The sequence below is a fragment of the Haemaphysalis longicornis genome, unplaced genomic scaffold (assembly GCF_048455015.1).
Source record: "Haemaphysalis longicornis isolate Haplotype H1 unplaced genomic scaffold, Haemaphysalis longicornis Haplotype H1 scaffold_1, whole genome shotgun sequence".
Taxonomy (NCBI): Eukaryota; Metazoa; Arthropoda; class Arachnida; order Ixodida; family Ixodidae; genus Haemaphysalis; species Haemaphysalis longicornis.
In genome coordinates this window covers 52569495-52641583 of record NW_027526203.1, presented here as the reverse complement: position 1 = coordinate 52641583, position 72089 = coordinate 52569495, and the positions used below count along the sequence as shown (strand labels likewise).

The following is a 72089-nucleotide window of genomic DNA, read 5'->3' as shown; positions in this document are numbered from 1 at the left end:
TGGAGCAGCGGGAGCATTATAAACTATGGCTGACCAGCTTACCTTCTGCGCTGTTGTTTCTTGTGTAGCGGTGTGACGGGCCGTCGAAGCTTTTGGGATCGTTGGGATTAACCTCTTAGGGCAGTCCTCCCCAGCGGTGGATGGGGCAGATTACACAGTTTGCATGTTGGTGCACACTGATGGTTACTGGCTGGGTTGTTTAGTCCACAGTCGATGCACTTTGGTCGGACCGGGTTCGGGCACACATCTTGTCGGTGGCCGAGTTCTCCGCACAAGCGACACACTTGCACAGAACGTCGGAATGGGCGGCATCGGTACAGAAGGCTTTCCACTTTAACGTAAAATGGGATGTGTGGACCTTGAAAAGTCAGTAGGGCCGAGGTGGTTCGACCCATCAGGCGTGCGTGCAGGAGCAGAGGCTCACCTTCACACCGAAGCTGACTAACTCGTGACAACAGGGGGGTGGAGTGGGGGCCCCTCACGTTATGGTTGAGAACCTTCGAGTCCATGCCGATTCAATGTAGTTATTCCTACTCCTCTTCCTTGTTTTCCCGAGGTTTATGAGAAGACATCTTGGACCAAAAGTCATGGGCACACAGCTTGAGAGCCTCAAAAGCCACATAAAAAAGGCTTCGAGCTCGGCTTCGGTCTATTTCGGCACACGTCGTTTCGGTATTCTTTTGGGTACACGGACATCTAAGTACGCGGACGTTTCGGCGTGCGCACGTTGCGGTATAAGAAAGAGTCAGGCATGCGAATAATGAAATAATGTCTGAAGAACATTGTAAATTGTTTAAGCCTGAGGGACGTTATATGTAATTATTGACAACTTAAGCACTGCCCTGCGGGCTCATACACAGTTTCTGCAAGAAATTTCAATGTATGGCGCTTGACAACGAAGTTCGTTGCGATGACGACCCGTTGAATAAAGCTAGTGGATTAGTTGAATCGCATAACCGTGATTGATATGGACTCGATATTTCTGGCTTAATGTCAGCGTATATATGGTTATTTAAATGCCCAAAGGTTGTGTAGGCCACTCGCGGGCTCGTTCGGCTTCAGCCCGCGCCTCTGTGCTGTAGCCTCTGCAGGCTGTCTGAGCAAAGCGTTGCGGAAGGTACACGGCAGCGCGACTCCATTCGCAGCGTAATTCTCTAGGTGCCACTCCGTCTGGACGCAGAGGCCGCCGGGCGAGCCCGACCCTAGCGGCTCCCTTCGAGATGGGGAATGAGCAAGCCTAGGCGATGTGAAGACCTCAGGCGTGGACGCCAAAGAAAGCAACAACGTCTGTTTCCTTTCAGGATGACGAAGGCTAAGTCCACTTAAAAACGCATCCTGCGTGCGGCCCCTTCGATGCTGTCTTGGAAACGGACCCCGCCGCGACTCGGGCACGGTAAGCTGTTTGTCTCCGTGGGGGCTTTTCGCTTTTGAATGAGCCGGTGGACGGTGCGGTCCAAACGGCGGCCCGCAGATGTGGTCCCGCTTGGGCGCGGCGGCAAGAGGAGAGGAATACATAGCTTGCACTGACGTCAGGGAAAGGAACTCTGGGATATGCGTCCGCCATTACCGTGAACCGCTCGCTCTCACGCACTCGTTGCTAGCCTCGCAAGCGGTGTTGGCATCATGGTCATGTGCGCACCAACTTCGACACCGAGAACCGCAACCTGCGAGTCTGCGGCGCACACTTCCTTACAGGTAAACAATTGTTTTCGACTTTAACAGCGTGATACCGGCGATATAATGAAAGGTTAACTTTGTAACGTTGCTCATTTTGCGTTCTTTAGGAAAGCCCGCTAAACTGTTCGACGAGACGAACCCTGACTGGGCCCCGTCGCTTCTGCTCGGCTACAGCGCCAAGAACACGGACCCCTCACGACACCGACGTCTCGAAAAACGACGCGCCGAAAAGCGGCAAGCGGACGCCGAAAAGCGGGAAGCCGAAGCCCAGAAACGGCGTGCCGAGGCCGACGCCGTAGCGACAGGGATCCAGCCGTGTTCCGATCAGCCCATCTCGCCGCACCAGACTGGAGAAACCTACGCCGACGAGAGTGATACAGGCAAGTTAAAACTGCTTCGGCAAGTGAAGTTCGGGACCGTTCCCGACATAATGACGAATGAATGCCTTGCAAACGTGTTGTGCAAGTTAAACGTATCTGTGGACAGCCGCAATGATGGCGCCACTTTTAAATATTCGGCTTTTTTTTCGTACAGGTGTTGCAGTGCAGACAGAGATGACCATGGAGGACATTCAACTGCTGGAGCAACAGTGCACCTCACTGAATGAGCGCCTCTATGCCTCCCGTATCGAGAAGGAAGAGCTCGAATTCTCAGAAAATTCACTCAGGAGTTGTGAAAGAAAGGTCACGTTTTCCACAGGTATGGCCAACTTTGCTGTTCTCTTAGCCGTCTTTAAATTTCTGGAGAGTGCTGTACCCCGCAGCATCAACAACAGGCTGTCAAAATTCCAGGAATTCATCCTCTTTATGATGAAAATCAAAGTGAACCTTTTCAATGCCGACCTTGCGTTCCGCTTCAACATTTCTGAAGCAACACTATCAAGGATTTTTGACAAGTGGCTGCACGTTGCATATTGTCGGCTTAAATCCCAGATAACCTGGCCAGGGCGTGAGGAACTGCAGCGTACCATGCCACAAGCTTTCTTTGATTCGTTTGGGACTAAAGTCGCCGTAATTATCGACTGCTTCGAAATAAAGATTGAAAGGCCGTCGTCTCTCCTTTCTAGAAGTGAAACATGGTCAACGTATAAAGGGAGCAACACTGCAAATTTTCTTATTGCAATTGCACCACAGGGTGTAGTAACATACAATTCAGAAGGCTGGGGGGGCCGTGTCAGCGATAAGCACATCACAGAGCATTGTGGCTTATTGGACAACTTGGTTCCTGGTGATGTTGTCCTCGCAGATAGGGGGCTCAACATAGAGGACAGTGTTGGCTTTTATTGTGCACGCCTCCATCTCCCAGCGTACACAAAAGGGAAAAAGCAGCTGTCCCCTGAAGACGTGGAAAGAACAAGGAAGCTTGCGAATGTTAGGATCCATGTGGAGAGTGTTATTGGCCTGATCAGAAATACGTTCGTGTTCTTGAAGTCTACTGTGCCTATTAACTATGTTGCTTGTCGCGAGGGGGATGAACTGACTGCGCTTGACAAGATTGTGACAGTGTGTTGTGCACTTGGCAACTTGTGTCCCCCAATAGTTGCAGCACTAAAGAACCGGAGTGAGGAAAATGAGGACTGACACAAAGTTCCATCTGCAGCTGCAGGTACCACTGGCCTGTTACCGTGGTTGGACACAATGTGCGATACTTGCTTTCAGTTTGTCGTAGCATGTGGACGCAGTTATGGCAGACAATGTACAGAAACTGCTGTTCAGACCGACATGAGCATGCAAGTTGTAGAGACATTGGAGCACTGCTGTGTAGTGGAAAACGAATGACTGTATGCATTACAAAAAGTAAAAGAGCAGCTTGAGGTGTCCGAAGCCGCATTAAAAGTTCAGATGAAAACGTACGGCTGTACACTGGGTTGACAAACTTTGCTGTTTTATTTGCTGTGTTCAAGGCACTAGCAAGCACTGTTTCACACAATGCAAATAATAAGCTCACTAGATCCCAAGAATTTATTTATGATGAAGCTCAAATTAAACCTGAAAATGCTGACCTCTTGCTTCGCTTCAACATTTCAGAAAAGGGAAAAAACAACTTTCAGCAGATGAGGTGCAAGGCACAAGAAAGCTTGCAAGTGTAAGAATTCATGTAGAAAGAGTAATTGAACTCATTAGACATAAGCTCATTCTTCTGAATTCTCTCATTCTGGTTGATTATGTTGCATTCAGGGAAGATGGTGTGGTCACACCAGTTGACAAAACTGTTTGTAGTGTACTGTCGCACTTGTGTCCTCCAACTGTTGCTGCACTCAAAGGTGTGTCTGAAGAGCAGGCATCAGTCAGAGTAGAAGAGTCATTGTGAATTCTTTTCCATCATGTCTCAATAAAGCAATTTCACAATCTGCTGTTGCCGTTGATCGCCATTTCTCGACGTGACACTGGACCAATTTCAAACACGGGCCAATGCTGTTGCAGCTTCAAGACGCTCTTCACGTGTACAACTTTACGCAGAGGTGTCGTCACGGGCTGTTTGGTCTTTATGTCCTTTGCACTCGGGACAATACCACTGTGCAGTTTTTGGTGCCCGCTTCAGTGAAACGCAAGAAAAGTGAAACCATTTGTAGCGGCAGTATTGGTTGTCGCAAGCAACCATCTTTCCAGTTTCTGGTCCTTGGCAAAAGCAAAAAACATCCTTGGAAGAGTTTACCACTGGCCCAGCACTTTGTCTAGGGAAATATCTGCTGAACAGCTCGGGAAGGATTGCATGGATGAAAAAATCTCTCGCAGCAGCCAGAATGTCCTCACAAAAGTGCTCGTCCTTCCATACTCTCTCGACATGCAACACATTAGGTGTCCACACAACGAAGTCCCACCATTGCACATTGCGTACAGCCATTTGCGTCTGCACCTGGTAGAAATAATCATGTTGCCGGCGTAAGTGTACTGCGCCATTGACAGTTTCTAGACAGGAACCCGCGCCAACCATCTCGGTTATATCCTTCACTTCCCTCATCGAGAATAGGCACTTCAGTTCGAGCACACCCTTTCCGCAGCAAGTGCAACACACAAGACCATCTGGTCTTGCTCCAACAAAAGGGTGCTGCGTACTAATGTGCAGTCCCGACTTTGTGCACTTGAATGCGTCGTGCTTTCCAGCTTCGCTGGCTTCATATGCTCTAAAGGCATGGCGCTCATTTTCCAATCCCCATGTGATGGGAGGAGTCTTCAATGCTTGTTTCTCAGGATAGCACACTAACTTCAGCAGTGATACACTAGGGTTATCAATGCTTGTGTGGCACACCTTTTTCATTACAGAAGCAGTGACCCTACCAGCACGGTACGTAAACCAGCTCGGCGAGCTGCTCTGCTGCCTTGTCATGGCTTCAATAGCCTTTGCGCTACCTTCACTAACAGTTAGTGACGGCATGACATCGTTGGCCTTCTCAACCAAAACATCCAAGTCATATGCCAACATTTCCTCCGCGTAGAATTTCCTCAAATGAGCATCATGCGTTGGTACAGGATTTTCGAAGTGTCCGTCATAGCCAGGTAGCAGTGAAAAAATTGAAGGCACCACACCAGCTGCCTGAATTGAGCTGTAAAGCTGAGAAAGCTCGTCTGCAGAAGGGGGTGGGACAGGAGCTCGCTCCTTCACTGGTCCTGCTTCTGTTGAAGTGGCAATGCTGTCAAGCTTGTGCTTTTTGCTTCTGGATGACGTGAAGTCAATGTCCCTAAGTCGCTTAAACTGAACCTTCTCAACATAAGCGGGCAGCCACAAATTGTCCTTCTGCGTGCAACTCGTTGAATTCATGATCTTGACGCCTGTCTCAACTGCGAATAAGCAGGCTCCAACATGGGAGCAGGCTTCTCCGGCTCCGGCCATACAAGTGCAATGTGCAGCCACAACAGTACCAATCTTCTGGCACAGAATCCACACTTGCAGAGGTCGTTGCCCCAGTCTCTGCGAGTGGTTCACCTGCGAAGGCAACAAAAATACCGGTGTTACTGACATGTTGTTACACTTAGCATGGGCATATCATCGTGGACACGAAAAGCATACGCAGGCCTTTTTTGCAAGGGTTGGGGTGTACAGAACTTGTTTTAAACAGCTCACAAGTAATGCCACCCATAGTGTGGGAATTAAAAACGAAAACCCATAAAGCCCGTCGGTTACGTTTCCTTTTTTTTCTTCGCGTTGAGCGGGCAGCTGACGCACTCGCTCGCGTACAGCCAACCGAATGGTGCGTTTGAGCTGCGCCGCACACAAGGCTGTTAGCTCAAGACGGCGTACGGACGTTTTTTTCGCGAAATCGTAGAGAGATTAACAAAGCTTACAATCACGAAATGGATTCATAGTGCTCACCTCGCCAAGCACGATGACTTTGTCGTCCTGCAGTTGCTTCGCCGAAAGGTGCTTTACCCAGCCGCTGGTGAAATAGTTGTGCGATTCCAACGCTTTGTACGCTTTCATCTGTTCGAGCGTAACGAAGCTCGCAGAAAACACAAGATACGTCACTATGTCACCGTGTGTGACATCGGGGAAGCCACTCAGATCGGCACATGTGTCCACTCCGGGCCGCAGCTCGTACGGGTCAATGCCATCACACAGCTTAATTTTTCCTCGTAACGGAGACGCACACTCCCGATGAGCCCCGAGTAATACCCAGCGTTCATAGGTTCATGTCGTGCCATCGCATGCAGAAGTCAGTGAGTAGCGTTAGAATGCCACCACGAATTCGGACACAACACTTGCAAGACACACGCACCGAACGACAACCGATTCACAAACATGGCCGCCGGGCCAACGACCGGGCGGGCGTGACGTCATGTGCAAGCTATGTATAGGAAGGTTGCGTTACGCGACATGTCTGAGCCCCCCCCCCCCCCAAACCTCTTTCAAAGGCGGCGCGCGGTCTAACCACCGCGTGCTTTCTCGTCTGCGTGGGCGACTTACAAGATTTTGGCCCGTAAGCCATGGCGGCTAACTGTTTGGCAGATCTCTGTGGGTGACAGATGCTTGCGTGGACTTTGAGACCTCCCATATATGCAAGTGGAGAACTTTACAATAATACTAAAACCTTACAGACTTTCTAAAATATGCTTCTTGTAAGAAAATACTCTTCTGTATCATGGCGTGTGCAGGCCGACACGGCGCTTCGATTAAAATGGTTGCAGCGCAAAAACGACGACGGACGAGTGAGGAACAAACGGGACGAGCGCTAACTTTCAACTACTTTATCTAAGAAAACAAACATGAAATATACACCGGTCAGGAGTGAAAAAAACCCTTTAACTATTTTAAAGCAACCATTTTAACTATGTACCAACAAGCCCAACTGGTTCTCAATGGATTCGATTAATTGTGAATCTGTAATGGACCTGCAATCAAACCATACTAACTTTTACGCCTGATAAAATCCGTTATATGATACTAGACATCAAGCCAAGAAATAAGTTTCGGAAAGCGTGAAATTACGCATAATTTATCACTTATCAAAGAGCATAACATTGGCTTCGAAAATTTTTGCATAATGAAGCGGAATCATAATCATAATTATCATCATCAGGGCCCCAAGGACGCAGTAGCCCTGGGCCCCAATGTTTCCTAATCTGGCACTGGGCTTCCTCCCTGTCCTTTATATCGTGAACCAAAACGTTTGTCAACGAACAAAACATACCAGCTCAGACACTTCTAAGAGACACATGAGACTGGAACATTCGTGACACACAAAAACATTTCTCAAGGAAGAAAACACAAGCTTAGACACTTCTAAGAGACACACAAACCTGGTGAATTACAAAGGCAGGAAGTCAGACTGACATAGCCGTCGTCGTAGTCATCGGATTTAGTTGCGTGGTTTCATTCCACCGCTGCCAGCCAGTTGTGTGTTGCGTGGCTGGATCCCACCGCTGCTACCAGTTGTTTTTGAATCCGGATTCCGGAAATCCATCTTGGTAGCGTGACTGGTGACCGGAGGCGTTGATCAAGAGACCGATGCTTGCTGACGAAGGAGAAAAAAACTTTGTACACGTATTTACATGATGAGTACAAGTTTGGATGCTGTGCCTCCAACGAATCGCACAGCCAGCAACACCAAAAGCAACACTCGGCGGTTCGCAACACCACCTTTTTGTTCAAGCCAAAGTCCCTAGACTTCTCCTAGGGAATTCAACTCCCAAATGTCTGGTCCAATGACAGACCCACAATCTCACGCTCTAGGCTCCGCCATCGCGCGAAGCCGTTCTGGTTGCTTGCCCACGTGACCACGAGGGAGATAATGCGATGGCGCCACTGGTACGGGAAGAACCTTTTTCCAAGTACGAGGCGCGCCTGGGTGCTTGACTAATGCTGCTCGCCGATTACCGATTCCACGCCCCCGCCTCCGAAGTCGTCTCCTGTAATTTCTCTGCTGTCTCAATTAGTCACAATCGCTCGTGAGGGGATGGCTCGGGAAGTCGCGTGCCCGGACTCGTTCCCGCTGAGGTCAGTCAGAGTTGAAAAGGTGCGGTTGACGCAGGGTTGACGAATGGCTGTATTCAATGCGGATTGGCACTTAGCATGAGCCGATACCGACGGATGCGCTAATTAGCGCCGTGGTCCGCGCTTGGGTGTGCCGGTTCCGCATTTCGCTCTTAAAGGGGCACTGACACAAAATTTTGAAGGCGAGATAACGTCGGAGATAGATTGGTGGGAACACATATACATCATCTGCAAAATATCAGCGGCGAATACAGCCTAGAACATATTTAAAATCAATTTTGAAGTGTGCGAAACGCAACCGAGCAGCCAGCAGAGGACCACGCGCAATTGTAAATAAACAACATCCAAACACGTCACGAGTTTGTGTTTGCCGCTTCCGCACTACCGGCGTTTTACGCGGGCTCGCCCGGCTCGCCGCTCCAATCAGAGGGCCGGAGGGCCGGAGGGCGGAGCTTCTGCTCTCGAGAACGAACGACCCGGGTCGATCGTTGGCGGCGGAGGCGCCGTGATTTCGTCAGCTAATCGGGCAGCTGGCCGCGACCAAAGTTCTACAGCGATTCCAGGCACTCTGTTTCTATTACTGTGTATTACCATTGGATGCGAAAACGCGCCGGAGGCACGAAAAGCTCACTGAGCTAGCCGCACGGTCGCTGTGCAGGCGGCGGCCACGGCCGCGAAGTGGCCCAGGCCGGCGCAGGTAGCTCGAGTGATAGCTTGTTACCGCTGCACGAAATTGTCCCCAAGTCCCGACCATAGTGGCTTACATGAGAAAGGAGTTAATGATGCGATGGCGGGTTGCATTAAAAATTGTCATCTGCACCGCTTACGAGAGCGGCACTCGAATATCCGCCGCAGTGCTGAGCCGAACACATCTGTAGGCGGACCTGTAGGCAGACCGGCCGGCTGCTCCCAGCGCGCGTCTTGCCACCCACCGTCTCGAGCGTCGCGCGTCGTTCTTTAGCCGCGGTAGCATTTGCACTCGCAGCGCCTGCGTCACATCCACGGTCGCTTTTTAATTAAGCGCCTCACGAGATCAGTACGTGGGGGCATTCGCAGAAACTGCCGTCGATGCGGATTCGACAGTGCTACGGCGGCTCTGCTCTGTGATATCCCGCCGACGGTCACGTGGTCAGCTTTGTTCACACAAAATCCACAAAATCCATCGTTTCGCGGCACTCGCTGAAACCGAAACTGCGACTGGCCGCATTTAAAATCCCTCTAATTAAACAACCGTCGCACGCTGAAGCAAATGAGGTTTCTACAGGTTATAAGTAGGTCACTAGCTACTTATCGCAACGAAAAAAACAAGATGCTAAATTTTTGTGTCAGTGCCCCTTTAACATGGCCTCCTCCCAGTTCTCGCTACTGGGGATTACGGTAAATGGGTCTTTGGCGCAATTTCACGTAAGATGACTGGTGGTGTCTTATGCACCACATGCGTAGCAATTTATTGCTGAACCAGCTGCTTTTTTGGCGTACCAGTGGCCCAGATCCTTATGTCGGCAAAGCACTTTGGTACAGAGCTTTCTTTCTCCATTAGGCGTAGCGATACATAAGTGTTCTCCTCTTTGCATCAACTTCCAGAAAATTTTCCCCCAAAATGCTGAACTGTTACCAGACCGACTGCACAATGGTCTCCTCCAACATCATTTGGCCTCCATGCAGCCAGGTGCTGTAATATATACAGGTGCTTCTGTACGATAACAAAAATCTTGTATAGGTATATTTCCACCTTCCCTTAACTGGTCCTTATCGGTTCGTCTGGTTGATTTTATCCCCATATTGAGCGCAGAATTCCTGGCAATTGTCTTATGAGTACAAAAGCTGAATGCATCAATTATATCCTCAATCATAATTTCAGAAGGTTATTTTTCAGTATGTTTAACCCTTTCTACCCCTAAAGACATTCCTCCTCGGGGCGTTTCGGTAAGTCCTTCCACCTTCTGTCACTGGAATTCACATTCTTTGGGTTGTTCGACATGCGGGGCTCACATTCAACGAGACCGCAGATTCTTTAGCAAGGATTGCACTCTCTGGGCCTGTTGTCTAAGACGTCGTTGAACTGACACCTTTAATAACCGCTGCTAGGTACCGTAGGTTGTTGAAACTTCAAGAAGGGCAGAAGTCAGTTTTTTTGTCTTTAAGAGATTTTAATCATTTAATCAGAGATTTTAATCTGAATGACGCCCTTCGCGTAACTTAGAGGTTATTATTACAGCTCTATCTTGTCGGGTATCCCAGTTAAATAGGTACGTACACATGTTTCATCTGGCGCCAAAAGCTCTGTGCAGGTATTGTAAGGATGGCGAATCTGTCGACGACTACCTTTTGACATGTCGACGTTTTTCACGTGTCAGACATCAGTTCCTTGAGGTGCCACGTCGTAGTCTGGCTCTACTATCATTCGGGGCTTCGGAGACGGGGTTCTTCCGCTGGGATATATGCTCTGCCCTCCTGCGCTTCATTGAAAATTATAAAAGATTCACTTTATGATTGGAATCGGTTACTCTCGCCTTGATTTTTCTGTTTTTGATTTTTTTGTTATTCTATCGTTTTAGGATCCACGACTATTTTACACTGGTCCAAATTATTACTCTAAGCGCCTCGTAATTAAATAAGAATTATATTTAGTTTCACCCTCTTCTGTTGAATGGCCGATCCACTGATTGGGTATGTCTGTCAGCTAGGCCGTGGGTCGAATGAACATCGAATAGGAGAAACCAGGGTTAGAGGACATAAGAGGTTTAATAATTGATAGAACTGATGATGTAGTACATCAGGGCGGAGGAGCACGAGGAGGAAACGTCTGATGCGGTGCACAGGGAGGGGTGGGGCGGCTCTCTCAGCGAAGGCACGCACACGTGAGAGTGAAAACGCGAACGCAAACACTCGCGTTGCGTCTGGCGTCATCTAATGTTCTCTGACTTAGCACACCCGAGTCAGGGGCGCGTTCAAGCTCTCGAGGAGCTCGGGGCTTCTCGGCGTGGCCGCGGCAGTAAAAAAACTACCACCTCCCCTCGCGGGAACCCCTGTGTAGATGCGACGCATAGGGGGTTCACGTGTTGCTGCGTTGGACAGCGGAGGAACGGCGCTGGAACGATGGAGCGCAGCGGCGCAGGCACCGCGTTTTATAGCGCGCATAACGGTGAGGAGACGCGCCGGCGCCAGTGCGTCTGCCGCGGCTATGACGCAACACAATCCAACACAATACACTTTAATCCAATCCAATCCAAGCCAAGCCAAGCCAATCCAAGCCAATCCAATGCCCCTCGCGAGAGAGTGTTCGCTATCGGAGAGGAGTGGGGGTGAGCGGCGGAGAGCGAAGCTGGAGAATGGGGGAGGGGCGGACGCCGACAACAACTACGCCGACGCCGGATGGAGGGACAAGGCGGGTGAATGAGATGCGTGGCATCTAATAGCGTTTTTGTGCGCATCTTCGGCCGGCTGCTTCTGTGGTATCGAGTGGCTATAAGTGCTTCGTGATCGACCGTTTTCGTTTCTCAGCGGAGAGAAATCTTCGATTCGTCGGAGCCAGCGGACATGTGCCATACCTAAAAAAATCGCGCCAATCCACCCCGTGAATGTGGTTGGAAAGCAAATCTGTAAACGGCACCCATAACGACTACCCATGCGAAGTCACCTAAATTCACTCACATGGCTCTTCAAATAGTAAAACCAGATTGAAGTGAAATGCACTTAACCACACCATTTATTTCTTCAAAGAGATATTCTTGTTAAGGTTAAATCAATGAATGAAGCATGAATGGTGCTTGGTTGAGTTGTATTGGTGTAGCACAAGAGTGGAAACTTTTTCTATAAAATTAAAGTAAGCTCCGACCCGGCGTTAGATGATCTGTTTTCTCCGTCTCTGCGCCGCGGACGGAGGCGACGAGATTTGCGGCAGAGAAGGAGGAGGAGGAAGAAATACTTCTGTTCAGATTTCCGAATGGCCCAGAGTGCAGCTCTGGGGAGTGATTCCATCTTCTGTGGGGCCCATATGCAGTCCGCGCGGCCTGTGTTCTGTCCACCCGCTAAAGCTGGGTAGGTAGAGAGGGCCTGGACAGCAGTATCTCCCATTGCTCTTGTTGGATAGTTGACGGAAAGAGAGGAGGGTGCTCAGGGCTAAAGTCGAACACCCCGATTATAGGGCGGAGTGTTCCTACTTCTGAGCAAAATTTACATTCAGCGTCGTAGCGATTCGGATACATTAGGTGAAGACGCGTAGGCTGTGGGAAGGAGCCCGGATTGTATGCGCCGTAGGGTAGTTTGTTCTCTGGAAAGGTCAGGGTAAGGCGAAGGTACGGTCTGTCTCAGGAGGCGATACTCATGGGTTATCTCCCTGAATGTGACAAGCGGGTGACTGTCCTCGTGCAGCTCCATAGCACGGGAGGTAAAAGCGCTGGCTTGTTGGTTGGGCGTATTTGTTGCCCTCCATTGAAGCGTGAGGGGATGTCTAGATGAGCTTGATGGAACCGTTTGAGGAGTGGTTTTTATAAATAGTGCGTGCCGCATGACACTCGAACTAGATGTCACGTGAGTAGGACAGGTGCACACCTGCTGCGCAGTACTCCGATTCTAGGGAGGATGTGGCGATCGACAGTCTGCTTGCCGACAACAATAACAATAACAACACTTTATTTCAACCCAGGGGGGCTGGGGTGTGCTGGAAAGGCCAAAGGCCCATACCGAGGGACTGGCCCAGCACACTGACCCAGCACACTGACCAAAAGGCGGATAGTACCGCAGTAGAGTGGCATTTAACATGCTTCTGCGGTCACTGGCTGCCGGGTACCGGCGCTCAATCGCACGCCGTTTGACTGATCGCTGGCGCCCCTGGAGGCTCGGTTAACGGTCCTTGAGCATGTTCACGCAGGGACCAAGCTCGCGCAGCCAATTCCGCAGTTGGTCTGACTGCTTGAGCGGCAGCTTCGGATCGGTGAGGCCCCAAGCACCATACGCTGCGTCCTTCCTGCCCACTTTGCGCTGCCAGCGTCGTGTGACTCTGATGCACTTCGTATTCCTGGGCGATGCGGCGCAACTTCGCACTGTGCATGCGTATTCTGTTCTCGTGGCTGCCAAGCATGTGGCCTCTATCCTCGATCGCCCCGCGATGCCGCTGCTTTGGCTCGGGCAGCCTCCGACCTAGCTTATGTCATTGGGAAGTGCTGCGTAGAATAACAATTTTCGTCTGCAGAGGTAGTATAATTGCTTCGCACCTCGTAATATTATGTAAATGTGTTTAAAAAACATCCCCCTCGCGAGGGGCACGATCAAATGCAGAGCATTTCCGCGGAGGGCGCGCCTGCAAGTCTTATGGATTACGTATTGGTTGTTGTTGTTGTAATTGTTGTCTTCCAGCGTAGACATTGTCGATGAAGTCGATGGTGAAACGTGAAACGTGCCGTGAACCCCCTGCCGCGGCTATTACGCAACGTGGAGCGGCTATGACGCAACGTGGTGCGGCTATGACGCAACACAATCCAACACAATCCACTTTAATCCAACCCAATCCAAATCCAAGCCAAGCCAAGCCAAGCCAAGCCAATCCAATCCAATCCAATCCAATGCCCTTCGCGAGAGAGTGTTATAGCGCCGAAATCGCCCCACCACACGAACGCGTGATGCGAACCCAACGCGGCGAGAGAATGTGTTGCGCACGTCCCCACTTGTGCGCCCGAACCGAACGCGGCGAGAGTGGGTGTTGCGAGCAGAGAGAAGGCGACGAGGACGCGGGGGAGAGGGCGCACCTCTGGCCGACGGTTGAATGAGTCAAGGATATAAGGCGCGTGCGTAACCTTCTATTGTGTGTCGGCTTTGTGGAGCAGTCGGTAGAGCGCCGTGTACCTTGCGTTCCGCCCGCAGAATCGTGGGATCGAAACCTGGCGCCGGAAGGTGTTACTTTTTTATATAGTGTAGGGGGAGCGATGCGGACTACGGACGCCAACGCGGGTGACATCGTGAGTTACTGAAATGCTCTGCATTTAAAAGCACGCGTGGTGCAGGTCAGGACCAGGGTGTCGAACCGGAACCGGAACCGAACCGAAAACCGGAACCGAACCCTAATTTTCTCCCGGAACCGGAACTGAACCGAACCCGTATTTTTTCCGCCATTTTGGAACTGAACCCGAACCGGAACGAATCGAAGGAACCGTTCCGAACCGGTTCTGGGTCTTCCAAGCTCTGATTTCTAGTTTTTACCACTCGCCTGACAGCGCCACCAAACTTACGCATAGTGTGTAGTCGCACAACCCATCAGTTTTTCTTCCTATTATAACCCTCAATATAATCTAAAGTTGTCCGTATATGAGACTGAACAGACATATGCGGCAGGTCGCATAGCAGCGACGCCATTACAGGAGGGAGTCTGTGCTCGGCGTTTCGTCCTCCCGTTGCTCTCTAGATCGGCGGGGACGAACATTTACTGCGCGAATTATGCACACAGCACGCACGCTCCCACAGTTACTCCTCTTGAGGAGCAACGGTCGCTCGCGAGGACTAACAGCTGTAGTTAGTCCTTTTTTCGTCCTTTTTGGCTAAGAGTGTATACTATCAGTTTGTGTTAGATACTGTTCATTTCCCCAATTTTCTTTTAGCATTAAGAATAAGTTATGCTTGAACGTATATTCCGAGGCAACATATCATGACTTATTCATCGTGGTTCCCATGTACAGTGCTCAGCGATTGAAACGCGATACTCGGAGCGTGTGGCTGCCGGTGCTTGTTGCGCCACAGGTGAGCGCTTGCGAAAGCGAGCTGACGCATTGTGGTATACGGTGAGGGTGAGAGCGTTCGTGACACATGCTGACTACATCCGGGAGACAGCCCTTCAGTGTATGGTTCTTGGCGGCGCCATAGGGGTGCTACATGCAATGGCTTCAAAACGCTGCGCCTGCATGCCGTGCGAGCCACGATAACACATCGAGATAAATGCGCCTTCAGATTCTTCATAACGCGCGCGGTGCCAGCTCGCACAGCTTCGCACGGTGCGGTACGGCACGCAGGTGCAGCGTTTTGAAGCCATTGCATGTAGCATCCCTATGGCGCCGCCAAGAACTACACACTGAAGGGCTGTCTCCCGGATGCAGTCAGCACGCGTCACGAACGCTCTCACCTTCACCGTATACCACAATGCGCCAGCTCGCTTTCGCAAGCGCTCACCTGTGGCGCCACAAGCACCGGCAGCCACGCGCTCCGAGTATCGCGTTTCAATCGCTGAGCACTGTACATGGTGTTTAATATTACGTAAAGCTTTCAATGTGTTATTAATTCGAATGCATCCCTGCCCCCTTGTGAAGGCCTCCAAGGACATCATCAACTGCTTGAGTGTTGTATACGCTGGCCTAGTTGGTGCTGTTCCCTGATGGCTAACAGAGCAAAAACTAGGCGAAGACACGGAAGGGGGGCATACAAACAAGCGGTGTTTTCACTTTCAAATTCTTATGCACTGCTCTTAAAGCCTGCTCACAAAACATACCTTTCGGTAAAACAACGCATTGGTCCTGTTCACCCGTTAAAAGCAGTTTCAGGTCATTGTTTACCGTGTAATATACCATAAAGTTCCAGTTGAAGCTTATTTCGGGCCTGACTGCGGGCCCGGACGGACGGACGACGGCATCCATGCACTCCCCGATGCGGCGCAGCTTACCACCCTCCGGAACATGGGGAGCGATGGCACGGGCCAATAAGCTAACCTTTTCCACTTTTTAAAAACGGCGCTCAAAGGCAAACTTTGGGCCTAACTGCAGAACTTAGCAATGGGGCTCCGCGAGCTGCATGTCACCCAACGCATGCATTTGTCCTTGCGTTGGAGTGGATCTTTTCCTGGATGGAAGGGTATGCCGGACGATGATACAAAGCGCTTCCGTTACTTGGTCAGCGGAAACTATAGGTACTTAAAAAGCGTAGCAGATCAACCAATTTTTCTAATGCGATTTTTTTTGCCTTATTGTGCGAAAATACGCGTTTGTGCGGGCGTGCTTGTGTGGTTATTTAATGGTATCAAATACGATGGCCGTCGGGCAGGCTCTCTGCTACCCAGAGAAATTGCCCGTCCTGCCAAAAGGGTGCCCGCTTGTCAGTAAATTACACCTGTCTGCCTGCCTGCCCACCAGCCAGGAGATTTCGGCGAGGATGCGTGATTTGGAGACGAGCGGCGGCCCGTCACCAGCCACCCAGGAGGGGGTGTGGGACGCAAAGCCCCACCACGGCGACACTCGATGAACCCCCCTCCCCTCCCCTACCCCCCCCCCCTTCCAAAAAAAAAGAAGCTGGTAGACCGTCGGTTGCCTGCTTTGTGGACGGACTGGCAATGGGTAGCCTGCAGAGAAGGTGACCATTGCCAGAAGGTTCAGGCGAGGTATCCCAGAAATTGGAGGCGTAGGTGGCGTTGGCGGCACCAGAGTCTACCGGTGCCTCCTGGCCCACTGGCCAGGAGGCTACATGCTTGTCTGCCAGAAGACTGCGGCGAGGATGCTTTATTTGAAGACGAGGTGGTCGGTGAGCGGCCTGGAACACAAGGCGGTACCGCGGCAGTTCCATAGAGTCATGTTCTTTATAGCAGCTTTTAAGCACCCGTTGCTCTCGTTTTGCGTAGTCTCTCAGGGTCAGCCTCGTTGTTACCGAGATAACGGAAGCGTGAAAGTGGAGAATGAAAGTATGGCAAAAGTGTGAGCGGGAGGGCAGTATGCTGAAGCCGCGCGAGACATGCTCCCCGGGGACGGCCCGCGCTATACGAGAGAACGCCAGAGCTTAGCGCGAGCCGTCGTGCGTTCGCTGAGAGAGAGAGAGAGAGAGAGAGAAAATTTTATTTGCCCTTTTGGCTAAGGCCTCCTCATTCCAGGGGGCCACTGGAATTCCTCGTTAGTTGGTCTTCCAGGGGTCTAGCCGGGAAGGCGGGGTGCCTATGGTCTTTTGGACAAAGCTTGCCAACGATAGCTGCTGCTCTAGCGTGGCCGGTTGAGTCAGCCACTCCCTGCGGATACTGCTTCTATCTACCTTGGGGCATAGCCATAGCATGTGCTCTTGATTTATCGGTACTTGGCATTCATCACACTCTGGCGGGGAAGTGTTCAGGACGCGATCACTTCGTGAAACGCAGGCGCTATACGCCGTCGACGAGAAGACGGCAGTTGGTGTTTCCCTCAACTTTCACATTACGGTGTATCGTAATAGTCAGTCATTTTTTTTGTTTATGAAACTGCGGGTTTATGAGCCAAGAATAAAATTCAAATTGAATTATTAAATAGCCTAACTGAATTAATAAAAAGAAACTTGGGGTAATAAAGAGTATTTCTTTCACATTCACACACACAAGCAACCTTAAAGGGGTCCTGAAATACCTTCCGCCGATGCATGGGTGTACGTGTAAACAAATAAAGCAATGTATTAGCAATCTCATCCCGCAAGAATTTTGTTAAAGCGATGATTATTAGCTGAGAAATCGTAAATAAAAAAACCGCGCATTATCGTCGCGCCGCGTTTCCTCCTCCTTTCTACTTACTCTCCGCTGACCCGCCGCGGTGGCTCAGTGGCTAAGGCGTTGCGCTGCTGAGCACGAGGTCGCGGGTTCGATTCCCGGCCGCGGCGGCCGCTTTTCTGATGGAGGCGAAAAGCAAAAACGCCCGTTTGTTCGAGATTTCGGCGCACGTTAAAGATCCCCAGGTGGTCAAAATTAATCCGGAGCCCTCCACTACGGCGCGCCTCTCCTGCGTTGCGTCGGCGCGTTAAACCCTACAATCAATCAATCAATTACTCTCCGCTGTTGGCGGGGCGCGAGCCTTCCCTCCCATGATGCTGCGCTCCTCGGCGGTGACGTACTTCCGCTATTGCTCTGCTCAGACTGCCGTCTGCTACGGGCAAGCTTTGTTGACACCATGAATCCCGCACTCCGCTCAAGGCTGGAAAAGCGAGCGAAAAATCTGACCGCATTTGTGCGGCGGCCTGGCTTTGCCCTTTCGGGGTGTACGTTGCTGCAGTTGTATTCGGCGGCAGGTGACTTTTTATCGGTGGCGAACTCGCAGCCGCTCAGGGAGGATTGTGCACTCGGTCCCTTTCATGCACCGCGCACTGTTTATCGAAAAAGCGCCGTATCAGATGTGGCCCCGCTGGTGCCGGATCTTATTTTGCGGCGGTGGTAATTCCGGCCGGCGGCATGTGAAAAGGACATTTTAAACCGATACAGAACCCGTGCACAAAACGCTTCAATCATGTGACCAGTTCAGCTTGGGGCGACGCCTGGTGGAGAGCGGCAACGTTGGCAAAACATGCTCCAGCGCGGCTCTGAGCTTTCTATTGCTGGAGCGAGCGCCATTTCTTTGACAATCTCGTGAACACATCGGCTGCCTTGGCAACAAGGCACAAACCGCTCCAGAAGTCAGTTACGGTTGCGTGATCCCGGTTCAGCTTGGGGCGCCACCTCGCGACATGTTGGCACTGCAGGCGTACCACTCACTCCCATTGGGAAGTGCGAGATGCGTTTGGCATTACAGGAGGCGATGGTTTGTGTGTTGTGGACGCCTTTGTTTCGCGATGAAATGCGACGTTGTGCTTCTGCGGGTGGATAGTGCTTCCCATGGTCTGGATTATCTTTCTCGAGTGACGTACGACTCAACCTCGCATGGGGTATGTGCAGTGTGCGTGGCTAAAAGCCATCTCGGCTTGTGCGCCAGAGTTAAGTGACTTGCTGTTCGTCCCCGCAAACCGCGCGCGAGGTGAGTACCGAATTTACGACGGGCAGGAGGAGGAAACCCATCGTCTGTCAATCGCGGTTCAGACTTGCAACGCATGTTGTGACGTTGTGTTCGTTCGAAACGCATCTCTTGGTTGTTTTGCAGTTGAATAAAATCTGTGCGTCAAACCCGGGCATTCGGCTGAAGGCGTTCTCTGCGATTGCACGAAAGATGTGCCACGGGGCTTCAACGCTTTGTTTATGAAACGTACTCAGGTAAGAGAATATCCATGTCGTGTTATGGCCGTGTTGCATTCAATACAAATGGTTAAGCGATTGTTTACACTTGTTTCGTTTGTCGTAAAATGTCCAAGCACTTTGGCACTACGCTGGCAGATCAGCCGGCAAGTCGACGCTGAGCAGACGACTCATCTCTTTGCCGGAAGTGCGTGAAAAAGTCGCCCAATAGCAGGATGTCTAGCTCATGACGAACATCTGGGAATCGATGACGTAGACATGTCAAGATGGCGGCGTCCAAAAACACGAAGGGAAGGGTGAGAAAAAAAGCGACAAACTTTGCAACAAAAGTGTGAGCTTTCCGCTGCGCGTAAAAGAGTAATACTTGGCACAGATGACGTTGACGACCCAATCTAACGATTGCGCAAGTTCATTTAGTGTGCTCAAAACGCCTTTCAGGGCCCCTTTAAAGGGACCCTGCAACACTCTTTGTGCACTGCAAGTAAACCTGCGCGACGTTTAGATTATACTGCCAGGAACACCCGAGCCAAATATTACACGTGTACGCGAAGCGGTGAGTGCGCTAATCGCCGTGAAAGACGCCGAAAAACCAACCGCACTCTCTTCAATTCTCCTCATTATGCACCCCTGGCATGGCCTCTGCGACGTCAATCGGGCCATGGCGGTCCTGGCTCTCCTATTGGCTGGCGCTGGTCAACTTCGCGGCTAAATTCTGGCATTTCCTGTGACAATCCGCCGTCGTCGGCGCTGTGTATGAACCTCTTCCATGTCTGAACCTGACCGCGTGCTTTTGGTGTTTCTTTTGTTTTGAGTGCGCGCGGAGTTTGAGTGACGAACTAAATATTCCACTTTCAACGAGCCCACTCGACAACAAACGTTTATTGCTTCAGAAACGCCCTACCAGCCTGAGCGCTTGCTTGCGAGCAGGCCGCCATGCCTGCTTTTTTGTGGCACCAGACCGGAACTAGACCCGTCCGCGTTGCGGGGAAAAGGACAGAACTCCTCGGCCTATGACATATCGAAGGCCGCCGCCGAACAGACTGCCGCAAGCCGCCCCTCTCTCCGGGAGAGAGCGCGCAGCTTTCGTCGCGTTGTCTGCGGTTGAGTTGAGAGGGAACATTTATGCGCGATTTTTCATCGCGCGTAGTTTCGGTAATAGTGAACGTATTTTCATAATTCTTGCGGGAAGAGATTGCTGGGACGATAGACTTTACCCCAAGATACATTCTGAGTAGTCGATGGTAAGTGTTGCAGGGTCCCTTTAGGTGTCCCTGTGAACCTTTTATATCGTTTACGTTAATGTTGAATCGTTGACCTCCAATTAAAAACATTTTGCAGTGGATTGTGCAGTTAAAGGAACTCGGCAAAGTTTCCGATAAACGTGTTCACTCTTTTCTTCGCGTCTGGAAGCACTGCGAAAGCTCTAAGTATCGCAGCACGGAGCGGTGCTGCCTGCTTTGCTCGTCGCAGAAGATACGCCTTTCATTTCTGCATTACCTTTGTGGCTTTCTTTTAACAGCGGAGCTACTTAAGCTTGAACCTGGTTCGGTGGCGTCCACAAAAAAAAAAATACTAAGAACGAAACCTGCGCTGCCCGTAATTGGTGCACCACCACAGAAATGATTGTATAACAGTGAAGCCGGCTTTCGCGCCTGCTCGAGAGCGAATGCTGTACTCTGCTTAAAATCAGACGTTCTATCAGGCCTTGAAGTAAACTAGAGAACGGTAGGACGTTTGGCCTTAGGCGCGCATGGAAAAACAACTAACGAAGCAGTTCAGGGAGATATGGGCTGGGCGTCGTTTGAAGTTAGAGAAGCTCAGAGTAAAATATGCTTTGAGATGAGGTTGAGGGCAATGGATCAACGAAGGTGGGCAGCTAAGGTTTTTAGGTACCTATACTTGAAAAGCGTGGACACGCAGTGGTTAAGAAAGACTAGAAGGTTAACGATGAAATACGGGAAGAACAGTGGGGAATCTAAAACAGCCAAGGTAACCAAAAAAGAGGCAAGGCAGATTGAAACGAATAAATGGAGGGAAAAAATGAAAGCTAAAACGTCGTTAGAGATGTACAGGGCTGAGAAATTGAACATCGGAAAGGAAAATTTCTACGATAATTCCCAGGGCAGTGCTTTGCTTTTTGAGGCTAGAGCAGGTTGCCTGCGCACTAAGAGTTTTGTGGGGAAGTATTCACAAAACGATGGGGTATGTGTGATCTGCGGAAAAAAAACAGAAACTATGCGGCACATAGTGTTAGAATGTGAGGGTATCCCTCCAAGTGTACATGAAGGGAATATTGGGCTTCCAGAAGCCCTAGGATTTTCAGAGAGAAAGTCAACTTCAAGGCTGTCTAGGGGACGAAAAGAAGATTAGAATGCTGGTGGACGAAAAGCAGAGAGGGGAATATTGCCTAGGACAGTTACCACCTGTAACAGGGAAAAGAAAGTATTTCGGGCCTAATAAGCTTTAGTGCCTGGCCTAGGCAGCGCTAGTATTAAACCAAGAGTTTAAAACATGGTTATATTGGTCCTTTTTGGTAAGATGACATGTCATCACCCCGCTTCAAAGGGGAAACCAATAGCAATCATCATCATCATCATCATCATCGAGTATTAGCACAAGGGGCATATGCGTGTGCGCACCCTTTACGATATACCATCCTAAAGGTGAGAGTCTTTTTCGGGCTAATGAAACGCAAAAACAAAATGGCGCAGCTACACTAGTGGCGCAAGGCTGGAGAAACAGTGCATCTGAAGGTCGACCTAGCTTCTTCCCCCTGGGATCCGCTGTTAGTGTTGGGGACCGGCCGGAACGGCCTTGTAAAACCGGGTAAACTTGGCCTCACCCCTCAACACTTAGTTTAGCCTAGCAAGAACATCCCGAAACCTAAAAAAAAACTGAACGGAGCCCAGCAAAACTTAGGAAAAGAGCAAGATCCGAAAAAGCGAGGATGACCCTCAGCTCCGCTGTTTCTCCACCCTTGTGCCAGTAGAGCAAGCTGCACCATTTTGAACAGCGAAGCTGCTGTTGCTGGCTGTAATGTGTGCGGCGTCATCAGAAAACCCCCGGGGCATAGTTACTCCAGCCGCTTACCGCGCACGTAGAGCGCCTGGCATCGTCCAGGCTTGCGCTTGGCGCTCGGAAACAAATACTAAGAAAACAGTTCATGTGCGACCGCGCCTCATGGGGGATGCACAAGACAGCTCGTGCTTGAGACGCATAGTTCGCGGACCCGGTTGCCACTGGTTCTAGCACGTGTTGACGCGCTCCACTTTCGAACACATGTGAAAGCGTGCGGACAAAGCGATCCTGGTTGGTTGGTTGGTTGGTTGGTTCCTTATGTTATGGCACGTACCCACGCGGGGGATTGGCCAAGAAGCTGCCAGTAATAATTAGGCTGTGACCCGGTTTATTTTAGAGAAAAAAAAAGAAGTACGAGAAAAAACATTGGGAGTAGAAAAAAAAATCTTTGGATTGATCCTGGGCCGCCAGTCATGCGTGAGGAAGACGACGATATAGATGGATTTGACGATGACTACTACTACCACTGTGAAACGCAACAACGGAACATGTAAGTAAACAATTTCAAACCTACTGATAAGTGGCGGTGTGTCTTTCAGTGCTTACATTGAAAGAAATCCTCCAGGCCTTGCGCGACTTATATAGTGCAAGCATCTCCAATTTTATTACGTGGATATTGAATACGTTCATTGCTGCAGCAGAAGGAAAGCCGGCCAATAGCCCCTCCACTGCTGTAATGGCGTTTTTCTGGCGGTCGAAGAAGAGAAAGAAAGAAAAACGTTTGAGCAAGTTTCCAATTTTCCTAATAGATATAGAACGGTAATTTTTGCCTGAGGTGTTTTGCCACCCTCTATTATCTTAGTATTGCACGTGTTCATTGACTACGTTCTGGAAGCATTTGAGATTTCGAAAAAATTAAAAAATGGGTTGCAGGGTCTTTTTGAATCGCCAAAATGAGAACGTTTGCTCAAAGAAACATACAATATAAATTTGTTTTTATACCGACGTTACAATGAAACGAAAATGCAGCACTAAAAAATTAAACACAAAAAACACTCCTGCTTTTTTTTCCTCCGAACCCGTTTGAACCCTTTGAACCGGTTCGAACCGGTTCGAACCGGAACGAAATGGTGCTCCGGAACCGAACCGGAACTGAACCCGAAAGGCTTGAACCCGAACCCGAACCGAACCCGAAAAAATTCCGGTTCGACACCCTGGTCAGGACACCCAACCCTACTGGTAATTCCAGTAGGCTTGCTGGGAATCGATGACTACTCTCCGAACCCCTGGTTGAGCGATAGCGAAGGTGATGGCTGTCTCTTCTGCTGCCGTCATTTCTTGGGTCCTAAGCGAGGTACACGAAAGGATGTTGGTTCCGGAGGTAGCCACGATGATGGCGTATTGCTGCCCTCGATATTTGGAGCGCCTGTGTAGATAACTTCATGAACCCCACCGAGGGTCGTGTTTAGCGCTTGAGCCCGTGCTTTTCGGTGACCCTCGTGATGTGAGGGGTTCATATTTCTAAGCAAAGGGATCATCTTTAGTTTTAGTCGCCAAGAGTCTGGGAGTACGTCAAGCGGAGTGATATTCTGGGCTGCCCAAACAATCTGGTGAAGCATGGGGTTACCCACCGAAGTTCTGAGTCGGACCTTCTGGTTAGAAAGATGGCCGTCTATCAGCTCTTCCACCGTGTTGTGGAGCACCGTGCTAAGCAGCCTCTGCGTGGACGCACTCATGCGAAGACCGATTGGCCTGCTTGACCGCCTTTCTAATCATTATATAAAGCATCTCTATGTCTTCCTTGTCGAGAAGACAGGGGGTTGACGTGAGTAACTCTCAAGAGTACAAAAGCTTCGATTAATCGAAAGGTTCGGAATTCCTTTAGGCCTCGCTTCTTGGTGGCAACTCGCCTGATCATGTGTATGGATTTGAATAATGCTGTTTTTGAGGCGCTGCAAGGAGACGTCACTCTTGGTGTTAGCTTTTTTGATTTTTTTAAAACTATGAAGGGCAGCATCTACTTCAAGTTTATTAAAAAGAGAAGGTACATAGTAGGGTCGTGTTCTTTTCCCGTAATTGGTATAAACGCGAGGAATTACATACGTTTCAATACGGCGCAAAGGTCTTTGTTTTTTGTTGTCTACTTTAAAGGTATTTGAAAAATAATGTTTGCAAAGTGCATCAAAGGCAAACTGTTTGTCAACAGACAGCATTTCTAGTTGATGCATTGTTAAATCTTTGTCCTCTCCTTGAAGGAGTGTTCCATATGAAATGCTGCGAGATATTCGTTTTATTATACGGTTTAATATGTTTAGCCGGTATTGTGAGGCATGACCATAGATAGTTAGCCCGTAACGTACTATTGACTCTCCCAATGATTTGTACACCATTTTTCTGACTAAAATATCTGATGTAAATTGTAGGGAATAAAGATAACTGCAAACTACCCGCAAGCGCTTCGCCACTTCTTGAATGTGCGTGTCCCAAGCTAGTGTTTCATCGAATGTTAAACCTAAGTACTTAACAGTACTTGATCGTGGCACAGTTTGGCAGAAGCACTGACGGCAGCCGCTATCGTGTAGATAAATAGGCCTAGATATTGTGAGCCGCTTATGTGGGCTATGAAAGCAAAGTAGGGTCGTTTTTGATTTATTAATGAAAATACGATTAGAAACAAACCAATCGAGCAAATGGCAGATGTCAGTCTGAAAAATTCTTGCAGCTTCATCATACGAGTTACTCGGAAAGGCTAAGACCGTGTCGTCAGCGTACATATAAAGTTTAGATTTTAGTGGTACATTGGCAAGGTCGTTAACATAAATATTAAACAAAAGAGGCCCTAGCACAGAACCCTGTGGAATACCAAAATTCACTGCCCTGTTTTTACTTAAAGAAGTACCTACTTTTACACATTGCACCCGATTGAAAAAATAATTTTTAAAGAACGACAAATATGGGCCTCTGAATCCAATATCGTACAATTTGTGCAATAATAATTGATGGTCAACGGTATCGAATGCCTTTTGCAAATCAACGAACAACGAAAGAACAACATTATTAATATCCAGTTGATGGCAAATAAAGTCGTTAAAGTCCTCTAATAGTGTGATCGTGCTTATTCCACTGCGGAAACCGAACTGAGCAGGATTCAGTAAGTTATATTTTGTACAGAAAGAATTCATGTTCTTATACACAATTTTTTCCATTATGCATGTTATACATGAAAGTATTGCAATTGGCCGGTAATTAGAGTAATCCTTTTTTGTGCCTTTTTTTGCAGTGGCCTCAACATGCTTACTTTCATCGGATCCGGTATTTTACCAGTTAAAAAGATTTCGTTGATAATGAAGAGTAGTAACTTTTTCAGTTTTTCAAAATTATGAATAATATCTCTTATTCTGATTTTATCGATCCCTGGCGATTTCGTTATGCGCATTGTTTTAATTACATCCTCAAGCTCAACTTCATTAGTACTGGGCATGAAAGCTGAATGTACATTTTGGGCAGAACTGTGGGTATGAGATACTTGCGACCTATACTGATTGTGAAGCTTATTCACACTTTCCGCAAAATGGTCATTAAAATTTTCGGCTAATTCTGGATCTGAAACTCTTTGAAATGCTTCGTTTAGTGTGGAGTCAATGTTCTTCGTTGGAGCCCTTCCCAAAATGTTATTAACTATGCCCCAAGTTTTTTTTACATTATTTCGACAGGCTGAAAACTGATTAAGATAGTGTCTTTTTCTTGCTAGTCTTATCTTGGCTGTGAGTTTGTTCCTCAGCTGTTTAAATTCGTCTTTCAGAATAGTGTTGTCTGGGTTTTTTCGGCATTGTTTAAACAAGACGCCTTTTTGATAGCTTAGTTCCATTATCTCCTTATCTATCCAAGGGCTGGCTACATTTCTGCGCCGAAGCTTTATTTTCTTTTTTGATTTATTGTAAATGTCCTCAAATTTTTTTGCCATTAGATCATAAGCCACCAAGTGATTACTTTCTAAGAGTGCATCCCAGTTAAAAGATTTAATTTGTCGGTCAACTTCTTTGTCATGTAACACTAATTTTTCTAGCTCTGGCTCTACGGGGGGCAATCGGTTATCTCCTGAAATTACTAATACAGTAAAATAGTGGTCTGCCACTTTTTCCTTAACGACCCAACCAAATGCATCGAGTTTCGGCGTTCTGGTACTGATATGGTCAATACATGTCTGCGTCAACCGATCACTTAAAATTTCTTCTCGTGTAAAATCTTGGATTTGATTCTCAAACTAATATCCTGCTAACAGCGTTAAGTAGTCATTGACTCCAGTTTTCGATGTATCAGTAATGTCAATGTTAAAGTCTCCAGCTAAGATTATCTGCTTATTGCTGTGCTTGTTTAAAAATGCCGAAAGCTCGTCTAAAAAGAGTGCAATATTTTTATTTGGTGGCCTGTACACCGCACAAACTAAGAATTCACCATTTGGACTGTCAGCAGTTAAGGCTACCACTTCAGCCTCATTAAAAGTAAGAGACAGTCTGTCACATAACCACCCACTGCGAACAAACACCATCACGCCACCTCCTTTTCTGTGTTCCCTACATAGCGAAAATGACTGGAACCCATCGAGAAAGAACTTTGAACTGTCAATCTCTGAGATGCTAATCTCAGTCAAAATAAAGATGTGTAAAGACGGCAAAGCTGGCGTCAGAACAAATTGTAAGTAACGCCAATGTTTGTGTAGGCTCCTGACATTTACGTGTATTAGCTCGAGAATTACATTTTTTGAGCTCTCGGATTCCCACTCTTGCTTTTTTGCTACCCAGTGTTTGAGTGATTGCAAGCTTGCGGACACTTTATGCTATTTTGCTGAGTTCCGATACTTTCCTAATTTCCACAGCTTTGGCTCCTTCATGCTTCTTAACGAACACCCTTCCGTTGCGCGCCCAGGCAAATTCGTATTCCTTGTCTTTTGCGACTTTCTTGGTCTCCCACAGTAGTTTTTTAATGCGGAGTGTCTTGTTTTCATTGAGGTAAATGCTCTCTTCTTTCAGAGTTGTCCGTTTCTTTAACCACTCCTCTTTCATTTCTTGCCGAGAAAAGCGTACAAGTATAGGGGGGATCATGCCTGCTTTTGCCTTGATCCTATGTACAACTTCTACGTCCTCGTGGTTTGGAGCTCCGAGTTTTAGTTTACTGGCAACAGAACTCAGGACTGCACGCAAGTCTTCCCCTTCAGCATGAGCAATGCCATGAATCTCCAAGTTCTTTTTCCTCGAGTAGTGCTCTAATCTATCCATTTGAATTTCTAGGTCGCTCACTTGTTCATCTTTGGCCAGCAATTCGGCCTCCAAGCGAGTTGTTTTTTCCTTTAGGTCTTTAATCTCCTCCTTTTGCGATTCAACGGTTATTAGCAAGTTGTCGTACTTCGAAGAAAGAAACTCGAGCGTTTTTTCCATTCCCTCAATAGTTTCAGTCTGCTTGTCAATTTTGCGGTCAGTGGCATCGTGCATTACTACTTGTTCTTCGTGTTTCTTCTCCAAGACATCTAAACGACGAAGCACTAGATCCAGTTTCGACATTACATCATGCAGTGAAGGCTCCGAAGCGCCTGCCTGACTGTCTCCGTCATCTTGCTTGCGGTTTAGTCGAGATTTGCTACTAACGCAAGTAGAGCACGACCATTCAAGAACCCCATCCGGTGTCATGCTCTTAAGCGCAGTCTTTGTAATTCCTGAGCATTTTCCAATGTGGTAACAGTTGCCGCATTCACAACATTTTAGGTAATGGCTCTCAGGAGTAACAGTTTTCAAGCAGGCCAAACAATCACCAAGAGACATTTTGGATGAAAACGCGTGAGCAATGTTGCAGTCCGGCGGAGAATTGAGCCGCTCAAAGGTTAACTCAAGAAAAAAGTCTCACCTAAAAAGGCAGAGCAAATACATGTAGCACCGCTCGTGTACTCCGCCGGACTGCAAGCGTGGCCCAGGAAACGCTGTCTTTTAAGCGCTGGCGCTTGGCATCGCTGCACGTGGTCCGTTTCTTCACCGCCGATAACGCCGGTTGATAGTCGCCCAACGTAGCAGCCAGGCGAGGTGTTCCGATGACTTCACGGGCGACAAATCACGGCGGAAGCGGCAGGCACGGTCCTAGCACCGGCGACAGGCGACGAGAATTTCCCTCGGAACGGTTCCTAAAAAGGTAGAGCAAATACATGTAGCACCGCTCGTGTACGTTAGTGTCTAAAGTGTAGTAAACTTAGTGAGGCCCATGAGGCCCATACGGCTTAACACGAGCGCTGTATCTTGTCTTTACGACGCTCCGGCGACGTCGCTGCCCCGGACCTGCAAACTGCACATGCGTGTGTGACCGGCACACTTGTAGAAAATATAAGGTCATTTGCGTGCAGAAGCAGAGTTGGTTATTAAGGAATCAATATCGGCCGAAGTATTTAGCCTAAAGCTTAAAACCAAAGCACAGCAAGAATATTCATGCAGTGCGAAATCACAGTCGCAGCCAGTCACACATTTTTGCGAGCGCTTTCTCGAAACAGCGGAGTTGATGGCGATCAACTATTGTGGGGGCTTCGCGGAACCCTACTGCGCAAGCGCTATTTAACAAATCGCACTTTATCAGCCAGAAAATCTGTAAGCCAGCTAGTAAACACCGATGTATGGCACACGCAGGGTGGGCATTCATGTAGTATACAGGTTGTTCGGCACAAGTGCAGCGTTCGTGTGGTGGTGCATTTTGGGGAGGTCACGGGGATTTTGGTAAATTGGGGAAAATGCCTGGGGTTTTGGCTCGGTGAATGGATGTCAACGCCAGCGATATTTGCTAATGTAGCTTGGGTAACCACCCCAGTAAAGTACTTGGTAACCCCTCTGGAATACTATCGCGACAGCGAGCCCTACTGGCGGGGGAAGGTGCAATCACTGAAAGAGAAAGCGGAAAAAATGAAAGCAACTGGGCTGTCAGTGTTCGCGAGAGCCACGACTTGTAATCTTTTCTTCGTGGCAAGGCTTTGGTTCGTTATGCAAGTGCTGCATTGTTCGCGTTTGAATGTCCAGAAGCTGCATCGCGTATTTGCTGTTTTTGTGTGGGGGTCCGCGTGGGAAAGGAGCAGTAGGACGAATTTGTTTCGGCGAATCCGTGAAGGCGGATTAGGACTGACTCATCTGTTTGTACGGCAACTCGTAAATCGATTTTTATTTCTACGCGATGTACAGGACCCTTTTCTACGCACTGTAATCCAAGTTCGGTTAATGCGTGCTTTGCCAGAATTTGTGGTTTCTTCAAGTTGCATGCCAGGTGGTGTCCATAGATATTTTAAAGAAATTGTTTTGTCATTCCGATTTTTATCAACGCGTTTTTCGATGCAATATCTGGCCAGTGTAACTAGGAAAAAATTATATCAGGATGTATGTGACGTAGTCTTCCCAGTGCCACTGTATAGAGCTCTGTACAGCAATGGTCCAGGACAAGATGTGTTAAAAAGAGTCAAGCGAATGGAAGTGTCACCTGGGGCAAAGACTTTCTTTTTTAAATTGCACACGGGTACACTTTCAGTCGCTACTTGGAGGAATGAAAGGGGGCCCTGGGTTCCATGGGGAACCGGCTGCCCCATTTGCAAACAACCCGAAACTGTGGAGCATGTTTTTCTTCATTGTTGGGCCGCAGTGTTCCTTTGGGATGTCCTCCAACGGTCACTCCAGAAAGAGTTTCCACTTAGTCCACACGGTATTCGTTTTTTGTGCATTGATAGAGAGGATGGTGTACCATTTGACAGTGTCATGTTGTTTGGTCTGCACAGCATTTGGAGTTCTCGCATGGCTTGGCTGCATTGCGATGCCGACGCGCGACCAACGAGACAGTATTTTAGGGAAAGTGTGTCACAGTTTGTTGAAGTTCAGAGAGCGAAGAACTCTTCGCCAGAGTGGTTGTCTAAAATTGAACCCCTGACTACGCTTAGGGAATTTTAAATGACAACACCGACCCTGGGGGGCATGGTGGCATTACTGTGATTTTTTTCTTTGTCCATTGTACCTGGTACCTTGTGTTGCTGTCCGAGATGGGCAATAAAGAAAAAAAAAGTGTGCTGGTGCAGTGGTCTCGAGCATCGTGCCCATTCGCTTAACGTCGCGGGTGCAATTCCTCGTCCAAGTATTTTTTTTCTTTTCTGAAGGATCTATCAATTATGGAAAGATGTGCTTATTGAAACGGAGTGTTTTTGGTACGGCCTTTCCGTACTACGGAATGTCCATTCTTAAAATTCTTTCCGTTGTCTAAATTCCGGAAATGTGTCCGGCAACATTTTACCAGCAGCTTTCTCCGTAAAATTGGCCTTTTTTTTTACAGTGTAGGACTGACCCGCTGACGTTCTCTCCTGCTGCTCAAACTTGCTTGATCCATGGAAGAAGGAGTTCTTCCGGGGTGAATATCATACGTTTCGCTACATGACGTGGTGCATCGACTGATCATATCATCATTGGATGGAGAAGCCACGCGTACGCCTTGCAGCGCTTTTTCCCCGCAAAACAGGAGCAGCGGCGGCCGTGTTGGAACGCGCATTGAGGTAGTATCGGGAAGAATAAACGTAATATTTATAGAAATGTCGGTAAAGATTCACTTTTTTGGTCGTATTATCCTATTTTTGGCAAAAACGTATTCGTATAATCGCAAGAAAATGCATTATTTCTTAGGAACGTTGGCCGGGAATGAAAAGAAAAACGTATTAAGCCGAAAAACGTATTATGCCGAATTGTATCAACGAGATTCCACTTTGCACAAACTTTCTAACCACTGTTCGATATTCTCGCAATTCTGTTTTCGCCGCAAGCTCTGCTTTGCAAACTACGGATGCCGCCACGCGGACGGAAATATGGCACGTAAAAATGCTCGGCATGCCTTTAGAGTCAAGCGGTAGAGGCAATCTCGCAATCTCAAAAATGGAGAAATAACGAATTGCCCAGAATATAAAAGCCTAACGAAGAAAAAATTCAGGGAAGCTTGCACTCACTCGCAAGACTTCAATGGCGAAGCTATTGTAGAGGATCACTGACGGACACAAAGTTGAGTTTTAGTATCGTTGTAGTGTCGCGGTTGACGTCGGCGGCATGCCGTTTCAATGACCTTACATTGAGCAAGGCCAGAGTGAGCTCGTCGTTTCTGTAGGCGTGTTAGTACGCCACTCTGCAACAGAGACGTATTGTACCTAGCGGATGCTTTGCACGCCGAGCCTCTCAAAGCGCGGTCTCTTCTTCGGCCCTGCGAACTATCCACGGCTGGGCCATGTGGAGTGAATGATCACCTACAGCAGCTCCGACATACAAGTCACGGCTCTTCTACGGCACAGAGCGTCATGCGCACGACGACACGAGGGGGAACGAATGCTAGGCCTACGCCATGACACGTCTTCCTCGTTCTGAGATAGTTTTGCAACGATACGGCGAACGCTGGAGTGTTTTTGTGGCCAATTTTTGCCAATGTCCCAAAGTGGGTCTGCTTGGCTTGACGAGCGTGCGCTCGAGGCACGCGGACAAGGCTGGAGTTTTTTTGGCGAATGTTGGCCAATCTCCCTAAGTGGGTATGCCTAGCTTGACGAACGTGAGCTAGAGGTACACTTGCACGAGCACTCGGCCTTTTCTCGAGGAGTTTTCGGCGTGCACGAATCCCGAACTGACGGCGAGCAACAACAGCTCCGCTGTTAAAAAAGACCAGGGAAAAGAGAAGAAACGACGGCTCATGCAGCGACCCATCATGAGCCGGATATCGCCGAAGTTACCGTAACACAAGCTTACCAGCACAGAAGAAATAAGCATCATCGTCAGGACAGCTTATAAGGCATCACTCAACCTCGTAATTATTCCGTGAGGCTAATTGGCAGATGTCAGATACCGAGAGCTGGGTCTAGAAGGGTATAAAATTCGGAGGCAAAGAATGGGCCCACGCAGAGCAGGAGAGCAGCGGGTGGAGGTCAACGAGAGAGAGGACGGCATCCGGCAGAGGACCTTAATAGGCTGGCGTCGTTGTTTTTGTTGCTGATGCTTATGGTGGTGGTGGTGATGATGATGATGATGAAAGGGGTCTCATATTGGGTCTTCATCACGCTTTTATTAAAACCAGACAAGCCACCCTTTTTGCATCAAAGGAGCCACTCACAAAAAAATATCGGGACGGGCCATCGTATGGAAGACAGGTGCTCGTTCTTCTAAAACAGGAACAAAAGCTCGTTCCTCATTCCTTCCCAATTTTGAAACGAGTTCCCGTTACAAGTTCTTTCATTGCGAAAGAACGCGTTCCAGTTCCACTTGGAACATTGGAACGTGTCGTTACATTAACGCTTTATTAATTTTTTAAAATTAAAATATGGGGTCGGATAATCCTGAGGCGAAATAAAGTGAGAAATTTGAAACTCACATCGAACTACGTACATTATACGAATATGAAAACCGCCAGCAGCGGATTATCTGGAGACAAACCGAATCCAAAGAAACTCTCCTAGAAGAATTTTTTCAGGGAGCAGGGAGTCTTTTCACGGAGTCTAACTGCGACTTTGAAGCCCTTATATTATAGGTGCAACGCATTAGGAACTTTCCACTTCGGTCTTACAAATGCGCAGTAAGGTTACTGCGCTTCAGATGTGCAGATAGAAAGTTACTCACATGCGGGAACATAATTAAATTTCTTGCATAAGAAACTGCGTCGAAAGGAACTATACATAGGTCTTTAATATCATTCAACGCGAACGACATTACCTATAAATGACATCCGCTTTTCCCATGCTGGTCTACATGGCGAAAAAATTCGGTTCAATAATGATAGCAGTGCCGATTAAAAAACTCGCAGAATTGCAAGATAGCAACGTAAATGCGTCCAGAATATCTTTAACCTTTTACTGTTTTAAAACAGAACCAAATTTTAGGTGACATTCACATGAGAAGCCGAGGCGAGTAAGTACTTTAGACGGCCTTGTTTTTGGGCTAGTCGGTGCACATTATCAAAATGTGTAATCTGCGCTAAGGAAGACACCACATTTAGAGAAGTAAACAAGGACCGGGGAAGAGTCACAACTATTATTCCACACAAAAACTTACGTAAATACAGACGGGCATATAATTGCGCGCGCGAAAACAAAAAATTACGCCCATCTCCCTCGCGGGAACCCTGGTGTGATGCGACGCTGAGGGGGGTTCAAGCGCATGCGGAGAGCAACCGTCGACCGAAAGGCCACCGGAGAGCGGCACACCGGTTATATGCGCAGCACGCCCGAAGGAGAGGAGACCGCGGAGAGAGAGAGTACTGCACATGCGCAGCACCGCCCGCAGCGCCGCCTACCGGCGGAGTGAGAGCGCTCTGGGCCGCACACCCGCAGATGTTGAGAGAGAGTGTTCGCTCTCACCTGGGCACGCGCCGGTGCCAGTGCGTCTGCCGCGGCTATGATGCTACACAATCCAACACAATCCACTTTAATCCAATCCAATCCAATCCAATCCAATCCAAGCCAAGCCAAGCCAATCCAATCGAATCTAATCCAATGCCCCTCGCGAGAGAGTGTTCGCTATCGGAGAGGAGAGGGGGTGAGCGGAGGAGAGTGCGGACGCCGACGCCGACGACGACGACGGACGCACGCAGGAAGGACAGGGCCGCCGACAAGAGATGCTCTCAGCGTCGCATCTAAAAAACAAAACAAATCTACAAAAACTTGTGGTGAGGATTTTTACAAACAAACGCTCTTCGGTAAGCAACTCTGAACGCTGGCCGTCGACCTTCGGGTGGCCTCTCTCAGGTATTGTCCATACGGCGCGCAATGAAATTAGACACAACTATGACGAAATTCCTGTACTTTGTGAACACGTCGTGTGCAATACGAAAAGGACCTGGGCCTCCCGTCGACCGAATCCCGCCAGATCGGCGACATACCACACCGTGATGAACTGCGCGCGTACTCTAATTTTGAGCAGGACAAGAGAGAGAGAGAAAACTTTTTTTTTTTTGGCAGATAGAGCTTAGTGGAAGTGGAGCCTTCTTACAGGTAGCCATGTGCTGTCCTTGATGCTACCGCTCTCTCAACCATCAGGAGCTGATCGCAAAAGAGGGAGCTGGACAGCAGCGTCTCCCACTGCTCAGGGGAACGGGGAAGGGGTGGAGGTGGCAAATCAGGGTTCTGGGTGCATTCAAGGATAATGTGCCTAAGTGTTCCTGATTGCGTACAGAATTTGCATTGGGCTTCGTGCTGATTTGGAAACATAAGATGCATCAGTACATACCGAGACACTGCGGCGCGCCCATCCCTGTTCATAGCCGCTGAACCTTCGAATGACCGCACAGCGAGCGCAACTCTCCCGACAACAACGCACCCACGCCTCGCGCGCACTGATGGGGTAATTACCCCTGACAATATACAGATAGGGTGTTTTAACAAGGTACCTGCAGCGCCGCTCGGACTTACGCAACCTTTCCCCGGTAGGAAACAATTCTATCGGCCAGACGAGCATCTTGGCCTCCACAGACAAGCGGGGTAGGTGAAAAGCATTCACCCGGCTGCGCTATTCACCCGTCGAATACCGCGTAAGCTCAACCGGCTTGAAAGCAAGCACAAGCTGCGGCCCACTGCGGCTGCGTCGTTATTCTTCTGCCTTTGATCTTCGAGAAAGCACGTTCTTCTGAAGGGCGAGCGAATTGGCCAGCTTATAGGAAGAGAAACACAGTAGCGACTTGTGGATTTTCGTACTTGACTTGGTATCAAAAACAGCCAAATCGTAGCGATGTAACGTTTGCAGAAGGAACACCGTTCCTGCCGTTCCTTCATAAACCTAACGAGTTACCGTTGCAGTTCCAGCGACCCTTAATGGAACGGCGGCGTTACTCCGTTTCTCCAAAAAGGAACTAGTTCCAGGAACGCCGTTCTGTACAACACTGGTACCTACCCCACCTCCAGAAAAGAAACGACTTTACGCAATTATGTACATGTAATCGAAGCAGCCACTCAGCAAAAACACTTCCCCTACTGGAAACATCGATCTAAATGAACACAGTGACGGGTGATCTGGCAGGATCAAGTTCACTTGAGGAAAGTTCCAAAGTCACGTGAATACGACATACACAGACTCCAGAATGCATAAAAGTAGCAGGCAGCAATCGTCGCAGTTGACTGCACTGGCAATCACTGTGACTGCATGACCCACCCGCAAGCAGGATCCAAGAAGCGGAAGTTGCAGTCATCCTGTTGCCAATACGATTAGTGGTAGTATCAAATACAGGCGTAAACGGCATTACGTACTCTGAAAGGGCTTTAGTCTGTTGGCTGCAGGGGAGTACCTCAACTATTCGGTAAGGTACTCTCATCCACAATGAATATGAAAATTAACGTCACCCAGAACACCAAACACGGGGCCTGGAAGAGACCCACACACCGACCAAGAGGCACCCGATCCTAACTGACATATCGTGCTCCTTGCGCACAAGACTACCGCATGGATCCTAACCATAAAAAACATTCAGAACGCCTCCTCACCCTACGCCTAGGAACACGGTCCTTCCCCATTCGACAAGGGCACAAGTACCAACGAATGTATGTAGGTGAAGATGTTTGGTGGGAACATTAAAACTGTGCGAAATTCGGAGAAACGTCCATCCGCATCTACGCAGGCTAGCCATGTGCAAGGTATGCTCAGCAGAGAACAACTCAAAAACAACATATTATAATTCTTTCGAGATATGGGAAGCAGCCCTGACCAGCTCGTTACCTAAACATCCTGAGATGGTTGAAAGAGCAAGGGAAGGTGCTGCTGCATCTGGGGCCCTGCACTTCAGGTTGCAGGATTGAGCTCCCTACCATCCTATAACCCACTGTTTACAAAGATATCCGCTATCTCTACACCTTTCTCTTAGTAAAAAAGGAAACGCTCAGTTCGGCAAAGCAATGAGAGAATAAGCGCTTTGAACCACTGACGCTGTATCCCCTCTATCTCAAACTGAGCATCAAACGGCAGACGAAACCTTTCACGCTGACATCTTCCGCCACACAAGCGCCGAGGCCGTATGTCTCTCCTGGGACAGGGCGATTAAAAGCTATTGCTGCCAGTATTTCTCCCTTCGCTGGCTTTCAGTGCTAGTGAAGCACAGATCGTAAAGCAGCAACTGCGTCCCAAAATGATCTCCGGGCGTCGAAGTAACGCTATGGCGTCGTACATTTTAAGAGCTACATGTAGAAGTCATATGCAACTTTTTTTTCTTTTTTCTGGAGTCACTGCGAGCCGGTACGCTCAGCGGTCGCCTCGAGGGACGTGCTCATTTCATTAGCGCCCGGCATTTTCTTGGTATTGTTCACACGTTACGAGCAACACTTTAGGGGCCAGCTACAACAGATCCGCTGCGAAATGATTTACCACTTTTGTTTTCCCTTTTGCGTTATTGAATGCTGCCCTCATTTATGTCTTCATCCAACGAGCACCTCATTGCCCATTCTCACTCGCTATATTGATAAATACATGGCATAGTTAAGCGGAGGCAGCGAAGAAGTGACACGAATAGCGGTCGGAGGGGAGGAAGCCATTGAGGCGATGTATTTCAAAAACATCTTCCTGCCCGTTGTGTTGGACTAAGACGAACCCCACGGCCCAAACTGCGGGCTTCTCGGGCAAGCACGTGCCAAGGACCATTCAAGGAGAAGCGGGATGAGGCTGCGGCGGCGACGTAAGAGGTTCTCCTTTCTCGCCGCTGACCTTGGCAGCACCGCAGGTTAGAGGCATGCTCTTGTTCAGCCTTTCGGCTCGGGCAGCCACTGCTGGGCGGATGGTCAGTGCTGTGTGTCGCCTTCCGCTTTTCTCCAACGGTTGCCCTTGATGTTGGCGGAGGTATAACTTCAGCCCCAGTTCTTGCAGCACCGCGGGGCTGGGCGACGAAGGCATCTGGAAACGAGAAGTGAGAAGACGGGAACTCAGCGGGTAATGCAAACGACTAGCGCCACCGGCGCATTTCGAAATGCCGTGGCCAGCACATACGCCTCTCTTTACAGCCGTTCTCGTTATATTGGTGCTAATATACAAAAACGAGGCCGGTTTACGAACGTGCTTTGCGCTCAAAAACGCCAAGCCGAAGCCGCCGGGGCAAGAGATGTGATAATTCTGGTCAACAGTATTATCCCTCCATAAGGTCTCCCAAAGGCTGGTGTTTTTTATTATTACAGACCTTAGTCGTTAAGAGAGGACAAAGAGTTTTTTCTCAAAACCCTGATTATTGAAGCTATTGAAGCGGTTTTTTTCTGCCGCATGCAATTCATACAAGTGCCGAACAAGAAATTTTGTGGTCTTTGCCGAAGCCTACCCAATGGGTCCAATCTGGGTTTGTGATTAACATGTGTGTTTTACGCATATGAGTGCAGGTTCTTCCACTTTATATATCAAATTGTTTTTCTGACAAGTGTGACGAATAAAAATGCGCTAAAGAAAATAATATTTGCCGTACGAAGCCTTCAAAAAAGGTGAGCAAGACTTCCTGCAATAATACACCTAGCATAGTGAAAGCACTAATATGATATCAGTGCCTAGCCCCCATGTTCTAGTAGATACTGCGAATTTATGGACTAAATTTTGATAATACAGTGCGTGGTCAGTTTGACTAACCATATAATTATTACAATATGCGAGAGCCCGAAGGGCTAATTTTTTTCTGATAAATTGCTCTCAATCCGATATGCCTGATCACACGTCAGTAGTTTTTGCTATTTGGAAGCCTGTTGAGCCCCGAGTGCTCAAAAGCGAAACTGAAGTTGAAAGAGAAGTGTTTAGTGGCGATGCTGCCAGCTTCCGAACTGTGCCCGCCCAGATTCGATGCAGGAGCTCGCGTATCTTTCACTACTGTCTTGTCGTCGCCGTGGTCGAAGGAGGTAGCGGGCCGAGAGATTGAACTTACTCCGGGCCCCGGAAAAGTGTTTAGGTAGCGGCAAGTTCAAATAGGCAGACTCTTTGGATAGCCCTGGTGGTTACAAGACAGTCCTGCAACTTGATCTTGCACGAGAGGATACGGCCGTCCACGCTTCTGTGGACTTGTATTATTCGAGCCAGCTGCCACATTTGACGAGGCGTTTACTCAGCATATACAAGCACAATGTCCCCCACGTTGAATACTGTCGCCATCATTGGGGCTGCGAAATGGGCTGATCGCAACTGAAGGAGATACTCGGTCTGCTACTTCGTCCAGAAGTTTTCCGTGAGTAGCTTTCTATACTGTTGCATTTGGAGAGCGTCTGTGCGCGTTACCGTGGTTGCGACATTTTATGCCCCATGCGGTAGAGCGGTAAACCTAATTCGTCCGGTCAGGAGGTTGGCGGGCGTCAACGCATACGGTTCACCTATGTCGGACTCAATGAATGTTAATGGCCTAGAACTGACCAGAGATTCCACTTCACTAAGACATGTTGCTAATTCTTCGAAGCTGAGAAGAGCTTTACCAAGAATTCTCCGTAGTGCGATCTTCAAACGCCTCCTGAGGGACTCCCACCCTCCGCCTGGGTCGAAAACACACGAATCCGTCTGCAGGACAAAGCGTTATGTGCTTGTTGGCGGCTTCAATAAGTTCATTAGGTTAGTCACGACGAAACGGCTTCTGTCGGGATCACACATAATCGAACCATGACGATGGGGCAACTTGACACAAGAGACTTTCCGACCACAATCTCGGGCTCTGTGCCCTTTCCATGTGCAGCGGGAGCATCTCATGTCCTTGGCCAGAAGTTGCTTTTTTTGTAGCAAAGAAATATCGGCCCTACAGATTTCTGTCAGCTGGGAGCAAAAAAATAAATGTAACCAGAGTTATTTCGTAGGGACGGTGAAACAAAATGAAATCATCGTTTCACATCTCTCAGTTTCATTTCCTTCAGCTCTTCCGTTCACCTCATCGTTCATATCTGGAGACGGATCTTTTGCCCATCTCCTCACCGCCACGTGAATTCATAAGCCAGCTCCAAAAAGCAAAAAAAAATAAAGTTACGAAAGCACACATGAAATAGGCTAAACAGCCAAGCCATAAGTAACCTCCCATCGGGCAAATGAACTTGGCTCATTTTGATTCGTTAAACAGCAATATCTGGCTCATTTTCGATACAAACTACGATCTGCGTACACGATTTCAGGGCGTTATCTGAAATATTTTCTTGCCACCCATTCTTCGGGGGGAGAGTTGCGGAGTTTTTCTTGTCACTGCAGTTTTATCCGACTTAGTTTCGGTTTCTGGATCTGGCTCATTTCGAAAAAAACGCCTCATATGTGCGTGGGTGTGCGTGTGTTAGGCACGTATGTGTGCGTGTTCAGGCGCCTGTCTGTGCGTGTGAGAGTCTGGGTGTACATTCGTGCGAGCACTTCTATTGTTGTATGCGCGCTTGTTTCTGTGTGCGTACGTGCGTACGTGAGTGCATGCGTGCGTGTGTGCGTGAGTGTTTGTGCCTGGTGGGGATGTGCGTGACTATATGTCGGCGTGCGGCTGTGCGTTTCTGCGCCTGTGCGCCTGTGTGTATGGGCTCGCGAGCGCACGCGTGCGTGTGTGCGAGTGAGTGAGAGACAGGATCGAGTGTGGACACTCTCGACATGGGAGCATTCTAAGGTTTCTATTAGGGAGGCGGAACCCACTAAAACCAATCCGTGATTCTTGGAACAATGACCGAGGACGCACACCTTGCAGCAGCCTAGATCTTATATTTCTAAAACAGCCACTTGTTTCACCATTGATGGTTTGGCGGTAGTTGGGACTTTGCCTCGAAGAATTATTGACGGTCGGGAAAAGTTGTCTAGCCTCTAATTTTCGGCATGAATCTGGTTTCTTGAACCATGATAACAACAGGCGGCATTTGCTTAACTCGGCTGGAAAGAATGGGGGCCCATTGATTAAAACTGCAACAGTTCTATTGTAAAACGTGGAGAGACCGCTTCATTGTCCAGGGGTGCTACGGGGAGAAATCTTTCTTGGCGGTTGGTCGGCTGCGTCTGGCACTCTGGGAAACGTAGGGATGAAGTTCATCACGGATGCAATTTTCTGGGTATATTGTTTTGTGAAGGCCCCTGAAGGACCCTGCGCGACGTTATTGCTGGGTGGAAGGACGAATAAATTTCGTAACTTGCACGATATCTTTTGTTCCGGTACCCCTTGTCGAGGTATACGCCTCGAGCGCTGCCTGTAGGGGCTCCACTGAAATCCTCCTAGCCGCCCGTTTCGAAAGCAGCCGCGGGAGTCTCCGTCCCACTCCGCACTGTCGCCGCTGCTCTTGCGGCATGTTGACGACTGAGATTTACCGTTTCTGGGCGTTGGAAATCGTAGTGTATGTGGAGCAGTCAGTCTGTTCGCAAATGGGGTGTGTTTACTAGAGTGTAAATGTTTCTGACGTGATCTTAGTGTGGTGCATTTGGCCTGCAGAGGCACCAAGTGTGTTTCACAAGACAGCGTCGCGGAACCGGCGTATGCAGGAGATGATTGTAGTTACACTGCTCTGAAATTTACTAACAGTGTCTCCGTAACCAGCGTTTCCTCAGATGTTCATGATACGGCGATACACTATGATGTCAAAGGGTTTTTTGCGCTTACATAATCTAGCGGAGCACTCATACCTGAAAACACGCCAGTTACGTTTGCCAATATCATACCTCATATATTAATCCTCAACATTTTCAAGCCAGTGTGTCTTAATTTCGCAAGCATTCATGGATAAAGTACCATGGATAATGCAGAATTATACTCGGGGATCAGCACATGGCAAAGGATCGTGTTATCGTGAGGTGAGCGCCCGTAAACATTCATCTGCTACATTTATCCTTCGCGAGCAGCGCCGAGACAGGGCTTAGCATATAATCCGCGTTCGCGACTAAACGCTTCTTCGAAATATCGTCATAAGGCACAGGGAGCCTGCAGAATAAAGCACAAACTGAAATCAGAAGGCTTTATCAGGTACCACACTCCTCCAACGACACCTTCCATTGCTTGTGAACTGCCTACTCTGCATATTTCTAAAAATGCGTCCGCCGAACGATCATCTATTCGTTAAGTCGAAAAACAAAAGGAAAGTGAACGCGAGATTTGTGTGTGTGATTACTAAAATGTTTATTGCTTGATTTCGCTCCGCATTTGTACATGTACAGCGTCACCCTCCCCTCCCCCCGTCCCGCCCATATCTCGCGAAATAGCAGTACATTCCGCGTCTAGTTGGTCTGGTGAGTCCCACCTGGCTTAAGCTTCGACGAACGTCTTTAGCATATCAGAAGTTGCCCTGAGTTTTTTATTCCCGTTAGAGCTATTCTGTTTCTTCGGGACTTGCACAGAATTTATTTTTTCCGTAATCTCATCAACTTTTCTTGGTTCCTGCTATAAGGCGTGAGTAGGCACATTATTTAACGAAGCACAGCCTTGTAGTATACTTACATTTTCACATGTCTTAAGTTCTTATAAAAGGCAGGTTTATAAGTATATAAAAGACATAACTTATAATCCCGGACAATTGTCCGAGATTGGGTACTCACATCCCCGAAACATATTTTGCTGAGCCGCATATATCCGAAACGAAGCCGCATTCGTTGTCCTCGCAGCAAAACGAAACCAACCTCTCACGGTGCCCGTATCAGGTCTAAACGAGGCGAATGTAGCATTCCTTTTTGCCTGACGTATTGGGAAGTGACAGTTGTGATATGCTGCTGCCGTCGCCGACGCCGGAAAGAGTCGTTACAAGCGCGCAGAACCGCGTCCCCAGGTAGCCCTTGTTGGCGTTCGAGTAGTCCACGAAGACCCACCTGCTTTTTAAGTGACCTAAACGTACTGTTTGCTTATAGACGTCACCATAACAAGTTTTAAGGGGCGCGGAAATGTGAAAGGAAGCGAAACAGAACCGGAACACTGCACGAACCCCTATTAGCCACGCAGCACAAGTTCCGAAATGCCGCGGAGAAGCGGCGGCAAGCGCGCAGCGATCGCGAAGCTCGAGGCGTATAGTGGTACGCTTGGCGCCAGTACTACGGCAATTTCGTTGTTCCTGCATCCAGGGGACGTGAATACGGAGCGTTGACTTGGAAGGTGTAGTCGGTGACACACATTGGGCCTGATTACCAACCACTGATTTTGCAGGGGCGGTCGTGCTAGAGGTGCCCTTTGGTCTGGCACGATATGGGACCCTCGTTGGCATGCTGCAAGTTTAGCCTTGAGCGCCGCATTCTTTTGACGAGGATAGTGGAGTTGAGCTCTCTGGCTTTCAATTTTGGATAATACAGTTTTCAGTATCGAATCACTTGTTGGTGTGAGCGGAAGTGGGGGATAAGCTTCAGCCCTAGCTGGTTAAGGTGCTGAAGTCAGCAGTGTGTGTCCTCTGGGGCCATGACTACGTACACGGTCCACCCAGGATACTCCATCTTGCACTTTGTAATGGGTGCCAGGGGAAGGGAGGAAGTGCGGGTCAGAAACGTTGGGTCCACCGCCAGATGACCATCTATTTTCAAAGGCCGCACACTAAAGTGTGCATTCGCATGGCTCAGTTTCAGCATGTCCGCACCCATTTTCGGCCCACAGGTTAGTGCGGGCATTACCCCATTATGTACCCGATACTCTGACATGCAAAGCAAACCATTGTCTTGGGCTGCTAATGAGGCACTTATACTGTAGCCATGTAATATTCAAACAGGTGGGGAATGTAGGTATAGTGGAAGGTTAGAACTACTCGATTTGTTTTACCTGTTCCCTGCGTCTCGAAGACGTCAGCTTTCTCGCAGGAGATCCAAATCAAAATTGTGTCATCTTAAATTTCACCTTCCACTGTGATAACTCCACAAGAAGTGTTGGCACAATTGGAGGAGTGTTTGACTTCAATGGACTGTTCACCAGTTTAAACCCTGCTCTGCCCGGGTCATGATGGCGTGACATGGCAGCACCGACGTAACTTCGATGAGTTTGCGTACTTAATACAGCTAAGTATGATTACCACTAGTAAGCCTTTGACGACATTCCGGACGACCTCAGTCTGACACAGGTTCACCGAATACCGAAGCCGAACAAAGACCCCTCTGAGCTGAATAACCTCCGGCCAACTTCTCATGCACCCATCACCTGTAAACGCACTGAACGGTTGATCAGCAACCCCACTCAGTATTTTTTTTTTAAAATACGCCCGTGGTACCACCCGTCCCAAACTGCTTCCGCCTCACTTCGGTAGTCCCAATTTCCTTTGGCTACTGCGACGCGCTATTAACCACACGTTACGGACTGCTAATCCAGATTATGTCCTCACTTTCGACGTGCGAAAAACCTTTGACCATGTTAGTCAGGCAGCAATCCTTTAAAAGCTCGCTATAGCCCTCCGAAGCCAAAGAACCCAAAGCTGGATTTGTAATTTTCCAGAACACGGGTTATTTCGCTCAACAACACACATCCAGGATGGAGCCCTAGGATATTTTATCTGGATAGCGGTGTTTCACAGGGTTCTGGGGTCTGCACTTTAATTTGGCCATGGCACGCATCGTCAGAAACTTGGAATGGGACACTGCGGATTGTTTCGCTATCTATACGCTGACGACCGTAGTTTTTTTTTTTTTTTTTGGAGCCGCCGACTACAAATTCACAGAGGACATGGCTACAGAATTTCAGGCGGAGTTGAACAGCCTCTCCAATACTCTCAATTGGCACCTCATGAGACAGAAGTTCTCCTGATCCGAAAAAAGAACCAACCTCCCGCCGGGATACATCATACCAACTTCCTCCCACCCTAGTCATAGTAGCCTTTTCGACATCCCCCTCGCGAGCCAGAACAGCGCCTGACAGTGGATAACTCAACTAGGAAAAATTGTAAGCCAATGCCTCACTTAATCTCTCGCCTCTCGAATTAATTTGGACGTTCTCACCAATCGGTGTGTGTCACGCTGTGTCGGGCTGTATAATGTCGGTCGTCTCACTTATGGCGTCCAGGTCTATAACCTATCTTCTATTCACGAGCAACACTCAGCGGTCCATTATCGGGCCATTCCCTGCACCATCAAGGGGTTTCGGAGGCATACCCGCAATGACGCCTTGAACGAGCTGCTCCCATCCCTCCCATGGAACACCTCGCGGGAACCCTCGGACATACGCTTTAGCGAATATTATCGCCACAGGGGACTGCACCCTCCGACATTCACGTCGGACATTGGCGTCGGACTCAACGCCACCGCCTCCTTGGTCCCTCCCGCCCGTCACAGTGGCCCACAACGAACCGGAATTCCCAGTTCACGACTTGTTGCCTGTCAGAAAGGCTTCAACGCGTCCACTCGGCCGACCTGCCAGATGAAGTGGACATTTACACGGACGCCAGCCTTCCTCCTTTCCTGGTGGGCGCGGCCTCTCACTGCCCAGTTTTACTGGACCTGCAAGGCTCTGCAACTCGTCACGCTCAACGCGCGTCCCCCTTTGAAGCAGAACTACAGAGCATACTCAGAGCAATAGATCACTTGGCTTACTCTATTACAACACCACCCCTCCACGTTTTCAGATTCTCACGGACTCCCATCAGTCATTTCATTTCATTTCATTTATTGTACCTTGAAGGCCCGAAGGCGTTACAGAAGAGAGTGGAGTTAATACATAATGCAAACACAGGAAAGGGTATCAAAAACAGGAACAATCGAAAAAAAAACCAACGAAAACGCGGATTAGCTGAAGTGTTTTTCTATAGCATTTTTAAATGCAGACAAATCGGTTAAGCTAGCAATTGAGCCGGGGAGGTGGTTCCATGCAGTGGTGGTTTTTGGGATGAATGAGTACAAAAATAAATTACAGCGGCACTGTGGAACAAACAATTTATGTAGGTGATCAGTTCGAGACGATATGCAAGAAGGTGCAGAGAAAAGTTGACTTCGTAATTCCGAATTGTAATAGTAAATTTTGTAGAGTAGAACTAATCGTGCTAGTTTCCTACGGTGTGAGAGAAGAGGAAGGTTTAAGGTAGTCTTCATAGATGTTACACTAGCTGTCCGAGAGTAGTTAGCAAGAATAAAACGTACACTACGATTTTGAACAGATTCTATTGCATTTGTTAGATATTCTACCCCAGGGTCCCAGACAGAAGAGGCATATTCAAGCTTAGGGCGTATTAGTGTTTTGTAGAGAAGTAGCTTTACGTTAACTGGGGCCATTGAGAAATTGCGACGGAGGTAACCAAGCATGCGGTTGGCGTTGTTAGTGATATGGTTAATGTGAGTTTGCCAGGAAAGGTTAGATGTTATGTAGACGCCTAAGTATTTATAAGAGGTGTCCTCTTCGAGTGCAGAACCCATAATGCGATAATTGTGTAAGTTAGGTGGAGCAGTACTGCGGGAAATTCTCATTAGTTTGCACTTTTGGCTGTTAAGACGCATCTTCCAAGTATCACACCAAGTCACTTCAAAAACTCAGCAAGGCCTTTAGCCGTCCCACAACTGTACATAAAAACAACACATGATCACCGTTTTGGCTCGTAATGGAACCTCTACACGTTTTTCATGGGTGCCCCGTCACATGGCCTCAGAAGGGGGCGGGAGTATCTTGCTGGTAGTTCTCCCTTGAATAACCACGGGTCGCTCGGCTGTATTGATCCTCGCCTTCACCTTGAGCACGGACAACAGACGCGAAACGGTCGCTTTGGTTCCGTTGCCCACGGTGGCTACCTGGCTCTCCCGATGCCTCTCTCTGCGGAAATCTACGTGAACAAAGCTATTTCCGACGGAGCCCTCACACCACACATCACCAGAAAATGAACTCCCCCGGCGTGATCTCCACCTCCTTACTGCCCACACATACAGTCAAATGTCACTGCTCACCATCCTCATCCACCTAATCGGTCCCTGTGCCTCGTTTTCTTGGTACCGACCCATACTCACCAATGATATGCCTCCATGCCTCCCAAGAAGACCCCCGTTTAAAAACTCTACTTTTCTAAAGATTATAGGCATTTCGGCCTAAACAGTGGTTTCTCAAGATTGGTGTAGCCCGGTATCCACCCATGTCGTAATAGATCTAATGATACATATGATCCCAACTCATGCCTGGCTGTGCTGCCTGCATTGATCTCTTCTGTGGCCTTCATAGACCCACCATTTCCTCTTCTCCGCTCCTTCCTCCCTCTCCTCCTCTTCCGGTATTTTGGTGGCATGGCTTTCTCTTAATCATAACGTATTACGCGAACAACAAGAAATGAGCACTTCATCGCGGAAATTTGTCGTCGGAACAACAGGATACGACGACGTTTCGCACGAACCTTGGCATCATCATTGCGCAGCCCGCCCGTTTCGGGTAATGAAAAATGATTTGGAAGAGGGAACATGTGTGTTTTGCTGCCTGGGTTTGTAACCAAGGCGCATGCTCGTAGTACTATTAGGGAAAGTACTGTTTTCTTGGGTTCTTACAAAGGGTGCTCACAGGAATATTTGTAGCGTTCATGCGGCGAGTCCACCTGTTAAGTTCGGGCCCCTCACTTATCAATTAAAACCGCCGGCAATTAGATAGCTTTCGCTGGGGTAACTTGTTTACCTGTATTGTGTTTGTTTCCTCGCCGGCCGAGCTGAGTTGGCGTAAGGGGTGTAGGGAGAAACCGCGGAGCTTTTGTTACTCGCTGTGCTTTTGTGTCCACCCGGCGAGCGGGCCCGGAGACGACGCAAACACGTCGGTCTGAATAATAGCCGGAAGTGATGTAAGCTTCCGAAGAAGCATTTTCTTACGAGAATCCCCGAAGCGGACGGGAGCTGAAGGTCAGTCAAGGGGTTAATCCTTGCATCAAGAATCGGAAGAGGTCACCAGACGTTCGGTCTATGAGAGTTGCACGGCTAAAAGTTGCTGGGCGACGTTTCCGTTCGTCACACGTCTGAAACTTGCGACGCGGCGGCGGATATGTGTCAATAGGTAGGCCACTAGGCCTTGCTAAGCGCTGCACGTTTTAACAAAGGAAAGGAATTTTGGTGGCGCGGAGCACAAACATAGGCGTGCACGGTATAACAATACTTTAAGACGTGGCGCCGGAGAGACGATTCCCGGAGTTGGGTCTGCTTTTAGTTGGTTGGTTTGCATTTGTGTTATATTTGTATTTTGTGGAATACCTGTGGGTTTCTGTATGAGTGAGAGAGGCGGATCACGTGACTATTCTGATACCACCTAGCTTTGTTTGTCACTGTAACCAATCAGTGGCCTAGGGTGGGCTAATGAATGAGCTATCCCCCCTCTCGCTTGTGACGTCCCTTGTGTGGGTGGGGTTTTGTTGGTTAAACCGGGGTGTTTGATGTTTCAGAAAGCGAACAGAGGTTGAACAGAGAAAAGAGCGGTTAGCTCCCGCTCGACGCGGGTTTTCCCGACCTCGTGTTTGCCATCACGAGTCATGAGCTGTAAATACGTAAGGTAAATAAAGTGTACATAATGTACATTTTGAGTTTACTTGGAGTAGCCCGTCGTCGGCTATGTACCGTCGGCCAACGAGCCAGCGAGTCGTACGTTCATCGGATCATCGCATCGATCATCGGCGTTGGCGACAGATCCACCAAACTCCACCCTTTCCGCGAAGTGCTAAGGGATATTAGGGGCGAAGCCCCTAAGGGGCTGGGGCTGTTGGCGTCTCCTGTCATTGTCATCGTCGTAATCGTCGTCTTGTGTAGTCACGGTACCAGAACACCGGGAAACTCGTTTACAACTCGCGCAAGACAGCTTCGTGCTTCGAAGAAAATAGACTGACAGCAGAGCTGTGCACCGCTACCCCCCAGATGTTTCATCTCCGTTGACAAAAACGCCAAAGGGCCAAGAATACACTGCATGCTTCGCCCCTCCCAGGAAATTGCCCGGAATTTTTTATGTTCAAACTCCCTTGCTGCGCTATGAGAAATTCCGATCCCCCATCGACCTGAGTGAAACTGCTGCAGCTTGATTCAGCGCAACCATGAGGCCCCTGAAGCCCTGATTTCGACGGCCTTTTTGCTTCGAGCGCCGTATTCAGCGTGGATTTCAGAATGCCGCCTGTTCTTTGAAGACTCGCTAAGAAAATATCGCGTGTGTCTGTGTCACGCAGTATGCCAAAAAAAGAATCCTGCAAAGTTCGGCATACAATTCAGTAGGCAATTCAAACGAATCACTAGAGCTCTCGCAGCTATAACTGAAGCGTTAGTTCCCTTTTTTCGAAGCGTCACACTATGTGCAAACCAAATACAATTAAATTCTATCTAAGCAAATGACCCGGTCATATCCCAGCGTGCAGTGCATCCTAGCAATCGTGGTGTCCACGGCAGATTCGCGTCTCTATCCCCAACCGTCGTAGGCGTACAAAGCAACATGCTGTGACCTCCCGGGAGACCACGGGAGACCTCAACTACCAGTTACGGTAAATACAGCAACGTATCCTACCTACACCAAGAGTGATTTCAAATTGTGCGCTCATCCCCCGAGCATGTGGTCACCAGCAACTAGGCCTTCGGCAGCAAGGTGCATGCGGTGCGCCGGCGTCTTCTTCCACCAACTACCAGCTCTCATGGCGCAGTGGATAACCTGGTCACTAGACTATCAAGGGTCCCATGCTGCGAAACTGGCAACGAAAGTAAAGGGCTGTGCGTAGAGTCAAGTGGAAATAAGAGGGGTGCTTCCGTCGTAAGACACACCACCGCATATCGCTGATCTATATGTATGTTGCGTTCGCGCAGGCGTGTCTGTCGGCGTTTCTTAAGAGAGCACCCGGCGGCGAAAACAACGCTACGGGATACCCGCTGGCTCCGTAACCGAAGACTCGCGGCGGCACCACGTAAGAGAGAGACTGCACGCCCGCCGTCGAGCGGAGCACGCATTCCGCCACGAAAAGCAACAGCTGTACGTGGAACCGATAAACCCATGTTTCTCTACACCTGTGACACGCAAAACGGACATTTCGCAGCGCCATGACCGACCAGGAAGCCATCGCCGCTCTTCGGCAACAACTACGACTTCAACTGCAACTTCAACCCCAGCAATATGATTGAAAACTAAGAGCAGCTCTTCAGGAACAGCACTAGCGCATTCGAAACGAGCGGCACTCGCCCGACCATTCTGCACGGCCGCGCTCAGACCACGTGGCCCAAGACGCCGCTGAAGCGGACGCTGTCAGCGTGCAATGAAACTCTTGTTGCCGTCGCTCACCCGGGCGTGTGTCCTGTCGCCGTCAAGGTCCAACCGTTTTGGGCAGACTCACGTAAAGTTTTGTTTACACAACTCGAGGCTCAGTTCTCCCTGGCACGCATCACCCAGGACCGTACGCGCTAAGATTAGGTCGTCACACATCTCGACTACCGCTACCCGACTGATCTCCGCGACATATTAGCAATTCCTCCGGCTAACGACATTTACCTCCATCTAAAGACAGATTATCCGATCGTTTTCCTTTTTGGAAGGCGGCAAAATGCGCCAACTACTTCAGTAAGAAGAGCTCGGTGACCGCAAGCCACCGCAGTTCCTGCACAATATGCAGACCCTCGCGGGCAACAGGCGGATTCACAACTCCATCCTCCGTACCCTGTGGCTTAAGCGCCTTCCGTAGCACGCACAAGCCATCCTCCAGATTCAGCTACTCGACCGCTATACCAACTCGCCGACATCGCAGACCGAACCGGTGAAGTCCTCGCGGACCGAGGCGTCGACCTTCCACGCGGTCGACGCCGCACAGCTCACACCTGAGCTCGTGGGCCGTATCGACGACATCGCCCGTCAGCTGAGCACGACTCAAGAACACCTAGATCAGCGCCCAAAGTCCCGCTCACAAAGCTCCGACCGCCGACTCATCGCATCACAGTGACAACGGCAGCTGCTACTGTACGGGGCCCGCAAATGTGACCCACCCTGTCCGGCCGAACATAAGGAAAACACCAACGGCAGCCATCCTGGACGCCGTCGCCTTTTTGTCACCGGTCAAGTCACGAAACGGCGGTTCCCTATTAAATGCGGCTTACCTATTTTCCTCAACCCTGAGGGCTCCTTTCTGGGGGGGGAGTGGGGGCGTTCCTGTCGGCGGTTCTCAAAAGAGTTCCTACGCGATACCTGCTGGCTCCGTCACCGAAGACGCGCGGCTGCACCATGTGGAAGAGACTGTCAGCGCGCTGTCGCGCACAGATCGCATTACCCCGCGGAGAGGAACAGTTTTACGTCGCTTCGAGTGGAAGCAATAAACCCATGTTTCTCCGCAGGTAGTTTCATCGCGTCCTTCTCTAGGTGACCTAACTTCCCTTCCCACGGGAACCGCATGAACATTCCGGGCTAATAACCTTTAAAGATGTACTCTGAGAAGTAAACGGTGTGTGTCAGATGGAGGCGGCAGGTTTTCGAGCCATACCGATTCATTCATCGTGGGTGTTTTGCTGGGCCGGAAACCTAATCGTCATTTTCTTTAGCCATTTTAGTGCGCAGCACTTCGCTACTGCGGTTTAGCACCAGCGTCAGCATCGCAGAGCGGGTAAAGTCGGAAAGGAGACGAAGGAGGAAAGCGTGGCGAAAGTGTAAGGAGGAGGGCAGCATGTTCGGCCCGCACGAGACGCTCCCCGGCGGGTGTCTCAGTGGAAATTTGGCTAGTCTGCCATCCGAGGCTTTCAGCGATGTCCTTTTGGCGATGAAAGCCTCGGGCAAACAGCCCACCGGTTCACTCCAGCGCACTCAAACCAAACTGGCCTTTTGCTGCTGAGACGTTATTCTAAAAACTAAATAGTTGTTTTCATACCCCCTCCTTGATTGATTGATTGTACGGTTTAACACGCCGCCACAGCGCAGGCGATGAGGCGCGCCGTAGTGGAGGGCTCCGGATTAATTTTGACCACCTGGGGATCTTTAACGTGCGCCGAAATCTCGTACACACGGGCGTTTTTGCTTTTCGCCTCAATCAGAAAAGCGGCCGCCGCGGCCGGGAACAGACCCTCTCCTGGCAACATTATTTGCTTGCATCCTTTTACTGGTCTCAATAACTTTTAAACTATGGACAGTACTGTTGACGCTTCCGATCGCCTGCTCACCGCATACGGCCGATGATCACAGCTAAAATGGCGTGCAAGCAGAAGGCACTAATATTTCGCTTTTAATTGGCAGAAAACTATTTCAGTTGAGAAAAATAAGCAAAGAAACAAGTTTAATAAATACATATTATAACGGCAATTTCATTCTTCGAAATGCCTCAATGGCAACTGCGGCGAGTGCGCCTCACGGTGTACCGAGAGGCACCACGGTTGACCACTGTGTTCTTTCTTCCGCGCTTTCATCCTAGCAGCGACATACCGTTGTAATGCAAAACTTGAACGTACGGCAGACTAGCCAAATTACTAGGGTCTATAGCGAAAGTGTTTTGGGGTGGCAGAGAGCCCTGCTGTGCGCTGGCGATACGCTGAGAGATGACGCCATAGCAGCGCGTGCGGTCGTGCACTCGGTGATGTGAATTCACTTCCTCAGACGCCGTTCGCGGTAGTTCCATGCGTCGCAGTACGCGCAGCGGACGTCGAGGCTTACCATCGTTGCCGTCGAGAGCACCCACGAGTGAGGGCTGCCTCAGCGCACTGCAGCACTCAGGAGATTTTTTTTATTGATTGAAGCTTTGTTCATTTTTATTGCAGAACATAAAATTACTCATTTAACATGAATCATTAAACATACTAAAACAGGAGTGAGGTAACCGGTGGATGTGCTTCGCGCCCTCCTCGTTGCGTGGTCCATCCGAACTACGTAACATTCTCGTGGTAGTTTCAAAACACGACTTACAACATCCTCGGTCGGCGGCGGCGACGCGTTACGAGATAACGGAAAAGTAGCGCACGCCGCTGTGCGGCTTTGACTTTACACAACCACCATGATGGCCCGGCAGATCTCAAACGCTGCGATTCCGCCCTTTCTGGCAGTTGTAGGCACTGTGGTGAGAAGTATTCGGCACTCTACCACATGATGTGGGCCTGGCCCCCCAATCCTGCTCATACCCAGCTTTCTCGCTCAAAATTACAACCTCTCGGGAACCTAGAAAAACCACTTTAGGAAAATGATATTTGGCATAAAGCTAGAAGTCAACGTGAATATTACAACACTACAAGAATATTACAGGTTTCTGAATATTTTGTTGTGTAATTCGCTGTCAAATCTAACTCCCCATGCATTTCTATGGGATAGTTCCCATGGCTCAGGAACCCAGTCGCGCAACGTGCGCGACTTGAAACTGTGCAAAAAGCAAGTATTCATCCAAAATATTAGCTGTGCAAAAGAAGTTTTTATTTCGCTAAAAAATTTCAGAGTAATCACTGTTGAAAGGACTGTCATGAGCGGGAAAGCTGCACATGATACCCTACCCGTAACCCAACCCTGGAAAACTGTGAGCTCGCGACCCTGCTTGGCTGCTGTAACATTCAAGCACAAAAGGCCCTGGTCCGAGGTGTCCGGGCAGCAGCTGACGCCAATGGGGTCAAATTACTAGGGATTAATTTGTGGCGGTCCCTTACTGTGGCGGTCCCTTGTGGCGGTCCCATAGGTGGCGGTCCCTTACTAGGGACCGCCACCTAGTATTTGTAAGGGTCTTCCCTGCATAATTGCCCTGCATTCTTATTGAGACACCCAATAAATGCTAGTAAAGTTTTCCTTCGACTTCCTCCCCAAAGGTTGATCCGTTGGTACCGCCGTCAGCTAATGAGGACCAGACGAGATTTTCGCCGGTGCAGCCGTAGATCTGTTAAGCCGCCATCCATTCATTTTGTGTTCTAGCTTCCCAGCTATGTCACCTATTATTATAAATCCTGCCGGCATTGTTAAGGTCATAGATTCCTTGAAATTGTCTTCTTCGTGTGGTACTGACAGCATTAGTGTGAGACTTCTTAAAGAAATAAAAACGGCTTCATCAATATTTCTATGCAAACTCTTTCAGCAGTCACTAAATCAAGGTGCACTTCCAGGTGACTGGCAAACGGCGAAGGTGGTCCCTATTCATAAATCCGGCGTGAAGCGTTCACCTTTAAATTACCGCCCCATTTCCCTTACTAGCGTCCCGTGCAAAATATTTGAACATGTAATATTCTCTGAGCTAGCGAACTTTCTTGACTCCAATAACTTTTTTACACCTTCCCAGCATGGATTCAGGAAAAATTATTCCTGCGAAACGCAACTAGTTTCTTTAGTTCATTCCTTGCACACTATCACCGACCGTCGATCTCAAGCCGACTGCATTTTTTTAGATTTCGCCAAGGCCTTTGATAAAATTAATCATGATCTTTTGCTAATAAAACTCCGAAGTCTAAACATTGATCAACGTCTGTTAACGTGGATTGAAGAATTTCTAAACCATCGTTCTCAGTTCGTATCTGTAAATGATGTCGAGTCCCCCCTTTCCCCGGTAACGTCAGGCGTGCCCCAAGGCTCAGACCTTGGCCCTTTGCTCTTTTTAATATATATTAATGACCTGCCAAGCTGTGTATCCTCTTCTGTCCACTTATTCGCAGATGATTGTTTAGTCTACCGTGAAATTTCTGATAGTGCTAACGCCTCCCAGATACAGTCTGACCTTAACAATATCGCTGAATGGTGTTCCACGTGGAAGATGGACCTTAACGTAAATAAATGTAAAGTAATGCGCGTGTCCCGTACCAACTCTGCCCAAGCTGATTGCCTTCTTAATAATACCAGTTTAACTTCAGTAACCAGTTATAAATATCTCGGTGTATATATCGCATCCGATCTCAGTTGGCAATGCCATATTAATTACATAATTAACAATGCCAACCGCTCCCTCGGCTACTTACGGCGGAACATTTCTAAAGCCCCTCTTGCTACGAAATTAATTTGATACAAATCCTTGGTCCGCTCAAAGCTAGAGTATGCGTCATCTGTCTGGGACCCCGGACTTTCGAAGCTAATACATTCTCTTGAATTAGTACAAAATAACTCTGCACGCTTCATTTTGTCAAACTATCATCGCACTAGTAGTATTATGTCAATGAAAAAAACTTTGTCCCTCCCTTCCTTGGTCATGCGCAGGAAAATAGCTCGGCTTTGCCTATTTCATAAAATTTACCATCACCAAACCTTGAGCCATCAGTTCATCAGCCGCCCCTTCTACGTTTCGTTTCGCCGCGATCATTGCCACAAAGTCTACGTCACCACATGTAATCATGATTCATTCATTCCTTTGTACCACGTACTGCTTCTGAGTGGAACTGCCTCCCCTCAGATTTGGTCTCAATATGGATAACGTATTGTTTCATGCCGACATCACCAATTTTGTTATTCACCAAGATCTGTGAACTGTACTTATGATTTTTGTCCGTTGCTTTATTTATTTTTCCCGGTTGCGTGTATTAGAACCCTTGTGCCGCTGTATTTGCTTTTTTTATCCATTTACTATATTTACGGCGCTGGCGGCTCTTGTTTCGCGTTATGGCATGTAAAAGCAGTGTTAACGTATCTGTTCATGTGATTGTATTGATTGTATCGTGCCTTAAATTTGCATTTTTTTGTTTCCCACTCCCCTCTGTAATGGGACTGCGCTTGAGGGCGAAATAAATGAAATGAAATGAAGGGGTCACATTCGCTGACGACACTATGAAGTTAGGTAAAGCACTTGCGAGTGTGTGCTGCAAGAAGGTGCGTATAAACGGATCCCCCTGATCCCTTAAGAACAAGAAACGGGAAACAAGTTGTCTAACAAATAGATGTGGGAGTGACAGCCCCCCCCCGTTGAATTTTCCTAAACAAGTTGCTCCTACTCGTCCTCTCATAAGTTGATTGCCAGACAAAGACCGCAAAAATGCGGTGAAACTTTTGAACATTTAATCGAGGGCAAGAGAGGGCCTGCATGATATACCAAAGTTTTGACACCAGGAAGACATTACAAACTGTTGCGCGCGCAAAGATAGAAAGGCTGCGGCCCTCCCACTTTGCTGTATGCGCGCGCATTCTCTGAGCTCTTTCAGCCCAGTACCCGTTACTATCTCGATAATTAACTAAGGGTACTCCGAGATAAGTGGCCGGTTCTGTTTACCATGAGATTCTGTTAAAGATACGCGGGGTTTCGATCCACTCGCCGTGCCAAAGCCCAACACACTTTTTAAGGTTGACTGCGCTACACGTCACATCGCAATATTCTTGCGTAATTTTCATTGCATTAGGAACACTCTCTTGGTTATTACAAAAAAAGGCAACATCATCGGCGTACGCCATTACTTTAATCTCACAGGATTCAAGGCAAAAACCTTGCACGAAGGAACTTTGAATGACTCGGCCACGGGCGAGCGCTGCCAACCTTGGAAATATACGATATATAATGTATAACCAGTTTACACTTTTATTTAGTTTTAGCATTCCAAGCAGCTTAGGTGATTATTTGTTGTTTTGCGCTCGTGCAGTAAGCATCCCCCAAGTTTCCACAATATCTCACGTCTAGCAATTGCATTTCTTAGACGGAAAAGCGTTCGCAGATGCGTAGTCGTGCTGCTAGCCGTTGTGCTTGTTCGCCCAGCGCAAAAAAGTGCTTCCCGCACCATAGTTTTACGCTGTACGGTAAAAATATCAGTTTATTTTATTTCCTTAGTACCTATATTGACTTCGCTGACTCTTCTCCCGCCTTCAAGAGGCCTTATATTTTCCTACTGGCGTACCAGTCAGCGAAGCGTCACATGTGCGCTTGTGCAGCGCTTGTGTGAAGCGACCTTGACTTGGAGCTAGATACAGTGTACAAACTAACCAAGTAAAGAAAGGCAGATTCTTCCATTCTCCTTGCTTCGTTTCAACTGAGCGGACGAATTGCGACGACCTGTCGGTGGCCGGCGGACGAAACGCTGGGCCGACTGACTGTCCGAAGGCCGGGGAGCCGTGCAGTAGCGCAGCCAATTGCGAGCTCGGCTCCTCCCGACGTCACACGAAAACGCCACAGAAAATGGGCGAGCGTAAAGAGAGGAGTACAGCCTTTTCGAATTAGTTTTTCTACTAAATAAAATCGCGTAAATGCGCCCAGAGTGGTCGAAACATGGTCTGGGGACTCCGGACTACAATTTGCGCTAGTAATCCCGCAATGTTTACATATCACTTCAGTGTCCCTTTAAAATCGGTGGCGCGTTATAATCGTGCAAATACGGTATTCAGCTTCCCACGGCCCGTGGACTCAGCCCGGCGAGCGCGTCAACCGAGTCGAACGAACTCGCCCCGACGGCTTTTGAACTCACCCTGGGTGCGTTGAGACGAAAAAAACCGTTTTTCTCAAGTCAACTCGCCCTCATCGGGTCAATTTAAACAGGGCGTCAATGCAGGGCTTAATGGGCTGGTGAAGAGCTTTTCAAAAAAAAATTGGGGGGGCATTACATTATGGTTTTTCTGACGCTGAATTCGAAAAACATGTTTGAATGAATACACCCCAACCATCTTTTTTCGTCAAAACAAAAACGACCCCTGCCCGCGGGGCGGTGAGAGCCCTGGCTGCTTTCATGATTGACTGGCGGCAGATGACGTCATATTTGGAAGTGCCGGCGCTGAGGGGACCACTCGGCCTGAAGATCTCATTCGGTTCCCGTTCAGATACGGGCGAGAAAGTCCTCGGGTGAATGGAGGGCTCACACAATCTTTCCTTAGAATAGGAGAGCCTGAGGGCAGTATAAACGCAACAGGTTCGCTCGCGGCGAGCTTTAGAAAGGGGTTCTCCCCCGACGACTCATGGCCGACTTGTTTCTCGGCTGCAGGGAAGTTGCGCAGATATTTGTTCGCCGCTTTCACTACCAGCGCTAGTCAGAATTCCTAGCACAATTTTTTAACCCACCATCATCCCCATCCTCGAATGTAGAACTTTGTTTCTACAGTAGAGCCCGCTTATATCGAACCCGGATATATCAAAATATTGTCTATATCGAATCCTTCTATTATTGTGGTAAAAATGACACGCATATAATCTAACGCGATTTTGCTCACAATGGATATATCGAACTCTCCTGCGCGGGATTTTTCGCTCTCCTTAGGCATGCGGCAGGCTGTTCCGCAGTACATCGGCGCGCAGCGGTGGCGTGAGTGTCGCTTGCGACTCCCGAGCGAGCTCGGGCGCGTCCAAACCGGCCGTGATAGGCATGGAGGAAGGTGATAGGAGCAGGTAGGAGTGGACCAGCTCCATGCATGCATGCCGTTGGAGCCGGAAGCGCCACATTGGGCGCTGCGGGTTGCGGTGTCACGGAACTTCAAGTCCGCGCCACATAGCCGCGCCACTCGCTGCCCGTACTTGCTAGGTTCGCTGGGTTCGCCGTTATTCGCTTGTATCCTTGCTTGTCTCCACTCTGTCGAAGACGCCGAGGGCTCCATACCACTTCCGAGCACGAGCGAAGCCGTCGATGCCGTGGCCCTGCTATCCCTGCTCGGCGATACTGCAGTGCCATTAAGGGCAGCGGTCTTGTGCTTGTCAACTGTTTAGATACCGTGGAGCAAGCAGGCACCAGCAACGCGTTGCGCTTAAAATTTCAGGCGACACTCACGCAGTTCTTCCGCCCCAATAAATTATTGTCTTCTTTCCGAGAAAGTGTCGTATCAATAGTGAACTGCAGGGTGGTAAGAGCTCAGCGTTAGCTCGTGACTCCGCCGGCAAGATGGCTCTCATGTAAGTTTTTTTTTTTTTTGCTTCACGTTCTATATCGAATTTTTGCTATATCGAAATATTTTACAATCCTCGCGCTGTTCGATATAAGCGGGCTTTACTGTACATTTGGACAGGCGGCAACAAGCTCTCTGCAACGGCCTGCGATGCGCACAGGCCTCCGCGATGCGAGCCTCCGCGACCGGTCGGCGCTCCGCATCACGATACAAAATCGATCACCTCTTTCGAAATCACCTTGGATGATAATCCGTAGCACAATTTTTCACCCCACTATCATCCTCTCTTGCACGTTTACCTTCCTTTTTGCGACGGCCTTGATTCTGGACGGCAGCGAGGAGCGGTCGCTGCTGCGGCATGAGTCGTGCGGGCCGTTTCGTGCGCCGCACGGGCATGCACGACCGGCGAGCGTGCGGAGCGCTTCCGCGCGCAGAAAACGCTTCATGCTTTCAGATTGCTTGATTTCTTCTTAAAATCTAGCTATTCAGCTAAGCTGTCGTCACAGCCAACAACGTTGATCGTGAAAACGAGCTAGAAGTTCGGGAAGCCCAGAGCGCTGTGGTCCCACAAATTTTCTAATTCCCATATAATAATGGATCAGGAACTTGGGGTACCTCCGTATTTGTTTGAGCCTGTCGCTTCGCGTATGAAGCACAGAGCACCCGATGACACGGCCAGCCCCGCGGCTACTCGTGAAGGCAATGTAGTAGCCACGGGCGCTCGGGTAGGAAATCTCTGGTATCTAGACGTCGATCTAAGGAATCACGCAGTAGCATTATGGTTAAAAATCAACGCGGAAGAACTCTAGACAATGATGATTAATAAGGTGCTTAATTCGGAACTTCGCCCAGAAAACTGCGACACAGCGAAGCGGCGGCGGACGTCGCTGGCCGTCTTCCGAATATGACGCTCCTTCCGGCCGCTGCCGCTCAAATTCTCGCTTTTCCGACAATGCGGCAGGGAGCAGTGGGCCGGCCGTAGGGTCAACTTTAAAGACGAATACCGCTGTCCCCACGCTAAAAATGACGAAAAAAACTTTACAGGCATAAACTGACCAATGTAATAATTGTAAAAAGTAGAGTTTTGCCCGGTTTTAAAACCATTTCAGTAGCCCTTTGAAACGGCATCCTTTCGCTTCCCGCCAGCTCGTCAGCCTTCACGACAACCAAGCCACTTCTCAATGTCGGCCTCCTATAGGGCGTGCCCCTTGCGGAATGCGCGCGTTGCGAGGGAACCCCGCGCCGAAACTGCGCACCCCTCCGCTGTTCAGTGAGACCTCCCGGCCGAGCTGACCACATACCAACGCAATAAAGGTACTCGGGCCAAGCACCCCCGTCTTTTGCCACACAAAAGGAAGGAACACAAAACATGCACTCGGCGGCCCCCAACTTCGTGTACCGCCCATAAACAAAACGAGAATTCCGCAGCGGGCTTACAATGCTTTTACCACCAGCCCCGGTGCGCACTCGCTGATCACGCGATCACTACCTGAGATGCCATACGCCGTGATCGAGAACACTGCAGTTCGCACTGAGCACAAATTTCGCATAAGACAGTATAGTAATCGTCAGCCCCACAAGCAATGATCCTGGCAGTCTTGTCCTTCCTTATTGCAGTATCGTGTTGTCCCCATTTAAGCTTTAAGCACTGAAAGTAATCGCACCTAATTTAACGGCTGAACATTACGAGCCTCATTAGTGTTAAGGGGATATCAATATAAAACATGGGAAGCTGTCCACCGACACCACGGTTTAGAAGCCACGCTGGGTGTTTTAAAAACCCTGGAGCCATCGCTCGGGTGTATCACGATTGCACCGCGCGCACAAGTCCCGTCGCAAAAGCCCAGTGACGTTAGCCCCGTGTCTCAAATGCTCCAGTAGCCCCGCGTCATAATCCCCGCGTGACAAAAGCCCCGATGCCAGTTTCCCCGAACCATTCTCCCGGGGCGATATTATGGCGCGTCATTTTCTTTTCAGTGCCTAATTTTTTTATATATTACAGTGGCGTTTGACGATCTTCTCAGGAAAATGATTGCGTCTTCCGCTTTTCCGAAGTAGCACTGGGACGTTATGCCTTCTTCCTTTGGCTGCGCTAATTTATATGCGTGTTTAAAGTACGATGGCGGTGACCGCTACCCCCCCCCCCCCCCCCTCCTCCCTATTCGCTTCACCCCGTTGCTTAAGTGGTGACCGTGCAGTGCCTGCCGGAACGTACGAATTGCCACCCTGGTCTCTGAGGGTGGCACCTCGGCGAGGCCCCAACAGGTTCAATAATTAATTAATTAATAATTAATTAATTAAAAACTAATTAATTAATAATTATTTAATTGATATTTGCAAGACATGGACTCGGAGGACGAACGCATTCACCACCAGACGAGCCAGATATTTTTGTGAACGTTTTCGTGTCTTTAGTTTTCTTCTCCCGTGTTTACGTCTCCTTTCATTGGCCACGCATAAAAATTACAAAAAAAAACATACGTAGAATAGCATGGGCTTATATTATGACTACGGCGCTTAAAGAAGCGGGCTTTTCGGCGCGGGGCAATCGGCACTGGGTAAATGAGACGGGTCAAATGAGACGGGGGAAATGCCTATGGGGCTAATGAGCTCGGGGATTTTGAAAACGGGGCCAGAACCACGGGGCTTCCGGGGCGGGACAAATGAGACGGGGCTTGTGAAATCGTGGGCTTTCGTGCACCACCCTCTCTGTCGAGGGGCAAGAGTAGAGTTTTTTTTTTTTTTTTTTTTAGGTAGAATGAGTCCAGCTGGGTGGCAATTTTCGAAAGGGTCGCGAAAGACGGAACTGCGTTCTTGTTATCAGGAAGATGGCCCGTGCGGAAGTTCCCCGCGTGCTACTGAACGCCGCCGATCACGTGATTCTGCTGCACCTGTGGTAGATATTCGCGATGTTATCTTCTGCAGCAGTGAGTCTGTAAACGATGTGGCATCAACGGAATGCCGTTCTTAGGGGCTGACCACGGAAGCCGGTCTTCAACATCGGCGGCCGGTGATCAGTACGTGTTCGTTTCTCCTTCAACTTTGTTTCGCGTACTTTACTGATGCTGGGAATTTCACACTTCAGAAAACTTTTGCGAGCGCTTGTCGCCTCCTGGTCATTCCAGACTGGAGTTTCGCCCATGAAGAGGACCACTGACGAGGATGAAGAGGATGTCCACGGACATCCGCAACTTAAAAGCTCCAAATCTATTTTTCTTTTGTTTTTGGAGAACTGGATTTAACGCTGAATTTTGCGATTCACATAGCTACACTTTACGTACTTTCAAATGTTTTATTTTCCCTTTTCTTCGGAGATATTAGCATAAATTTTCGGAGATAAGTTTTCTGAAGGTTTCCGAAATTTTCCTTGACGAACTTCCAGCCCTTGCTCCGCCTCACAAATTTCTTCACAAAAACACTCATTTACGCAACCTCATTTGGTACGACTCGTTTTTTTTTTTTTTCTAGAAGCAGAGTTTTTCCTTAATCGAAAGACGAAAAAATTCTCAGCGTTTGGAAAGGATGCAATAATTTTAGCCGAAAACCCGCTCGAGGTAAAATAATTTTTAGTAGAGGCCATTGACGATTTAGTAGAGGCCATTCGCCTTGTTATATTAGAAAAATAATGAAAAAATAACAATCGAATAAATACTAGTAGCCTTGAATAAAAGAAAATGACTTCATTTGAGAAATGCGCATATCTGCATGCATTTTTTGGGAAGCTTGTCTAAAATTTCAACTGAAAGTTTACATTGTGTAATTATTATTCGAAACTATTTGAGTAAAACTTAGATTTAAATAGCTGGATTTCGTTGCCTTGAATATGTTTGAGACAACGATTCTTGCATGAGAAACCTGCACTAGAACACACACAAAAAACGCGCATCGAAGGGTTTGGAAAGGCGGGCGCTTAATTTTTGGGGAGAGGAAAAAAACCGCTCCAACTTCTGCTTCAGTCCGCACGGAGGATATTTGTAATGCACGAACAAAAATTTGGAATAACTAAAAAATGTTTGCAGGAATATTTTGGAGGTACTTTTCGGTATTTCTTTTAGGTTTTTGTGGTCAAAGTGACTCGCTGTGGCAAACTTTCCGGCAAGTATTACCTTCATGGCGCGTGGCCGCAGGTCTCCAACGTAGAGGGAAGGCGTCGGGTAGTTGGGTCCGCTGGGGTCCATGTCGCCAGGTCAGAGGGGAACTTCGGCGACAGCACGTCTAGATAGATCAGAGGGCAGTTAGCCGAACCTGCAGGCAATTTTGTCAAAATTTTCGCATTTTTTTTACATTTCCATTGATTTCTTGGTATTGTTTGCGCTAACGCGCTGCGTGATTACCATTTAATCATTTTCCCTGGCTCAATGGCTCAGCATTGAGCAACGCGGGAAATTTGTCTCTGGAAAATTAGGTTTGCATTCTGACAACTAACTGCATCTACCTAACTAAATTAATGACAGATTCATTTGGCTTCAATTTAGGTGCATTGTATACTTCTACGCCCAACGGTTTCTCAATGAAATAAACAGTAGTGCGGCCCACCAAAAGACGACATTTCTCCCATATGGTGTGGAAATTAATGGAACGAAGGCACAGTTGTGGCATCCGTCGACCCCCAGGGACGAGACTTGAGCGTGGAGAGGAGTACGCTCAATGGATCGGTGGTCGTCAGGGGACATGGCTCGCAAAGGCAGGCCAATGGCGGTCGATGGCAACAGAACTGTCCACGCTACAGAGAGACTCTACAGGGACAGTTTGAATGTAATAAGTTATTATTTCCTGTGCGCAGAGAATATCCCACGCTCTGCAATGTGGGCAGCAGGGTCAGTGACCGGCTTGAGTTTTCGGCACGGGGAAGGTTGAGCCGATCGTGGCCCGAGGTAAAAATGCGGCGTCCTCTAATGCCCGAGCATGAGGGGAGAGGTACGCCACGCGCTTCCCATTGTGCGACGGGGGAGGGCAGCACCGAGAGCACTTTCTGCCCGTCGCATACATTCGGCTGGCAAGAAGGCGCGTAAAATAATGCGAAGCGAGCTGGAGGAATGTCTATGAATGTCTCGCCATGTTGACACGTACGAATATCTGCAACAAGAAAATTCCTAAAGTTTCTTTTCGCTATTTCACATTACTACGAGCTCTGTAAAATTCTGCCAAACGATGTCTCTCTTCACCTGCGGGGCAGGAATTGGCGAGCAACAGCGTATAATTCAAGAGTTTCTGAGGCGTTTTTGTCGCGCCAGCTACGTGGAACTAATGCTCTGAGGGGAATTTTAAAAAAAATTGGGTTGTTGCCCCTTACATAGGAATTGGTAAAACACGAAAGTGAAATGTGCCTTCACAGGAGCATTTCAATGATTACTGTGCATCCACATGAACTTCCACATCGCTATTTAGATTACCTCGGTATTACACCATTAGAAGCATCAACATCAGACACTGCTTTGCATGCGCCGAAACATTGTGTAAATCCGACTGAAACCACAGACCCTTGAAAACCGTGCCAACGAAACCGAACCGAAACCGAAAACGAAATCAGTAGGTGGAATAGGGCGCCTCAATTCAGCCGCGTCTCGAGTACACGAAGACGCTGGAGTTGACGCGCCAACTGTCGGCGCTCATTAGCGTAATGACTAACTACTTCGATTCGCCTCTCCTTTAACGGCAGCACCTACTGAATAAAGATGGTAGTGGGAAAGGTATCAGGCCCATTCGTAAACCTAGTTGCGCTTGTATCCACAGCGGATGTGGCATAGAGCTATGTACCTCCCGTTGCGGCGATATAGTTCGTGGTTGGAGATGGGGCGGAGTCGCGTCAACGCAACTTTTTCTGGTGAAGTCATTTCCGTGACGGATATGACACCGGTGAGATGGTGTACCCGGGCATAAAACACTTTCGTGTTAAAAAAACTCAATAGTGCCTTTCTAACATCTCTTTCCAAAAATAAATTGTGCCTCCTCCTGTCACCAAGTCCTGTGCCAGGACCTGTCACGCCTAACAATATCTGGCCAACTAAGTTCTACAAAAGTCCCCGCGCTTCCGATTTCCAATACCAGAAGTGTTAATTCTTGGGCGAGCTGGTTTTCCACTACGAAAAAAAGCGTTTGGGGAGAGGGGACGAAGTACACAGTAAGACGAAAGGACACTCCGCTAATATGAACTCGTTCATTTTCACTACAATTTCCACAATTTTATACGGGGCCACAGAAAACAGAATAGAGGGGGAGAGGGAACAAACAGGGTAAAATAACGAATCACACAAAAATATATAAAAGCACACGGTGAAGAAGGATGTCATGCGAAAAGGTCGCCACACAGGAGCGCACTTGCGTGGCCTTTCAAAAAAAGCTCTCCGTCGATCCTCGATGATTTCTGTGGTTAGCTGCACTTATGTTGGACTACTGTTGTTGCCTGATCGAACTGAGGCGTACATTTTGGCACACACGCGTATTCTCTGCAGTGGATAGCGAAATGTCCCATACCCGTGTTTAGCACGTTATTTCTGTGTTTCCGTAGACTCTCATAGAGGCATACACGGAATGAGCCATATACTGCCTCCCCATGATAATGGAATCGAGTACACCGAACCCTCGGGACAATTAGCGTCTAATATGCACGAATTAAAGACAATGTACCCAGACTTCTTGTGTAAGATTTTACAGAAGGGGCCAGTCTTAATCGTCTTCAGCGCCACATGTGAGTGAATGACATTGCACCCACCGTTTACATACCGTCCGCAGATGGGGATGTGAAACAAGTGCTACTGCGAACCGCCAGAAACGGATTTCAGCACGTATCCCCGCAATGAGCAAAGTATAAAAAATTGGTGACGATACGGAAGTTCCACGTGAGTTGGAATTGGGGTGTGGTCGGAACTACCAAGGTTGGCCAAGTAAGGTAATCAGAGCAATCATGTACAAATATTGAAGAAACAAAAAATTGGCTCCAGTCCACACTGTGAGGGTGGAAGAACTGCGAACCAGTTAACGATATCCTCAACGATTACCCATGTGGCGTCATTTTAATTCACACACTTATCTCGGCGAAGAGTGAAACCAGACACTCTGCCAGCCGCACCTGGGATTCGGGGAGGGGGAGTCCCGAACGCCGCTGCGTGAGCAGAAAGAAAATGGAGCGAAGCGTCTTTCGAAGGGTGGAGAAGGAGGGCGGCACGCCCGGTATGGCGTCATCCCTCTCACTGCCTTCCCCTCCTGTTTCATGTGTCGCCTCCAAAAAGCGTCCTCCCCTACCAAGACACTGGATGCCAACCACCGTCTGTCTCCTTGTTTATACCATGTGGGCGTAGCTTAGTCAGCAAGACGAGGGGCTCTAGCTTCGCTTCTCTTGAGGCTCAGGTTCGATGCCTGGCAGTGCCAGCAGTTTGTGTAGCCTTGGTGTAGCCAGTAGCAAGCAGTAGACTGGAATATTTATTTGTGTAGCCAGTAGTATCCTGGAAGTTTTTTTGCTGACGCGGACACGAAAATTTACTTGGCTGGTGAGAAGTATTCTGCTTCGCAGTAATACTCCCCAGCACAAGGCTTTAGAACAGAAATCGAACTATCTGTTTGCCTCTCCACCAATCTTGTCGTGAAACACGGTTCTTCAGGATGCGACCCGCCGGTATACAGGTGACGGGCCACCCCGAATCGCTCTTGCCTTTACACAGGTGGCAATGGTGGCGCCTACTTGTCGATAATACTTGAAACCTCCGCGAAGTCGGATGTACAAATATTAGGCGTAAATCATAATATTTACAAGGTTGAAAATGTTCCCAGGAAGTATATACATTGAATAAACTCGGGAAATTTTGAGCAGAGGAAGGGTCTAGAGAAGGGTAAATCTTTGCCTAAACTGGTTGGGGACTACCTTTTTATATTTCGAGTTGGAGCTGGGAAACAATTTGCGAAAAAGGACCTGGGTAAAGTAATGAGACATTACGAACATTTGGAGTGACCGCGTGAACTGAGAACGAGGGTTTCTGACTAATTGTGATAGTGAGTATTGTCGCTAGGTGTTTCACAGGTACTTTGATTATGAGGTTTTACGGGGCGACGCTACGCAGGTGATGAGGCGCGCCGTAGTTTTTTTTAGATGCGACGCATATCTTGCTCTCGGGCTTGTCCCTCCTGCGTCGTCGTCGCGGCGTCCGTCCGCATCCCTCCTCCGTTCTTCTCTCCCACAGCTATGTGCAACACTCTCACTCCGGCTCATTAGCATACCACAGCTGGCGCGCTTGTTTGGCGCGCGCTTCGCTGCGTTAACACCTGCTCCGGTGCGCGCAAATGCGCGCATGTGCGACTCTCCTCCGTTGTCTCCTCTCCTTCAATCGCTGTGAATATAAAGCGGGTATCGCGCCGCGGCGGTTCAGTCAAGCGCTCGCTCTCACACTGACGTTACCTTGCTTTGACTACTTCATGCTTGACTACTTCGTGCTTGACTTGATTCTTCCGATGAAGACGTGATGGACGTGACGGTCCCTTCAGTGAGTGGTGTGACACGGCAATTACGGCCATCGTCCCGCGTATAGGAACACCCGCATGTGATGGAAATGCATCATACGCGTCCACAACACGTTTCACGCGATTTAGAGAATCAACCCAACGGAAACACCAATTGAACCCCCCGATGCGTCGCATCACACCAGGGTTCCCTCGCGGGAAGATGGGCGTAATTTTTTATTGCAGTAATTTAAAGCATAATATGCAACTCGCCCATATATACAGCTTTTGATTCTCCCGATTAATTTTGACCACCTAGGGACATTAAACGTGTGCCGAAATCTCGAACACACGAAGATTTTTGCTTTTCGTCTGCATGGGATTTAAAAGTACTGTAAGCAACAACAATTATAAGGTATCTGTGCCATCGCTTCGTTCAAATAGAGCATGACTTTATTGGCGACCCCCATGCAAATGAATGTTGGGCTGTTTAGAGTGCTTGGACTCAAAGAAAAGGGGTTGGGCAGATCTTTCACAATTTTTGTAGTCTGGCATCAACATTAGCTTCCTGCTACAAATAACCGCGAACGCTATGGCGATATCCTACTGTTAACTTTACGCAAAAGCCTTTCTACGCTCGTGCAAGACGTTGTCAATGTATGGCAGTACCGCCAATGGCCTCCTCTGCTATTCGTTATCGGGATTACGCCTCCTGCCGCGTTTGGCTTTCTCCGCACATTTTTCAGCCACACCCCGAATAGCTAAAATCTCCCGCGTACTCGCATTCACAACCTCTCATACAAGCTAAATGTGGCGCCAGAGCGACTTTATGGGAAGGCAGTATTCTTGGCTCCGCACGAGATTCAGGTGTCATGTAAGTCAGTGAAAAACGACCACGCCGCCAAACAACAACGCGGCGAGGGAAAGCACCAGAAGCATTTCGGTAGGTGCGACACCGAGGTGCATGGTTTACAACAGGACTACTACGGGTAACGGGTATTTGCCTCAATCAGCGGTAGCGAGAACCCAAAAACACAGGTCAGAAGCTCCAAGCCCAGGGGAATTTGCTGTTCTTTGCAAGAGCTGTAAATGCAAACATCAGTTTGAAGGCTCAACAATTTCGGCACATTCCCACGCCCGGACGACAAAAGAGGTGACAAAAACATGCCGTATGGCGCCATGGAGCGATGGCTCTTTTGTCAGCCAGCCATCCGTGATTCGCCCGAAGGAAATAAAACTCATGCGTAGGGGGCGGAGGCGGGCGAATCAGGAGGATCGAGTTGGAACAAAAAGTTATCCAGTCGGCTGCATAATTATCGGGGCCTGATCGAAGCCCGTTTCCCGCATCTGTGTTTTTGTGTTTTTCAGTGAAGCTGTCTAGGGCTAAGATAAATGGTGTGCGCGCTAGTGAGCAAAAAACCTTTGAAGAATAGAGTGCGCATGCGCGCAAGAAACCGAGTTTAAATGTCCCCAGGTGGTCAAAATTAGTCCGGAGCCCTCCACTGCGGAGCGTCTCATCGCATGCGTTGCGTCGGCGCGTTAATCCATCAATCAGTCAATCCATGAAAGAAACCGAGTACAAGGGGCACCAAGGAAAAGGGTGCAAGAGAACGACTGATTTGTTTCGCGGCTCGTGTGGCTTAATAAACACAGTCTACGTGCTATCTCGGCATGCCGTTAGAACACTACCGTCAAAACAATACGTATTGGACTATGTGGGGCAACAAATTCACGAGATGGGCGTGCGAACTGCGAAATGGGTAAGCAAGAATGTGCCCATCTACGTCAGATTGACGGTTGAAGTACTTTCCTTATATGAAAGCTTGGGTACCGAATTCAGGCCCTGTACTATTCCAGGTTAGATCCGCAAATGCTGAATCAAATGTTCGCAGGGAAGCTGTCTATGGCTAGGGCAGGGCGCCTTCGTTTCAACCAGCAGAAAACCTTCCTAAGCATGGTGTGCGCATGCGCGTAGGAAACGCCCTTCGGACAGCGCCAGCCGGAAAAAAAGCAAATCTCGGAGTCCCTAGCGGCGAAACGCGTCTTGGCCGCGAGTTTATGACATAGTTTGTGAGCCAGATACGGAAAAACACTCTCGCAGAGGACCGAGCATTAATGGTACGACAAATAACGCGTGAGCAGCGGCGGGAATTAGCCGTCGCCATCGCCGATGCGGCGGTGAGAGACCGAGAGCGCGCCCATGCTACCAAGTGTTACCGTCGCCGTCGCTCTAATTCGCGTCCACATCGCACCCATCCGGCGCCAAGGTGGAAGGAGGAGGCGGAACGACGGCGTCGAGGCGGCGATGCCGCTAGAACGAGAAACAAAGTTCACCTAAAATCTAATGTAAATTTAAGCGTACTGTTTGTGCCGTAGCGAAGCCAAACAGTTTCGCCAGATGACCATCTTCCCAATTGACGGGCCGAAGCTTTGCTTTTTTCAGCACGTTTGGAATAGCTGGCAAAATAAAGTCAGTTGTAAGTCTAGCGTGTGTATCGTCTGTTTCCTCCGTATTATCGTATTTGTAAACCTAGAAAGGTCAGTGCTTTCACAGATTAGGTGCAATGAGTGGCCCACAAGAAAGCACTCCTTGATAAATACGCGCGGCAAGCGAGCTGGCTAGTACAAAAATCTTAACATTGCCCTTTATGAACCGGCTACTACACAAGAGAAGCCTTGGGGATGAATTCCAAGAAATCCGTTTAGATTTTGTTGGCCAATCATTGCAGGGTCGCGGTATAGTGCGCGAATAATTTTGCACCCGAAAACCATAAAACCGATTTTTTAATAATGGCACCCATACAGCCTAGACCTAAATTGCGGAGAAATGCCGCTCAGTCAGCGTCAGTATCTCACATATATTTTTTTTCCTGAGTAGGCCAGCGTGTGCGGGAACACCCCTCCAGAAGACATGGCGGCTAGAGAAAGCACAGGCTACTGGGCCAGCAAGTTCACCCTAACCGAGCCGTAGAGGGGGGCTTTCCCGCTATGCTTCAAAGGCACCAATCTAACACATGGCACCGTGCCGTGAAGGTTTGAACCCGAGAGAAAAGCGCGGCAAGCAGCGTTATTCGAACTTACCGCCTAGTCCCCGCGATGGGCAGCTGGTGTCGGCGGGCTGTGCTTCGCCGCTCTGAGCTGGAGACGCTGCGATGCTCATGCGTTTTTGGCGGTCGGATCAGCGAACGTGCCCGCAGAGAGCGTGGCCCACGAGCGCACCAGCAGCAAAATCACGAGCGCCGCACGCCCGCTTCGTTCTCCACCCTGTGATGATAATGACTGCGCTGAAAATGGCCCGCGTCCACGACTGCAGATTGGCCGGGGATCAAGCGCCCGCGCCAAATTTTGGGCAGAACACGAGTACGTAATCGAGCCACAGTATTGGTGTCGTTAAAATGCGCGCCGAATTGCTTGTTGGAAAAATAGGCTGCAGCAATGGCCTGGCAAGGTCGCGGAATCATAGGCTCGGGGCCTCCATCGCGCGGTTTCGCCCGCAAGTGAGGCGACGTGAAAGAAATTAACCCACCTTCCCGCGAGGGGAACCCTGTGGAGATGCGATGCATCTTGGGGGTTCACTTGGTGTTTCCGTTGGGTTGATTCTCTAATTGCGTGAAACGTGTGAGGAACGCGTATGATGTATTCTTTATTTCTTTGGCCGGTGCTGGAACGACCGCGGCTATGACGCAACGTGGCGCGGCTATGACGCAACACAATCCACTTTAATCCAATCCAATCCAATCTAAATCCAAATCCAATCCAATCCAAGCCAAGCCAAGCCAAGCCAAGCCAACCCAATCGAATCCAATCCAATGCCCCTCGCGAGAGAGTGTTTGCTATCGGAGAGGAGAGGGGGCGAGCGGCGGAGAGCGCAGCTCGCGCGGCGAGGAGAATGGGGGAGGGGTGTGAACGGACAACAACAACGCCGTATGGAGGGACAAGGCGAGTGAATGAGATGCAGTCGCATCTAAAAGTAAATAAATAAAGCACACACACGCACACACGACATACGGCATGGCAAATCGCGGTCTGCGCATTTCTTTGTAACGACACGAGTAATTAAAAAATAAAATACCCACCCCTGAATACAATGGAAGTATTCTTTGGGGCACTGAAGTGCGCTGAGCTTCTGGGAAGGTTATAGCATGATGCCTTCCACTATAGGGATACCTACCAAATACAGTAGAATATCAGTAGACTCTCGATATAGGAACTTCAAGGGGCCAAAAAAATTAGTTCCCTTTAAGAGGAGTTCCGTTTACTGAGATAGATGTGTGAAAAAGCAAATTTATGTTCGTAGACACCCTTAATACCATTTCATGCAACTCTAAGCACTAGAAGGTGAATGTAGCTGATAGTTTTTCATTAAGCAAGGCACAACATTCCCAAAGTTGATTTAGCAATAATAAGTCCTCGTGCACTACAAAATGCATGCATTATTTTTGTGAGTCCTTGCTACTGCATCTTCACGAAAGCTAGAAGCTTCAACTTCGCGCGTGCTTACGAGCCACCGAATTTAGAAGACGGCAACGTGGTAATGAAGCGCGAATGAAGCATTGACCACGATGGCACAAACGAGGCGGCAGGAGCTGAGCCCTGTGAGCTCGGCGTCGTGAATTGAGACCGAAGGACTAGAACAAGAACTGCGATGTTGCATTCATTGCGATAACTCAACTTACCACTAACGAGAGGAGGCTTACGAGGCCAACGAGGCTAAACAAAACATGGAGGAAAAAAGAAAACAAAAACGAAACACCCGGAACAACAAAAAGCTGATTCCTATGCCAATGGATTTCACAAGAACTCCCGTTTCTGGTTCTGTTGATACGGTGACGCGGAAATTTCAGTTCCGATTACTGAGGGTTTTTTTTACTTTATATGAATACAAAACCAACCAACTTACAGGCTACTGTTCTGTTTAAACGGCAATTCCGTTTAAGCGATTTGCGTTTATTAGATGCGACGCTGAGAGCATCTCTTGTCGGCGGCCCTGTCCTTCCTGCGTGCGTCTGTCGCCGTCGTCGCCGTCCGCACAGCTGCGTCTCTCCTCCACTCTCCCCCTCTCCTCTCCGATAGCGAACACTCTCTCGCTAGGGGTATTGGATTGGATTCGATTGGATTAACTTGGTTTGGATTGGATTTGGATTGGATTGGATTAAAGTGGATTGTGTTGGATTGGTGTTGCGTCATAGCCGCGGCAGACGTCCTGGCGCCGGCGCATGCCCAGGTGAGAGCGAACACTTTCTCTACCCCCTTCAGCGTCGCATCACACCAGGGTTCCCGCGAGGGGAGGTGGGCGTAATTTTTGAGATTGTACTGTACTTTTTTTCACTGTTAAATTATGTCTGCGTGCAATTCTTCACGCTCATTGGTTCATGTTTCGTCACGAGTTACTCAGACAGCAGACCGGCAGCACTTTACGCAATGGCGTCCCCAGAGTCGGTGCTCAGCTGTTTCACTTGAGTGCCGTCACGTGTCAAGACAGTGAGGTGTGCGGGCGAGCGTCGACGATCGGAATGCTGTGGCGTCTGCTCGCAAGGGGCTGTGTTATCACCCATGCTCTTTAATCTGGCCTTGCTAAATATCCCCAAAGAATTACAGTAAGTTCCCCGCCTACGCTTCAGTATGTACGCCGATGACATCACTCTCTAGGTGACAGGTGGCAGTGATGCGCACATTGAAGAGACCTTACAAAATGGTGCAAATATTGTAGTTAAACAAGCAGAGTTAGCAGGCCTTACATGTTCTCCTAACAAGTCCGAGCTGCTCGTTTTGCCACCCAAAAGAGCAGCCCGCACAACGTCAGATATCTCTATCTCTATTAGTGGTTATTCAGTCCCGGAAGTTCAAACACTAAAAGTTCTCGGGCTCCTTATACAACGGAATCGAACCAATATACAATTCGTCACCCAGTTAACCAAGCATGTTGTCCAAACAATCGGTCTCATAAAAAGGATTGCCAACCGCCGGCATGGGCTGTGTGAGAGTGAGAGATCGCGACTCATTCAGGCCTTCGTGATCAGCAGAATAACACCTTCATGCCAGTGTTGCTGAGTTTCAAATGACGATCGCAGCCCAAAAACCCGCAGGCCGG

At 48.8% G+C, this 72089-nt stretch overlaps 1 protein-coding gene across 1 annotated transcript; it reads right to left on the bottom strand.

Moving 5' to 3' along the window:
- Window positions 1-36687: 36687 nt before the first annotated feature.
- Window positions 36688-69230, bottom strand: LOC144170218 (uncharacterized). Its single transcript, XM_077699906.1, has 3 exons — window positions 69080-69230; window positions 61675-61783; window positions 36688-36936 (listed from the first exon to the last, which is right to left on the bottom strand). Exons 2-3 carry the CDS (start codon window positions 61744-61746, stop codon window positions 36688-36690), a joined length of 321 nt encoding a protein of 106 aa, XP_077556032.1. The 5' UTR covers window positions 61747-61783; window positions 69080-69230.
- Between the last annotated feature and the right edge of the window lie 2859 nt (window positions 69231-72089).

Coding starts and splice junctions, on each gene's coding strand:
- LOC144170218 (XM_077699906.1), bottom strand. CDS start 61,746: ATGGACCCCAGCGGACCCAACTACCCGACGCCTTCCCTCTACGTTGGA. Junction 36,937..61,674: donor TGCGGCCACGCGCCATGAAG/GTAATACTTGCC, acceptor TCTCGTTTCCAG/ATGCCTTCGTCGCCCAGCCC.